Source organism: Lagenorhynchus albirostris, chromosome 18, assembly GCF_949774975.1.
Source record: "Lagenorhynchus albirostris chromosome 18, mLagAlb1.1, whole genome shotgun sequence".
Taxonomy (NCBI): Eukaryota; Metazoa; Chordata; class Mammalia; order Artiodactyla; family Delphinidae; genus Lagenorhynchus; species Lagenorhynchus albirostris.
In genome coordinates this window covers 7,257,765-7,329,698 of record NC_083112.1, presented here as the reverse complement: position 1 = coordinate 7,329,698, position 71,934 = coordinate 7,257,765, and the positions used below count along the sequence as shown (strand labels likewise).

At 43.5% G+C, this 71,934-nt stretch overlaps 1 protein-coding gene and 1 long non-coding RNA gene across 4 annotated transcripts; both read left to right on the top strand.

The window, feature by feature from the left end:
- The first annotated feature begins 50,111 nt into the window (after window positions 1–50,111).
- HMGB1 (high mobility group box 1) lies at window positions 50,112–55,275 on the top strand. Of its 3 annotated transcripts, none has more exons than XM_060128640.1 (5): window positions 50,112–50,264; window positions 52,414–52,577; window positions 52,799–52,944; window positions 53,431–53,605; window positions 54,638–55,275. In XM_060128640.1, the coding sequence occupies exons 2-5, from the start codon at window positions 52,428–52,430 to the stop codon at window positions 54,812–54,814; spliced, it is 648 nt and encodes a 215-aa protein (XP_059984623.1). In that variant the 5' UTR covers window positions 50,112–50,264; window positions 52,414–52,427; the 3' UTR covers window positions 54,815–55,275. The 3 variants fall into 3 exon arrangements, with proteins under 3 accessions (XP_059984623.1, XP_059984626.1, XP_059984624.1); XM_060128643.1 differs by lacking the exon at window positions 50,112–50,264 and adding an exon at window positions 51,598–51,949; XM_060128641.1 differs by lacking the exon at window positions 50,112–50,264 and adding an exon at window positions 51,961–52,174.
- Window positions 55,276–61,715: 6,440 nt separating this feature from the next.
- On the top strand, window positions 61,716–65,545 carry LOC132508749 (uncharacterized). The gene is made up of 2 exons (XR_009536749.1): window positions 61,716–62,135; window positions 65,033–65,545. It is a non-coding gene; the product is annotated as an uncharacterized LOC132508749 (long non-coding RNA).
- Window positions 65,546–71,934: the final 6,389 nt, after the last annotated feature.

Here is a 71,934-nt window from a genome sequence, read left to right as displayed (position 1 = left end):
GTCTTTAATCCCCTTTTGCCTTTGATGGTCAGGAAGCTTTCAGGCTAAATCAGGGTTCAACTGTAACATTTATGTGGACCTTCATGATCCAGAAGTGTATGTTCTTTTTTTCCTTGCCTCGGCCTTGAACTCCTCTTCTTTAAGTTTTTCCTGGTCCAGATTCCTAATTCATATTTCTGTTATATTTTTATGCTGTGATAAGTTGTTATCATGAAGTACCCCATATCCTTTCTAGATAGAATGAGGCATCTCATCAATCATGTTAATCAATCTGTCAGTCAGACACGGCCACCAGAATGCACACGATCTCATTGACAAGGCCTGGTCTCTCACGTGGGACAGTGCAGGACAGGATCTGTGTCACAACATATAGGCTCAGGTATTAAGTTCTCAGAGATAGAAAAGAAAGAGATCCGTGTGGGGCAGAACGTCCAGGGCAGGTTGTACTTCAGCTGGACTTCTAAGGAATGTTACTCTTTGGATTGATAACCTAGAGGTTAGAGAAAACAGAGCTTTCCCCTAAAAGGTGAGCCCTGTGAGGATAAAATGAGAGGCAGGACTGAACCTGGCCTAGACCGTAGGGTGTGATTTGACTGAAGACTTGTGAAGTGGCCGAGACTGAGTAGGTGAAAGGGGAGCAGGTCGTGAAGGAACTTGAATACAGAATGAGGAATTTGGATGGACTTTCTTTTTTTTTTTCTGCCCACCCACCTGGGGAATAAAGATGATCTTGTCCAGGATATAGTGCAGAGTTTTCATACTGGGGGTTTTGACCAGCATCATTTTTTTAATGAAAGAGAAAATTTCACAATGCTTTGCATATAGCAAACGTTAAGTATTGTGTCATGACACTTCTGTTGCAGTTGCATATGCGTGCATGCATGCCCGGTCACAAGGTGGAATGTTTTTCTTACTGAGAATTATGTAATCAAAGACACTGGTACAGAAGAAACCCTGTGGTTCTGTCACGGATTTAAAATACTGGGAAGCCCTGACATAGAGACATGTCAGAGCACACCACAGTACTGTGAAATCTCCAGGCTGTGGGAGCACAGATGTCCCTCGTGCTCTAATCCCAGCCCCTCCTGGCTCGGGACATCCCAAGGTGTATCCCAAGGTGTATTGGATATTGGACTCCCCACCTCTGTTCAATCCTTCACTCTCTCCTGAGTGTGAGTCCATGTAGTGTAGTAGAAGGAGTAGATGTTTCTTTTTTTTTTTTTTTTTTAGGAGTAGATGTTTTAGACTCAGCTGGACCTGTGTCTGAAGCTAGTTCAGCCACTTACTGACAAAGGTGTTAAGCCATTCTGAGCCTCAGTTGCCTTTTCTGTAAAAATGGGAGGAAGTCATACCTATCTCACAGGTTATAATGAGGATTTAAAAGAATATATGTCCCCTTCTATCAAGCTATATTCTACTTCTAGGAGCATATCTATGTAAATACTCATACGTGCAAAGATTCATATGCGTGGATGGTTGATTGCAATCTTATCAACCAAAAATTTAGAAACACTTAAATATCTAATAGGTGATTGATTTTTTTAAATTATGATGTATCAGTAGAATGGAATTGCTATGCAGCCATTAAGAAGAATGAGATAGACCTAGATCTACTGATATGGAAAGATACTTGCAGTACTATTATTTGGAAAGAAAAGTTGTAAAACTGTTATCCCATTTTTGAAAATATATAGTTTTTTGGACATGCATAAAAGATGCTGTAGTCACATATAGATGGCTATAGTAGTTATCTCTGGAAGTCAAAATTATGAGGGAGTTTAAATTTCTGTTTTGTAAATTTTTCTGTTTTTACAGTGGGCATGTGTGAATTTTATATTCAGAAACAAGTTTAGCTGAATATGCATACGTGTACACGCATGTATTACCTAGCATAGTAATTCTGGGCACATAGCTAGACCCTCATGGTAGTTGTTATGAGAATTCAGTTTCAGCATGGGTGTTCTGCATCTTCAAATCATTCCTGTAGCGGTGGAACAACCATAGTGCCTAGGATTTCTGTGTGAAAATGTACCTTTTTTAATTAAAAAAAAATTTATTTATTTATTATTATTTTTAAAATTATTTATTTATTTATTTGGTTGTGCCGGGTCTTAGTTGTGGCAGGAGGGTTCCTTAGTTGCAGCTCAAGGGCCACTTAGTTGCGGCTCACTGGCTTCTTAGTTGCAGCTTGCTGGCTCCTTAGTTGTGGCATGCGAACTCTTAGTGGGATCTAGTTCCCTGACCAGGGATGGAACCCGGGCCCCCTGCATTGGGAGCTCAGAGTCTTAACCACTGCGCCACCAGGGAAGTCCCTTTAATTTTTTTTAATGTGGACCATTTTTAAAGTACTTATTGAATTTGTTACAATATTGCTTCTGTTCTATGTTTTGGGTTTTTTTTGGCCGCGAGGCATGTGGGATCTTAGCTCCCCGACCAGGAATTGAACCCACACCCCCTGCACTGGCAGGCGAAGTCTTAACCACTGGACCACCAGGGAAGTCCCACCCTTTTTTTTTTTTTTTTTTTTTAATTTATTTTTTGCCTGGGTCGGGTCTTAGTTGCGGCATGCGGGGTCTTTGTCAAGGCATGCGGGATCTTTAATTGCAGTGTGCAGGCTTCTCTCTGGTTGTGGCGTGCGGGTTTTCTCTCTCTAGTTGAGGTGCGCAGGCTCAGGAGTTGTGGCTCGCGGGCTTAGTTGCCCTGAGGCATGTAGGATTTTAACTCCCCGACCAGAGATCGAACCTGCGTCCCCTGCATTGGAAGGCGGATTCTTTACCACTGGACCACCAGGGAAGTTCCTTTTTATTTCTTGATAGACTCATTATTATAGTTGAGGCCTGTTCTCTTTTTTTCTTTATTATTAGCTTTAATCAGTGGGCCCAGGGCACCCCTCACAGGCTATGCCATAATAGCAATTTACGCTCATCTTAAATATTCAAACAATACTGAAGTTTGTAAAATAAAAACTTAAAGTTCTCACCCTTGCCCGTAAGTTCCATTCTCCAAAGATAGAACTGGTTCCGTGTATGGTCTTCAAAACTTTTATACATATGCAAACGTGTATTTTTGTTTTACAAATAAGATCATGTGATAAATACCAATAAATATCATAGGCTTAGACCCTTTTTAAGAGCTGTGTAATATTCTGCCTCACAGGTGTATCATTTATTTCACTATTCCGCTACTGATATAATTTTTCTATGGCTAGCAGTGCTGCAAAAATATGTTTGTATATACCTTTTCCCACTTCAGTAAGGGGTTCTGTAGAATGAGTTGCTACAAGTGGAATTACTGTTGGTCAAAATATATCTACTTGGATAATAATTATTATCATGGGCATGAATTTACACTCCTACCAGCAGTGAATGTATGAATTCCTTTCCCTACACGCACACCTTCACCTATATTGAAACTATTATTATTATTATTGTTATTATCTTAAAACCTTTGTTAATCTAATATGTGAAAAAAAATACAGATCTCATTGTTCAATTTGAATTTCTTTCATTGGGTGAAGATGAACGTGCCTTTGTTGCCACCACCTATTTGGAAATCTTGTGCAGGTTCTGCAGCTCTAACAGGAAGGCTGGCCTAGAATTTGCAGTCCTTGTTAAATGCTGGTAGGGACATATTAATATGCTTCAGTATGTGGTCCAAGATAGAGCATTGAGGAAGAGTAGACAGAGAAGATGGTGCCGTTTAGTGTGTTTATGGCTTCATTTCGGACAGCTATGGCAGGGGTGAGGGACGGTGTGGATGGTGGCGTATTTCCACGCATAGAGCTCAGTAACTGTGTGGCTGCTGATTCAGCATTCCCGAGCCCCCGACCTGTCTGAAATGCGTCCTCCATTCCAGGCCAGCCTTTCTTGAAACTGTGGACATCTGGTCCATTATTCTCTGTGTACTTGTCCCCACAGAACTCTGGCATGATATTGGTTCAGCATCTGAAGGAGCCAGTACCAGTTTATCAAGTCCACATCCGTCACGTGACAGTGGCTCACGTGCCTAAGGGATTTCATGAAACTCCATCTCAGAGTCACTGCTTGAAACGGTCACGTCTCAAACCTCTGTCCACAAACTCTGTAAATGTGGGAAAACGTAGGCAAGACCTCCACTGCGAAAAGAGTGTTCAGATACCTTTGCGACCAGTTTTTTGGTAATAGTTCAGTCACTTTCACCTCCTTAGTTGTCACTGGTTTATAGGGCATCTGTGACCCAGCATATGTGAACTATAAAGTTTGTTCCAATACACGTTATATCCCGCTTTCAGAACGAGTAGCCTTGGTAGAGGTGACGCCTCCCTGAGCAGGGGCTGTCACCAGGTGGGGCAAAGAGAGACGGGGCCCCTGGTGAGGAATGAACAGACACCGCTGTCTTGTTCACTGTTGAGAACGTCTTCACTGGTTTCTCCATCTCACGATCCAGAGATACCTACTTGTGAAAGAACATGTGTCTTTCTGACCACTCAGCTCCTCCAAAAGTGATTCAATCTCACACAATTTTCAGTCAAGGAGATTTCCCTGATCCTTCTGCTGCTTTCCAGGTAGGCCCAGTGGTTTTCATCTTTTTGCACATCTTGAGAGTTCACGTCTTCCGAACCCTCTGCATTCACAACTAGTCCGTTGTTTCTCTTCTTTTTTAAGTCGTATTCAGATATGTATATGACTGCGCATAGGGCTTCTGGTCAACCTTTGGCAACCACTGTTACCTCATGAGTTTATGTAAACTCAGTCACCAGCAAGGGAAGGTAATACGTTAGTACTTTTGTGGGTAAACATGATCTCACCCTCCCCCAACACAGTAGTTAATTTCTTTATATTCCTAAAAAGGGAAGGTCTCTGGGCTGGGAACCCCTTAAGTTACCCCTTCTAAATGGTTCAAATTTCCTTTACTCCAGCCCTCCGGCTTTCCTAATTAGCTTGTGGTTGGTCACGAAAGAGAGTGAGATCAAGATCACTCACCTCACTCTTACCTGAAAAAGGACATTTCACGTTCACATTTTGCGGGTGACAGGAGCCCTGAGTCCAAAGTTTTATGCAGAAAACAGCCTAGGAAACGAATTGCCCCGTCACTGGTGCTATAGCACATCGAGTTCCCTGCCTGGGATCAGGAGGATGAGGTGCTATAAAAGTGTCTTCCTTTTCAATTTAGCTTTACCAGAGTCCATAAGTCCCCTGGCAGTTTCTGTAAACAGTTCTTCTCCACTTTAAATAAAATTTTTAAGAAATTAACACCTAGTTTGCATTTTTTATTTTTTAATAAATTTATTTATTGTTTTTTGGCTGTGTTGGGTCTTCGTTGCTGCACGCGGGCTTTCTCTAGTTGCAGCGAGCGGGGGCTACTCTTCGTTGCGGTGCGCGGGCTTCTCTTTTAGGTGGCTTCTCTTGTTGCAGAGCATGGGCTCTACAGCGCAGGCTCAGTAGTTGTGACGCACGGGCTTAGTTGCACTGCGGTATGTGGGATCTTCCCGGACCCGTGTCCACTGCATTAGCAGGTGGATTCTTAACCACTGCGCCACCAGGGAAGTCCTGGTTTGCTTTTTAAAAATTTTTGATGTGTGAGGTAGGACAGGGGGAGAGTGTAGATCTGGGGGCTGTGGAAGGCATTCCAGTATAAGGGGAAGGACACAAGGTTTTCATCATTAGACGTGTTTGACTTTGAACCCTGGCTTCACCAAGTATTTGGCTGTCGTGACCTTAGGAAAGTTCCTTTTAAGTCTTGACCCACATTTGGGTGAGTGGGATGCTACGACCTTGCAGGCTTGTTGTGCACGTTAAATCCTAACAGCAGACCCCTGGCACAGCGTCCCAGCTCAGTAAGGGGTACTTGCCTATCTCCTTTCCCGTCTCTTTTTCTGTCACGATGAATCGGAGCCTTCTAGTCCATCCGTATTTAAGGGAGCTCTGGATGCTACATGGTGATGCTGACCCTGAGGAAGGGACAGTCCATGGGGGAGAGAGAGCTAGAAGATAGACAATCGTATTTCACCCATAGAAGCACGTCCCTGCCTGAGCCATCGCAGACTCGCGGACCCCGGGAAAGGTGAGCAGGGGCTCAGTGGTGGGAGCTGTCACCTAATGTTCAGGCTTTATTCACCCAGCTACACTGCCTCTGGGGTCCCATTATCCCCTAGAGGGAAGGGAAAGCAGTTCCTTCCTGGATTAGCTGAAGGGCAAGGTGAGAGGAGGCCAAGGGCTTTGTCCATCCTCCTGCCTTGGACCAGCGTCCCCTCTTCCCAAAGTCTCTCTCAGAACTGAAGCTTAAGTTCCGGCAAACAGGAACCAGTGGGCCTAAGTCCTGGACCCCAGCACTAGCCTCCTGAGTCAGGGTCCTGTTCCCTTTCTGAGGTAACTGCTCCTTCCTGCGTGCTCCCCTACCTCCCTGCGGGGAGAACACCGCCCCTGACCCATGGCCACCGTGGACCCTGCTCTCGTGCGGATTCTTGACCGCCAACCCTGACTACTCAGGCTGCTTGCTGGGAATGCAGACCCTCGGCCCCCTTGGTGATCTAGCCGGCACAGGAGCCTGCATGGCTGTGATGCAAAGAAAGGGGCCATCAGCAGGGGGTATTGAAAACACTGAGATAAGAAACAAGTGGCTCATAGGAACGAAGACTTCAGTCTGATCGTGATCAGAGAGGCTGAGACGGAACAGTGCCAGGTGTTTCTAAATTGTTAGAACACTTATGGAAATGGCAAGAGACTAAAGGTCTTCTTTGACCTCGCCCTCCCACAGGAAGGCAATGTGGTATAGTGGGGGGAGAGCATGAGCTTTGGTGTCAAATAGGCCAGGCCCCTTCTGGTTATTTGTCTTAGGACATGTGACTTAGTAGTGACAGTGGAAGGGGAACTGTGATAGTAGTTCTTGCTGTGCTGTTCATGAGTATTGAGGTCTTACTATGTACCGAGCACTTTCAGTGCTTTATAGCTGCTGTCTCCCAATAGCCCTATGAGGTGGTCACTATTATTTTCTCTATTTTATAGATAAGGAATGTGAGACACATAAATTAAATGCCCACAGATGGAGCCAGTATCACAATTCTCTTATCCAACCTCTCTCCACCTTCATTTCTTGCCTGCCAAATGGGAATTTAAAAAACACGATGTCATAGAGTTGGAGAAACAATGAATAATTCACATCAAGTCTGTGGTGTACAAGAGGTGTTCAGTAACTGTAAATTGTCCTCCATGAGAATGACTCCTAATGAACTAATTTAAAAAAGGAGCAAAAGGCCTTAGGTACAAGGTACAGCCTAGAAGCCAGCTTCGTGTCCAACAGCAGGAAAAGGCTTAGCACTTGATGACGGAATATTATACGGCCACTAAAATATTTATGAATACAAGATAAAGTAGAAAGTTTTATAGTATTATGTTAGATTAATAAATATACAAAATAGTATATGCATGTTGATTACAGCTCTATAAATTACAGTAGGCAAGGGTTTCAAAGCAAAGTGTAATACTTAAACGTTGTTAGATATAGGTTGTTTAATGTTGTTATATATTGCCTTCCAATTGAAAGACAGAACAAAAACAAAGCAGTACCAGGTGCTGTCAGCACGATCAGGGTAACCCCAGCACGTCTCAGACGTGCAAAGGACACCAATCCTTTTCAACACACCAGCATATTCGGAGCGTGGGCTCTATCAATAACATCATTTTGTTGTTGTTATACTAAGGACGTAACACATCTGAAAAATTCTGAAAAAAAATTTTTGGCTCCAGTAGACATACCACATGCTCAGCAACCTGCCGCACTCCTTAACTCCAATAATGTTTCATGGTCCAGAGATTGGAAGTAGACTTTATCAGTGAGGTAGGAAAGCTTCCTTTCAAATGCCTTCTGCCTTTAGTATCATGCAGATTTTCTTGAACTAGAAAAGAGTCGTGCTGAAGCACTTAACCTCCAAGGAGATTATTTCATAAAATATTGATTTTTTTTTACACATAAAGGAGATAGTTCATGAATAGAAAATGTAAGCATAAGTGATAATTCTTGTGGTCTCTTGCTTTATGAACACCAAAAATAATGAGTCCAGCTTACCAACCAAGGCTGCTGTCTACCATACCTGCTGTGAAACAGGCAGACCTGGAATATTATTCTTCCTTAGTGTTATAATTCCGAAAACAGATGTGGCAAAAAGAGACTAACGTGGATTGCACAGTCTTTTACTGTAGGCTGTGAAGGCAAAGCTGTAGACTTTGTTGCAAGTTGTAGACTTCTTTTGCCTCTATACTTCCCAAGCTGCAACTGGGCCTTTTCCCAAAATCAGACTCATCTTACCGAGCTGTTGCAGGTCATTATGATCCGCTAGCTATTACTGCCTTGTGAAAACCAGTAACAATGTCACATCGCCAAAAATGCTATGGCAGTACTACGTCCTGTACCAACCTTCTCCCACCCTCCACATCTTACCTATAATCCGCCATCATTCTTGACCTTACTCTGTAGCAGGTAGCTATGCTGAGGTTAGACTAGCCTGGTGTGGTAGAAGAGCCATGGTTTCAGAATCTACAAGCATGTTAGTTCATATGCTGTCACAAACTGAACTATCTTGCGAAAGTCAGTGATTCAGTCAGTGTTCGCTTCCTTAATTGTGGATAAAGAATGTTGACACATGTTGTGAGGATCAAATGAGAAAGTGCAAGTGAAAGTACTTTAAAAATAAGTGCAATGCAGCAAAGGAAACCATAAACAAGACGAAAAGACAACCCTCAGAATGGGAGAAAATATTTGCAAATGAGCAACTGACAAAGGATTAATCTCCAAAATATACAAGCAGCTCATGCAGCTCAATATCAGAAAAACAAACAACCCAATCCAAAAATGGGCAGAAGACCTAAATAGACATTTCTCCAAAGAAGACATACAGACTGCCAACAAACACATGAAAAGATGCTCAACATCACTAATCATTAGAGAGATGCAAATCAAAACTACAATGAGGCATTACCTCACACTGGTCAGAATGGCCATCATCAAAAAATCTACAAGCAACAAATGCTGGAGAGGGTGTGGAGAAAAAGGAACCCTCTTGCACTGTTGGTGGGAATGTAAATTGGTACAGCCACTATGGAGAACAGTATGGAGGTTCCTTAAAAAACTAAAAATAGAACTACCATGTGACCCAGCAATCCGACCCCTGGGCATATACCCTGAGTAAAACCATAATTCAAAAAGACACATGGGGCTTCCCTGGCGGCGCAGTGGTTGAGAGTCCGCCTGCCGATGCAGGGGACGCGGGTTCGTGCCCCGGTCCGGGAAGATCCCACATGCCGTGGAGCAGCTGGGCCCGTGAGCCATGGCCGCTGAGCCTGCGCGTCCGGAGCCTGTGCTCCGCAACGGGAGAGGCCACAGCAGTGAGAGGCCTGCATACCACACAAAAAAAAAAAGACACATGTACCACAATGTTCATTGCAGCACTATTTACAATAGCCAGGACATGGAAGCAACCTAAATGTCCATCGACAGATGAATGCATAAAGATGTGGCACATACATACAATGGAATATTACTCAGCCATAAAAAAGGAACAAAATTGAGTTATCTGTAATGAGGTAGATGGACCTAGAGTCTGTCATACAGAGTGAGGTAAGTCAGAAAGAGAAAGACAAATACCGTATGCTAACACACATATATGGAATCTAAGAAAAACTACTGATGAACCTAGTGGCAGAGCAGGAATAAAGATGCAGACGTAGAGAATGGACTTGAGGACACAGTTGGGGAAGGGTAAGCTGGGACGAAGTGAGAGAGTGGCATGGACATATATACACTACCAAACGTAAAATAGATAGCTAGTGGGAAGCAGCCGCATAGCACAGGGAGATCAGCTTGGTGCTTTGTTGACGACCTAGAGGGGTAGGATAGGGAGGGTGGGAGGGAGGTTCAAGAGGGAGGGGATCTGGGGATATATGTATATGTATAGCTGATTCACTTTGTTGTACAGCAAAAACTAACACAACATTGTAAAGCAGTTATACTCCAATAAAGATATAAAAAAATAATAAGTGCAATGCCACACAATGAAGATATCATTCCATACCCACTATGTTTATATTGACGGCTATAATCAAAGACAGATAATGACAAATGATGTGAAGGATGCAGAGGGACTGGGAACCTTGTACATTGCTGGTAGGATTGTGAAATGGTGCAGCTGCTTTGGAAAACAGTCTGGTAGTTCTTCAAATGGTTTAACCTAGAGTTACCATGTGACCCAGGAGTTTCACTCCTAGGTATATACCCAAAAGAAATGAAGACCGATGACATCTACACAAAAACCTATACATGAATGTTCATAGCAGTTTTATTCATAAGAGCCAAGAAAGTGGAAACAACCCAAGTGTCCATCACCTGATGAGTGGATAAACAAAATATGGTCTATCCATACGATTGAATATTATTCAACAATAAAAAGGAATGAAGTATTGATCCACGCTACAACATGGATGAGCCTTGAAAACATATGCTAAGTGAAAGAAGCCAATCACAAAGGACAGTATATTGTGATTCTATTTATTTGAAATATCCAGATTAGGCAAATCTGTAGAGTTGAAAAGTAGATTAATTGTTAGGAGGGCTGGGAGTTGAGGGGAGGAATGGTTACTGGCTGCTAATGAGACCAGGGCTTCTTTTAGGGGTGATGCAGTTGTTCTAAAATTGATTTATTGTTATACTCTGTGAATACACTAGAAATCATAGAATTTTGCACTTTAAATGAATAAATTATATGGTATGTGAATTTTATCTCAAGCTGTTATGGGGGAAAATATAGGTGCAATGCAAAGACTATTAATAATAATAATACTGGGCTTCCCTGGTGGCGCAGTGGTAAAGAATCCGCCTGTCAATGCAGGGACAGGGGTTCGAGCCCTGGTCTGGGAAGATCCCACATGCTGCAGAGCAACTAAGCCCATGGGCCACAACTACTGAGCCTGCGCTCTAGAGCCCGCATGCCACAACTACCGAGCCCTCATGCCACAACTACTGAAGCCGCGTGCCTAGAGCCTGCGCTCCGCAACAACAGAAGCCACTGCAATGAGAATCCTGCGCACCGCAAAGAAGAGTAGCCCCGCTAGCCGCAACTAGAGAAAGCCCGCGCACAGCAACGAGGACCCAATGCAGCCAAAAATAAATAAATAAATAAATAAATTTAATGATAATAATAATAATAATACTGTGTTTTCTGCAAATGACCAAACAGAGCTGATCTCTAGCAAGGATCAGTTCAGGGCTTGATTGACTTACTTATTACCAACATCTATGAAATCAAGACACTTCTTATAAATGAGGATTCTCGCAATCTGTTGGCCAGGCTACAGTTGTCATTGCCTACATATCCATGAACATCAAAAACACCAGTGTCCGGACTTGGAAAAAAGGGTGTCAGTTGCTTGCAATAAAATCCCAGAAGGAAGAGTGAAGCACTCTTTTAATCCCTGGGAACCAAATGTTTATGGGAAAGAGAGTGGGGGAAATGATAAATCATCATGTGCTTGGCAATATTCTTAAAACAGGGATCAAAAATAGGCAAGCAAAGAATCTAGCCCCAAGAGCTCTCAGTACTTTCGGATTCTCTTAAGAAACGCTGCATTGCCAGTGCCCTTGATGGTACAAAGGATGACATTGAGTGAATAGGCAGTGACAGGACTGCAAGTCAAGCAAGGCTTCAGAAGACTGGGACTCTGAATGTGGAGACAACTTAGGAATATTTGAAAGCCATTCGTTTTGCCTGTATTTTCCTTTTTGTGTATGCAAAAGAATGATAGATATTTTTAAAAATCTAAGTCTAAAAGACAGCTTCATAAAGTATAAAATAAAAATTGTAAATAAGAAAGCATTATCTCATAGTTAAGTTGGTAGCCTTTTTTCTTCCTAAGTGCTACGTAATATAATGCTGCATCTTAGAATCAGAAGCCTTATACTTGGTACTATTTGGTACTTACTAAAGGTAGTTCACGGGAATTCACTGGCGGTCCGGTGGTCAGTGGTTAGGACTCTACACCGTAACTGCCAAGGGCCCGGGTTCAGTCTCTGGTCGGGGAACTAAGATCCCACAAGCTGCACGGCCCAGCCAAAAAAATAACAATAATAAAGGTAGTCATGAGGGTGGCAGGAACTTCCACGTTGAAAGTGACATCTCTGGCTGTTTCCATGAAAAATATTATAGTGAGTCCAGGCCTATTGGGCCAGGCCTCAGACCTGCCTACCTGGCCATCTATCAAAAAAAAAGAAAAAGAAAAAAGAAAAGGAAGGAAGGAAGGAAGGAAATATTTAATATGATTCTTGATTCTCAAGATTGAAATTGACCCTTGTTCTAGGGCTTTCATAGAGTTTTTGTTAGTAATATCCATTGTGGGTTATCTATCGCCCCCTTACTCTGGGCCAGGCGCTGACTAAGTGCTTTTCATGCATTTTCTCATTGCCTTCTAACAGCAATGATACGAAGTATTTCCTATTTTATAGTAAAAGAAACTGAGGTTAGGAAATATTAAATAACTCTCCCAGAGTCCTTCAGCAACTAAATGACAGAGGCAGGACTTGAATCCATCTGACTGTTGACCACTGTACCGGAATACCTTTATGGCTGATTCTAAATTGAGTCTTAAAATCACAGACAATTAAACAAATGTGAAGGGAAATAGGAAAAGGAAGATGGAATGTAGAAGTATATGGTAGTTGCAGACTTCTGGGCAGCCTCTAATTACACTGCTGGTCAGCTCGGTCAACTGCGTTTTCCAGGTTACTGGAAGGAGGTCGGAGCAAAGACAGCTGAGAATCTGTAGTTACGTGTTCCAGCTATCTCCTTCAGTAAATTCTGATGATCAGCTGTAAAACTAATTCCTGCTAAAACTAAAACCTGCTAAAGTGTGAGAACCCCTGAACTGGAGCAAAAACTTGGGTAGAATCCTAAGGTTATTCCTCCTTTTTGGAAATCCACCACAACTCTTATTTCAAATTCAATTTAAAATATTTATTTTCATATTTTATACTTTAAATCTCTTTCAGCGTGTATAGTATTTAAAAGCACAAGAATCCTAGCCTAAAAATCTGAACCTATTCTACTCTCCTCCTTAGCAATGAACATTAACTAAAAATACCTTTTGTTAAGGTATTTGTCAGTCTGAAGGGTTGTCTGCATTAAATTGTAAGGTATTTGATGACAGAAACCACCTTGTTCCAATTAATTTTGAAATATATCCACTTCAGTAATGCACAAATAGATATAGGATGTCACTAAAACTATTCTAGAAAGTTCCTTGGCACATTTATTTTGCTGAATAGGTATTTTGTTAATATAGTTGTTAAAAATCACTTTTCCAATTTATTGACTCTAGAAAAAGAAATAGTGAAAACTAGCTATAGCCAATAGGGAAAGAGGGAAGATACTTTTCTGGCTCCCGAATATCTTTCATCAATTCAATTTCTGAAATATTTCTTTCTCTACTAATATTTTGATTTGATACTTGGTCTGGAGAAGTGGAAAATTTGTTTAGATCAGCATTTCCCAAATGGGGTTCCTGCAAGATGTCAAGTTGTTTCTCAAAGCAAAGGTTCTGTGGTAAATACATCTGGGGAATGCCGTATTTAAAAAAATTAAATATCGGGGAATTACCTGGTTGTCCAGTGGTTAGAACTCCACGCTTTCACTACAGGGCTTTGATTCCTGGTCAGGGAACTAAGATCCTGCAAGTCACGTGGCAAAAAAAAAAAAAAAGAAAGAAATTAAATAGGTAGATTCCCTTCGCGACGTCTTTGCGTTGTTAGTCTGGTAATATGTACTGTGAATCTCCAGGGGGTATGTAGTACACAGCATGTGACAGATTTTTCTAATAAGAATTTGGGGGGCACCAATCAATAGAGCATTGTTTCCAAGGACCTTCTGCATTGACGTGGAAATATTTGTTATATAGGATTCTCCTTTGTAATGGTAATTTACGCAAAGAAATTTTGCCTGTAAATTCCTCTGACGATTACCTTCATTTGTAAAATAATCCTACCAACTGAACTGGTAGGATTGGGGTCCTCAAACGAAAGTGTAGTCCCTAGGTATATGCAGTGTGTCTCTAGGTGCATCTCTGCTTTAAGTAATTCTTTTCATGTTTTATAAAAACACTGCTTCTGGAATATAATGTGTTTTAAGCAACTTAACAAATATAAAATGAGCGTGACACAGGACTTCCCTGGTGGTCCAGTGGGTAAGACTCCGAGCTTCCACTGCAGGGGGCACGGGTTCAATCCGTGGTCAGGGAACTACGATCCCTCAAGCCTCACGTGCGGGCAAAAAAAAAAAAAACTATTTAAAAAAAAAAAAAGCAATGGCTTATAAGCCCAGGTACTGTGCTGTTTACCAATATTATCTCATTCAATCTTTACAAAAATCCTGTAGTTATTCCCATTTTACAGTTGAGGAAATAGAAGTTTAGAGAGGTGAAAGCACTGGCCAGTGGCAGAGCCAGGAGCAGTGTCAAGCCAGTGGACTCTTCACTCTTCAGTGTAACAAACCTTCGTTAGTTGTGCCAGGCACTTTGCTAGTTGCTGCTAAAAAAAAAAGTAAGATACAATTCCCACCCTTAGGACTTCACAAAAAGAGGAAGGGTTGAGAAAATAAATCATTGCCCTAGAGTATGTAACATGCAATAACAGTACAATGGCTTCACAAAACAAGGAGTGATCAGCTCTGCTTCAGTGGGTTACCAGGGACTTCTCAGAAGAACTGACACCTGAGCTAGATCTGAAGAATGAATAGTTCTCCAGGAGAATGTGGAGGGTTGGGATGCACAAGGAGAAATTCCAGATGTGGGCAAAGGCGAGGAAGAATGAAACCATGTGACCTACTTCCGAAATTGCTAGTGTATCCTGGTGGTTCTGCGTGACTGGATCCTGGGTGACTGGGAGAGATAAGAGGTGGGTCTGGAAAAGAAGCCAGGGGTCCCATCATAAAGGGACTTGCAGGACATAATGGCCAGTTTGGATTTATCCCATAAGTAGGGAATCCATGGAGTTGTTTTGAGCAGGAAAATAACAGGGACAGAGTTATACCCAAAAAAGATAATTTTAGCATTCAAGTGGAGGATGTATTTGAGAAGAACAAGAGGAGAGCAGAGATACCAGTCAGAAGACCACATCGCAACCCAGATGAGTGATGTCAGGGGCCTGAGGTAAGAGGCGAAGCAGACAATGTGAAGGTACAATGGATAGATGAGACCTGCTGACTGATTAGATGTAGGACATGAACGGGAACAGATTTAGAATGACTCTTGTATCCGATTTAGCTTGTTTGGATGATGGTACCACTGACTGCTGTAAGGAGGGAAAATCCAGTATTGGCCACATTAAGGCTGAATTATCTGTATTACATCCAAGTATATAGAGACATCCGAACACACGTGCATACATTGCAGTGTCGTGTTGGGCACGTGCACGACCTACCTGTGGGGTGACTCCCTAAGGCAATGATTCTAGGGAGACAGGAGTAAAACCAGGAGGGAATAGTGAAACGGATCTTCTATAGAACAAGTGAAAAATGCCTAGAGAGCCAAAAATGGGGGTAGCTGGTGCACTCAGCACAGGGTGATGTGGGAACCGTGCCCACAAGGTGAGCAGACTATCTACCACAAGGCTTTCCCAGAGCACCTTTACCTTGGCCATGGTCGTGACGCTCTTTGTCTGGCTCAGAAATCTGTTCTTTTGTTAATTACCATTATTGTTGGAGCGGAAGTGGCTCCATTTCTCAGCAGTGGCCTTACGTTAACCAAGCTCACTGCGACGGATCACTCATACACACGCACACACCCGAAGGCAGTGCGTCCATCTGCCGGTGGAGCTGTACTCCTGTCTGGCTGACCAGGACCCCTTCTGTGGGAAACCCAACTGGTCGGAATTTGCTCTGGGTTTGTGAGGGGCGAAGGGGATGGCTGGGTGATTCCAGCGTTCACTTGCGTCAGAGCCTGAAGGCTCACGTTCTCCCGTGTCCGTGGAAAACCAGAATGTTTTACATGTATAGTGCTTGTAAACATACACCTGAAACAAAGTACAACGTTAATTAAAATACCTAAAACACTGCCAGTAATCATATAGCTAAAGAAAATTAGTAGATCACGTTTTCCTCTTTTCTATCTGCCATAGCCCATCGGTCATCAAGAAGCAAGTAACATAAAAGGGTACATAGCTGAGCTGCTAAGCTGGTGCGGGGATATCAGCGGTATTTAGGTACAAACAGGGCGATGGGCCTCTGGAAGCCACAGCAGAGAAAACAGCAAGGTCAAGGAGGGCAGAAAAATCATAGCTTGAAAGGAACAGGCAAACTGGGGCCGAGTAAGTTTAGTAACAGCTTCCAGAGGGATTTATCCTTTCTTTTTTTTTTTTCTCCTCCCAGAGGTTTATTCTTTGCAAAGCACTTTTATGTGTATTAATCTCATTTTAGCTCTGACACAATCCAGCAAGGGAGGCAAGGTGGGGATTCTAAAGAGGTAAAGGATTTGAGAGAGATTTATGATGTAGAAACAGCAGGATTTGATGACCAATTAATCTTCTGGTTGAGGGCGAGGGAAGAGGTAGGATGCCCTGCCCCCACTCACTCATTCACTCACCAAAGTACTCATACAACAAATCCTTCCTGAGGGTCGATGATGTGCCCGGTCTAGGCACTTGTGCTAGGTTTCCAGATTCCTGGCTGGGGCTACCACATAGATGATGGTGCCGTTGCCTGCACGGGAAACGGTGGAGTATCCGATGCGATTGTCCAGGTCTCCACCCTGTGAGTTCAGGCTGTCTGTGGACACCTGGGGGCAACTGACAAGTAGGTAATTTTACAGAAAAGTTTGGCTTGTTCAGGGAAGCGGTCTGGGATATGAAACAGATTTGGAAATTATTAGCCTCTAGGTGAAAGTTAAAACCGAGAGTGGATCAGATGACCCGAGAGATCTTGGTTAAGACACCTAACGATGCCGAGCGTCAGTTTCTTTCTGCGGGGAATGAAGAAGATAGCATCTACATCACAGCATTATCTTAGGTCAAATGAACATGAGTGGGCCTGGAAAACAGCAAAGCATTACATAAATTGAAAATATGATTGGGAATTCCCTGGCCGTCTAGTGGTTAAGACTCTGTGCTTCCAATGCAGGGGGCGAGGTTCATCCCCGGTCGAGGAACGAAGATCTTACATGCTGCACGATGCAGCGGAAAGAAAAGAAAATATTATTACTGATATTTCATCACTATAGTATCAGCATCTTCTCTAACCGAACAGCTTAGCAAGTTCCCCAGAGAAGACCAAAATTTTGCACTAATATTCCTCTCTCATTATCATCACACCCCCAGGCAGAGGTCAAGAGCCAAATAGGAATAGGTCTTGATATCTGGGCTTTGAATAGAAATTAAGAATAAGAGATTCCAAAGTGTATTTTATTTATTTATTTTTTTTGTGGTACGCGGGCCTCTCACTGTTGTGGCCTCTCCCGTTGCGGAGCACAGGCTCCGGACGCGCAGGCTCAGCGGCCATGGCTCACGGGCCCAGCCGCTCCGCGGCATGTGCTGCTCCGCGGCATGTGCCCCAGAGCGGGGCACGAACCCCGTGTCCCCTGCATCGGCAGGCGGACTCTTAACCACTGCGCCACCAGGGAAGCCCCCGAAGTGTATTTTAGATATGAAAGACCCATCTAATCAGGAACCGAGAGGCGGGAAGATAATGCAAAGCAGAATGGCCGTGCTGCTGTTGAGTGTGATTTCTAAAAGCACAACTAATGAATGATTAATGGGCAAAAACTATTTTCAGATATACTGACCATTGAAAAGTGAGGAGGAGGGGTAAGTTAGAGAAATTTGAGAGGAAGAATTCAAGTTCCGATCAGGAAAGCCCCTGATTGTCAAACTGAAAGACGGGGAAAGCCAGGATACCTTTAGAAAGGGTACCAGGATACCTTCAGAGCAAAATTGGAGATTAAGTGTAGCAGCACTGGTTTGACTGGGTACAAAGATGTTAATAGGTGACAAAGGTGTTTTTTTTTAAAGGTTTACTGTTTCGTTCATTTTCAGCTCTGTGAAACTATGGTTTAAAAGCAAATTTTATAGATTAATTTTTTTTTATTTTTTATTTTTTGCGGTACGCGGGCCTCTCACTGTTGTGGCCTCTCCCGTTGCGGAGCACAGGCTCCGGACGCGCAGGCTCAGCGGCCATGGCTCACGGTCCGAGCCGCTCCGCGGCATGTGGGATCTTCCCGGACCGGGGCACGAACCCGTGTCCCCCGCATCGGCAGGCGGACTCCCAACCACTGCGCCACCAGGGAAGCCCTAATCTTTATTTTTATGCATGATGTTAGTATAACTAACTCCATGGGTTAGGACATGACTGGGAATAGAAAGGGACACATTTACGCTCAATTTTAAATTTTTTATACAGTATGGTATGGGAGCAGTGGCTCAATGCCACATTCAATGAGTCATTGAGTTTTCTGGCTTGTGTTAATTGTTGCGTAGGTATGTCCACTGTGCAAGTAGTCACTGTGTCTCAGAAGTTAAACTGGGGAGAAAGACGGGTCACCTCGTGCTAGAAATTTGCTTAATCTACTCTCAGCAAAGCACGGTGGGCTTGTTTCATGAAATTTTAATTCATAAGGCCTAAAAATTCAAACTGCGATGCTAGCCTTCCTTTGGTGTGAAGAATCAGTTTGTGTTTCTACAATGACAGAAATTAAAAGAATCATCTCCTTCTTCCCCTCATTCAGTCATTCATCAAATGTTTATTGAGACGTTTATATGTGCCAGACATTGTGCTCATGGCTAGGGACACATGCATGGTTGAAGAAAAAGTCCTTGCTCCCAGGAATCTTCCAGTCCAGTGGAGAAGACACCAGGGTTAGGGTCAGGGCTCGCTTCCCACAGGTGCTGACACTGAAACTGAGTCTGAAAGGCTCAGCAGGAAGTGGCCAGTTGGATTAAGGGTTGAGATCCCCGGCAAGGGAGAGAACCACAAGAGAGAACTCAGTAGGGCGCTGGGAGAAGTTGCTGTTGTAGTGGGAGGTGGCGTTCTTCTCAGTGAGCAGCAGAAGCTTGGACTGAGAGGTCGTGAGGCTCAGAAGGGCCCTGCAGGTTGTGCTAAAGGATCTGGAGTTTTCCCGTGAAAGTGAGGGGAAGCCTCCTGAAGAACAGGAGGTAGGCAAGCACTCTGACCCCTTGCTTTTGGAGGGCGGCCACTGTATACACTGAGCTACTCTGAGAGCACGGATGGCTTTGTTCATCTTTGGGTCCCTGTTGTTTTCCCACAAACACTTCTGAGCACCTTCTGAATGAGCAGTCTGAGAGCCAGGGATGCAGTAGAAAGACTCGGCCTCTGGCCTCGGGGCTTCAGCCCCGCTGGAAGAGAGGGATGCCCCACACACCGCACCCACCGGCAGGCGGGCGTACACTGAGCACACTGCCGGTGAGTCAGCACAGGCATGGCAGGCTCTGTGACTTGGCAGGGAAAGTGGCAAGTTCAGGAACGTTTCCTGAAGATGGTGAGGCTTCAAAGAAGGGAGAGCTGGGGGAGCAGCCGCAAGAGGAGGGCTGGAGGTGGGCAGTCGGGGCGCGTGTGGACGGATAGATGGCATTTGGGTGTGTTGCAGAGGACTTGCCCGTTGAGAGGCAGAAGGGCCGCTGGGCAAAGCAGAGGAGGGGGCAGGAGGGCGCAGGGTGGAAGGAGACACGTTGACCAGGAGCAAAAAGGACACATCCTGGGCTTCCTGGTGGCACAGTGGTTAGGAATCCGCCTGCCAACGCAGGGAACACGTGTTTGACCCCTGGTACGGGAAGATCCCACATGCCGTGGAGCAACTAAGCCCGTGCGCCACAACTACTGAGCCTGCGCTCTAGAGCCCGCGAGCCACAACTACTGAGCCCGTGAGCCACAACTACTGAACCCGCGTGCCTAGAGCCTGTGTTCCACAACAAGAGAAACCACTGCAATGAGAAGCCCGCGCACTGCATCAGAGAGTAGCCCCCACTCGCCGCAACTAGAGAAAGCCCGCGCACAGCAATGCAGACCCAACACAGCCAAAATAAATAAATAAATAAAGGTATTAGGAAAAAAAAGGACACATCCTCCTAAGGTTGGAGGGAAAGGTGTCGGGATAGATGAGGCCACAGGTTGGTGTAAAGAGGGGCTTGGGGACAGACAGGATTTCACCAGAGGTTGGTTCGGTCAGTCGGGTCACAGTACCGTGTCCTCAGCAGCACCCTTGGGTGGTTCTGGGAATGCATCTTACCTGTCCTTGGGCAGTGCCTGCTCCCTCTGCCTCTAAAGCTATGTCAAGCAGCCAGGATGGAAGTCGGCAGATCTTAAAGGCTTCTGCCACTCAAAGGCCCCACTCCCGCTCCCAGAGGCCCCTGATGTCCCCGCCTGGGAAGGGGGTGGGAAAGGGCCTGGCTCTGCCTCCTGACCTTTTCCTGATTCAGAGCTTTCACTCTCTCCCTTTGGGCCAGTTTGGTATTTCTGTGGAGACTTTTCTTCTCTCCTGAAATCGGTCTCCTTGTTGTCCTCAGATTACTGCCCAGAGTGGATAGAAGAGAGCAAAGAGAAAGGCAGAATCAGAAAAGCAGGCTTGACCGTAAAATGATTGGGACTTCCCCGGCGGTCCAGTGGTTAGGACCATTGCAGGGGACGCAGGTTGGATGCTGGGGAAATAAGATCCTGCAGGCCATGCGGCGCCGCCAAAACACACGCGCGCGCGCGCGCTGCGCGCGCGCGCGCGCACACACACACACACACACACACACACACACACATGACAGACTATAAAATGACTGTGCTCACTGAGGGAATTACAGATGAAATGAAGGCTTCAAAATAATCCAGTAAGATGAAGTACGGATGAAAACAGATCAGCCAGTGTGTTGGGAATGGTTAAAGCTGAACAGTGGGTACACAAGGTTTTATTACACTCTTCTCTCTACTTTTGCATGTTTGCAATTTTCCATAATAAAAAGTTGAAATATAATAAATATAATAAAATAGTTGGTATTTGAAAATACTGTGAATTTACAATAATACTTCATTTTTGCCAGTTCATGTGAATAAACATATTATTTACCAGTGTGAAAAAAAAAAATGCAGGAACTGTCTTAAGAGAACACTGCTGGTTTGGATTTCTCCTTCCTCTCTCACTTCCAGCTCTGGCTGTTGACAGTGCTAAGCTGGCATTTTCTCTCCTTGGTTTTAATCAGAATTCATTCCTTCTGTCTGAGCATACTTGCGAGAAAGGGCACCTTCCTCTATCTCTGTTGTGAATTTGAAAGGCTAACCCTGATTGTAAGGAAGTTGCATGTAAACCTAACCTAAACCTTCCCCTAGACTAAGCTCTTCCTTCCACCCCGGCTGTGACTTTGAAGTGACAGGGATTTGCTGGTTGTCATACTTGTTTTTAAATTACCCCCTTGGGCGTCTCTAAAATCCTTTCTTGTCCAGCTTTTTCATAGGTCTCTGATGTTTTCAAAAGGGACTAAAACTTCTCCAGCGCTGAAAAGATGCTTCAGTAATAAGCATGCAAAACCAATCTGAGATTATTTTCAGTTGAGACTACATTGTGATTGAGAAGCTCAAAGACAAGTAAGTTTATGACTCAAAAGATAAGGAACCAACTGGCAACAACAGCAGATGTTTCGGGTGGAGCGTGTGGCCCAGGCTGGGACAGAGTCATTCACACTCAGCCTCCCAAGTATTCCCTCCAGGCCTCCCCACTCCTTTCCACCTTCTTAGCGACTCTGCATTTTCTTCAGGGGCATTTAAGGTTACTTGACATCTGACTCAACCCACCTCTCAACTCTTATCTCAAGGTTTCCTTCCTGGGAACCTTCCTTATTGCCTAAATCATTCTCATTCCTCCACTGGTGGCTGCCGCAGTTGTTTTCCCTCCTACGAGCTCCTTGGGCTCCGCTGTACCCTCCTGTACCTTTGCAGTACTATGCTTCACACCTGGGAGGCTCCCCCAGAAAGCCTAGTGACATCAGTCACCCTGCAGAATGGGAGCAGCTCAGGGTGAGGACCGCTGATGAAACCCGTAGACTGGCGACAGAAATGTTACTTTTCTAATAGTGGAGGAGCATTCTCCCTAAAAGATATAGCATAGAATATAATAATTATTTTATGTTATTTGTTCGTTTGTTTTTATTGTGTGCTCACTAGGAACCAGCCACTGTGCTAAACCCTTTACCTGCTCTGTCTGACTTTTTTCCTAAACCACTCCCTGTCCTTCACCCCCTTCCCTAGCATTCTATCAAATCAGTTGAGAGTGTGGACTCCGAAGCCAGTCTGCCTGGATGTGAAGCCCAACTCTGCCTCTTTTCAGCTTATTGGTTTCGTAGACAGATCACCTGATCTCTTGTGCCTTAGTCTCCACGTCTGTAAAATGGGTATGATAACAGTAAATACTTCATGGAATGGTGAGGACTTAGGAGTTACTGTGTGTTCAGCTTTTAGAAGAGTGTCTTGCACGTAGTAAAGGTTAAATAACTGTTAGCTCTTAATGTTATTATTTCAAGACACTCAAAATTGCCAGCGTTTTGTGTGTTTTAAAATATTTTCTATAACTTTTTTTTTTCCCAGTTCACTTTTGGACTCAAGACATTTTGTAAATCAACTAACTTCTCTTTGTCTGTTGAAATAACAGGGTTACTATATTCAGTCCTAATTGCTGTCTTTCAGCATCCTTTTTCTAAGGAATCTGACAAGGGAGACGGAGCTAGGACACATTCCTCTCTTTGTAGAAAGTAATCGCAAATCTGTCTATGCTGACATTGAGAGACAGTCTTCAAGGTTTAGTCCTAACTGAAAAATGAAAGTTATATATACATATATCTGTATATTGCCATAATCTAGATAAGTGAATTTAAAAATAAATTATAGATATAATACATATATTTATAATTTTAAAATTCACTTACCTAGATTATGATGATGGTTGCACAAACCTGCAAATATACTAAAAATCATTGAACTGTACACTTTACAGCAAGTGAATTTTTATTTTTATTTTTTTGGCCGTGCCGCTAGGCATGTGGGACCTTAGTTCCCTGACCAGGGATTGAACCCTGGCCCACGGCTGTTTTAAAAATCCTTCCTAGGTAAGCTGGGCCAAAGTGAGACAGCGGCATGGACATATATACACTACCAAACGTAGAATAGCTAGCTAGTGGGAAACAGCCGCATAGCACAGGGAGATCAGCTCGGTGCTTTGTGACCACCTAGAGGGGTGGGATGGGTGGGGTGGGAGGGAGGAAGACGCAAGAGGAAGGAGATATGGGGATATATGTATAGCTGATACACTTTGTTATAAAGCAGAAACTAACACACCATTGTAAAGCAATTATACTCCAATAAAGATGTTAAATTAATTAATTAATTAATTAAAAATCCTTCCTAAGGTAAATAAACAAAAACTCTGGAGGAAAATACTGCTAAAAAGATAATTATTGCAAAAGAACTGAGATGGAGCAGGCCTCCAGGAGGAGAACTTTGATTTTTTCATTCTATATGCTTCTGTATCTGAATGTTTTATAATGAAGCTATATTTATGTGTTATTATATATTTTTGGTCTGTGTTGTTCACTGCTGTAACTCTGTCACCTAGATCAGTACCTGCATATAGCAGAGGTTCAATACATATTTGTCGAGTGAATGGATAAATAAATAAATTACATTTTAAATGTAAAAAAACAGTGTGCACAAAAACTTGATGGGTTTGTGTATGGCTCTCACAAACTTGCTAATTTTAAAAACCCATTTCTAAGATAGATTTATGGAAGTGACGCTTTTCAGCAGTTTGAGAACTATTCTTAGAATACTCTGAATGGGACCTGGCTTTAAAAACATGGGCTCTGAATTTGATTTTTGGCTGCAGAAATTGCCTATGAAAGGAGTTTCCACAGTATATCTTTGAATCAGTCTGTTATAAAGTATGTACAATAATTTATTTTTCTTATCCAGTATAAGAAAATAGGTGCTGTAACTGAGGAACTGTGTTAAATTGTGATTTTATTTGTATTCGTATTGCCTTTAAATTGCCTGATTGAAGTTTTTCTTAGACAAAAGTGGAAATAAGTCTATTGGTAGTTTTCAATCTAGGTTAAAATCTGTATTTGAACTTGCCCCTCCCTGATAAACTTGTTTTATGTATGTTAAGGTAAATACTTGTCGATATGTGTCTAAAATGCTAGAATAATATTGTCTATATTAGCATTCAAACAGTTACTAATCATGTTATGACTAGTTACAGTATTCAACATTTTTTCTTGCTGTTTGCTGAAATGGAAGTTATTTGCTGTTTTTATTTACTGCATTTAGTAATGCATAAAATAATAATATCTTGATTTTAATCTTATTTTTCCCCTAACACAGAGGTTCTTAAACCTTTTGGAGGCCACAAACCCCTTAAGGATCTGATGAAAGTGATGAACCTTTGCACTAGAAGACTGTACACATTTGAAATTGGTTTCAAACCTCAAGTTAATAACTCTTTCTCAATCATTAAAATGAATGGAGATATTCATAGATATCTTCACATCCGTATATTTAACTTGAACACATGGAATTTGACCAAGGCTCCTAGCTTTGTATTGATGGAGACTTTCACATTTAACCTGTGGCTCTTGAAGCTATCAAATTCCCTTATTAGAATATCATTCTTGCTTCTCCAGGTATAAGGTACTCAGGTGACTCTAGGATGATTGGCAGATGAACTGCAGGTTCACATTAACCAAAACCCCAGTGGCTTGGGGCAGAGTTCTGTGTTCTTCGGGTAAAGTCATTACATAATTGGTTAAAGGTGATGTAACTAAAGGATTGACTTCTCAAGATTCCGTTTTGGTCTTATGATAGTAAGAAGTTCTAGACTAGCAACGATGGTTTTTAAAGAAGAGGGAGTCTACAGTTAATTAAGACTGATTTCTCAACTTAGTGCTTCTGTGAGAACAAGAGGAGGGAATTGTGGTTTTTGAGTGTGGTTTGGGGGATGCTCGTGATAATGGAAAGATCATTGTTGGGACAGACCACGAGGCTGAGTGAAAGACAACGATACCGAGAGAAACACAGTTTGAAACAAGGACAAAGAAATGGAGAAGATACTGAATTCAGAATTAAGGATGGCTGAGAGCTGCAATTCTTGAAAAAGGACGACTGAGAGATTTTCAGGGGAAGAGCCACCCAATGTGGAGATCAGAGATGCAACGGGGCCCATCTCAGACCTAAGCATACCTACCATTCAGTTATAATTAGTAGGGAGAGGAAGGGGTTGGGGTCATTTCTGATGTCATCTTCAGGGCAAAGAATTTGCTGCTTTCCTACACAAAGAAACTTTTCTCCATAGTGCTGTCCTTAAGGGCGTAGCGTGGGTGATGACAGGGGAAACTGGCAGGGGACACCAATCCCAGCAACCTCCACAAACCCCCAGCATCTATTACCACTCTCAAGTCTCCCCCACTCCTGCTGGATCCCAAAGAGATAAGGAAAAGCATATGCGAAGATCAGTTTCAAATGAAGACCATTGAATTTGTCCAACCCAACGTCCCTATTGACCTTTGGAGGATATAATTTTGCAGGTTAATGAAAACGGAGTAAGTGGTGAATCCAAGGAAGGAATAAATGTTGAATAATCATTTGAGATGTTCAGCTATGAGTGAAAAAAAGAGAGATGGGTTGGTGCGGTGGTATTGAACAAATATGTTTTCCACATTGGAGGGTCCTGGTTGTATTGAAAGGAGGAGAGGAAAGAGCCAATGGAAAGAGCTAGGGGATAATTTTGGAAAAAGAAGAGATGACCGAGGTCCTTAACGTCCCTGTCTAGGATGGAAGGGAGAGAAGGCCGAATGCCACGGAGGGGATAGTTTTCCCATGTGGAGGAATATTAGCTCTGAATTTCTAAGAGGCTCTGAGAATGATGACAGTGTTGGTAGTGTGTGTGTTAGGAGGGTGGGCGTCTTTGATCTGATGGAAGGAATTTCTGTATGGAGGATTATTAAGTAATGATCAGCCTGAAGTTGACTGTAAAGGAAAAAAGTACCAAAATTTGTTCAACTGTCTTTCCTCTTAAATGACTTGAAGTTTCAAGGAAATTGCCTGGAAAAGCAGTCCTTCTCTTCTCCCATTGAATATATTGTACTTTACTTTAAAAATCCAACAAAAAAGATGCAACATTTCTTTTATGAAGAATCTCCATGGAAAAAGGAAAGATAAGTGACTGTTTTCTTGGTCCATTTCCCTGCATATTTATTTATTTATTTTTGGCTGCGTTGGGTGTTCGTTGCTGTGCGTGGTCTTTCTCTAGTTGTGGCGAGCGGGGGCTACTGTTTGTTGCAGTGCACAGGCTTCTCATTGCGGTGGCTTCACTTGTTGCAGAGCACAGGCTCTAGGCATGCAGGCTTCAGTAGTTGTGGCACATGGGCTCAGGAGTTGTGGCCCGCGGGCTCTAGAGCACAGGCTCAGTAGTTGTGGCGCACGGGCTTAGTTGCTCCGCGGCATGCGGGATCTTCGCGGACCAGGGCTTGAACCCGTGTCCCCTGCATTGGCAGGCGGATTCTTAACCACTGCGCCTCCAGGGAAGCCCTCCCTGCATATTTCTTGATAAGGCTTTTCCTTGATGCGCAGCATCTGCACTGCCAAGCACTTTAAGATAAATGCACTTCCTGGATGTGTGTGTTCTACGGCAATTGCCAACATTTCCCGCTTCTAATCACTGGCCACAAGTGCCCCGTAGCTATCAGGGATAGAACTGACGGTACGAGGAGGAGACCTGTGTGTGAGACTCTGCGTGTGGGCAGATTGTCGAAGAGGCGATTACTTACCAGGGACTGGAGTTCGGTAGGTAACTGACTGATAGGAGGCCTGAAGGGAGGAGTGGGTGTGGACATGGCCTGCATTTGCTATCAGGAGTGGTAAACATTTAATAAATAGGCAGAATTGACAAGCAAGAAATTCTCTCCTATCTTCACCCTCTTCCTTCTTTTGGCCACCCCGTCTTCAGATGCCCGATGGTGTCATTAAAATTTACTTGGAAAAAAAAAAAACCTCTGAATATTTGAATTTACTGCAAGTTAATATACATCAGCTTTGGAGCTGAAAAGGTTAGTGGCATGTCAGGCTGCATTACAGTAATAGAGCAGCAGAAGAAAGGAGATGGTAATCCTACCTTCCATCTAGAGGACTAGATACTGTCCCAGGCGTCCCATTTTTAGAGGGATACTGACCAACTGGGATCACAAGCAGAGAAGAATAGCTGGGGCCACCATGTTCTCCGAGGAATGACTAAAGGCCTGGAAAACGGAAACCCAGGGAGTATCTTCAGATACTTGAAGGATTGTCTGCCATGTAGAAGAACAAAGTAGTTATTATTCAGTGTTGTTCTGAAGGGCAGAACTAGGAGAAATGGGAGGACGTGACCAGGAAATATATACTGGATTAAAATAAAGGAATTTCAGCTAATGAGAGGTGGTCAAAAGTGGAACGGGAGAAAGTCTGCAGAACAGCATTAGCCATGGATCCCATTTTAGTTTGCAATTGTACACGAAGTCTTTGAGCAGCGCAGGGACAGAAAAACCACACTGGCAGCAGATTAGAAGGTGCGTGAGAAAAGTAGGCAAGGATGGCCAGTTAACAGACCCCTGAAATAACCCAGAGCATTATTTCAGTAGCAGCGGACCTTCCGAGTCACAGATGACCCAGCCATCCACTGACGGATGAATGGATCAGTAAAATGTGGTTTAGGCATACAGTGGGATATTATGCAGCCTAAAGAAGGAAGGCAGTTTTGACACATGCTACAACATGGAGAACCTTAAAGACTTTATGCTTAGTGAAATAAAGCAGTCACCAAAGGGCAAATACCGTCAGACTCCACTTACATGAAGTACCTAGAGTAGTCAAATTCATAGAGACAGGAAGTAGAATGCTGGTTACCAGGGGTTGGGGGAGGAGGGGAATGAGGAATTGGTGTTTAACGGGGACAGAGGTTCAGTTTTGGAAGATGAAAACATTTTGGAGATGGATGGTGGTGATGCTTGCACAGCAATGTGAATGTACTTAATGCTATTGAGCTGTACACATAAAAATGGTTAAAATGGGGCTTCCCTGGTGGCACAGTGGTTGAGAGTCCGCCTGCCGATGCAGGGACACGGGTTCGTGCCCCGGTCCGGGAAGATCCCACATGCCGCGGAGCGGCTGGGCCCGTGAGCCATGGCCGCTGAGCCTGCGCGTCCGGAGCCTGTGCTCCGCAACGGGAGAGGCCACGACAGTGAGAGGCCCGCGTACCGCAAAAAAAAAAAAAAAAAAAGTTTAAAATGGTAAATTTCATGCTGTGTATGTTTTACCATAATTTTTAAAATACACTTCTGAATTTTTTAAAAAGGGAGAGAGAGAAATTTGAGAAGGTTTAGAGGTGTGAAGGAGGAGGGCTGAAGGTAGTTACCAAGCTATTTAGCTTAGCTGATCAGGTAGATGAAGAGGCCATCAACCAAGAAAGAACATCAACCAAAGAGAGAAACAGGCGTGGGAGGGGAAGATTATGAGCTCAGTTTAGAAACGTGAAGTTTGAGTGGCCTGAAGAACATTCAGGTGGAGATTTTGTAAATAACAACTTTATTGAATTTTACACAATAAGTTGCATCTGCTTAAAGTTTACAATTGAAAAAGTTCTGAGAGCCACATGTACCCATGAATCCGTCACAGCCAAGATACCGAACATTTCCATCATCCCATCCCTCCCCCAGACAAGGACTGGTATGATTTCTGCCACTTACAGGTTAGTTTGCATTTTCTAGAGTTTTATACGGATGGAATTATATGGTATGTGGTTTTTCTGTATCTGACTTATTTCACACAGCATAGTGATTCTGAGAACCACCCACGTTGTTGTCTGCATCAGTAGGTATTCCTTTTTATTACTAACTGATGCTCCACTGTATGGATATTTCACAGCTTGTTTATCCATTTATTAGTTATTGGGCAGTTGGTTTGTTTCTAGTTTTGCGCTATTACAAATAAAGCTACTACGAACATTCCAGTGAAGTCTTTGTGTAGACACCTGTTTTCATTTCTCTTGGGTGAATACCTTGGAGTTGAATGACAGGGTTGCATGTTTACCGTTTTAAGAAACTCTTAGTAGGACTTCCCTGGTGGTGCAGTGGTTAAGAATCTGCCTGCCAATGCAGGGATCACGGGTTCGATCCCTGGTCCCGGAAGATCCCACATGCCGCGGAGCAACTAAGTCCGTGCGCCACAACTAGTGAGCCTGCACTCTAGAGCCTGCAAGCCACAACTAGTGAGCCCACACGCCACAGCTACTGAAGCCCTTGCACCTAGAGCCCGTGCACCACAACAAGAGAAGCCACCACAATGAGAAGCCCGCGCACCGCAATGAAAGAATAGCCCCGCTCGCAGCAACTAGAGAGCCCACACGCAGCAGCGAAGACCCAACACAGCCAAATGATAAAAATAAATAAATAAATAAATTTGAAAAAAATCTCTGGTTTTGGACTTCCCTGGTGGCGCAGTGGTTAAGAATCTGCCTGCCAATGCAGGGGACACGGGTTCGAGCCCTGGTCCAGGAAGATCCCACATGCCGCAGAGCAGCTAAGCCCCCGCACCACAACTACTGAGCCTGTGCTCTAGAGCCCGCGAGCCACAACTGCTGAAGCCTGCGTGCCACAACTACTGAAGGCTGCGTGCCACAACTACTGAAGCCTGCATGCCTAGAGCCTGTGCTCTGCAACAAGAGAAGCCACCGCAATGAGAAACCCACGCACCACAATGAAGAGTAGCCCCCACTAGCCGCAAGTAGAGAAAGCCCGCATGCAGCAACGAAGACCCGACACAGCCAAAACTACATACATAGATACATTTTTTTTTTTTAATTTCTGGTTTAAAAAAAAAAAGAAACTCTTAGTTTTCCAAAGTGATTGTACCATTTACATTCTTATCAGCCGTTCAGCATCTTCCTCAACACTTGGTATTATCAACTTTTTAACCTTAGCCTTTCTAATTGGTGTGTAGTGGTATCTCATTGTGGTTTTGATTTGCACTTTCCTGATGCCTAATGATGGTGACCACTTTTTCATGTGCGTATCAGACATTGATGTAATTTCTTTTGTGACGTGTCTGTTCAAATCTTCGCCCATTTAAAATATTGCCTTGGTTGTCTTCTTGCTGAGCCATAATGGTTCTTTATACATTCTGGATACCAGCCCTTTATCAGATTTATGTATTGTAAATATTTTCCATTCTATGCTTTATCTTTTCTTTTTCTTAACAATATCTTTCTAAGAGCAAATTTTAAATTTTGATAAAGTTCAGTTTATCAATTTTCTTTCACATGAAATTTTGTTTTTGTGTCCCTTGTAAGACACTTTTGCCTCCTTCAATATTGAGTAGATTTTTTTCCCTCTGATTAACTCTAGGCCTTTTCTAGTTTTACGTTTCGCATTTAGGTTTATCACTCTTTTTGAGTTAATTCTTGTGTATTATGTGAAGTAAGGGTCACTGTTCATTTTTTCCCCAGTGGGTCTGTAGTTGTTTCAGCAGAATTTGTTGAAAAGATTTTCCTTTCCGCCACTGAACTGTCTTACTACCCTTGTTGAAAATCAGTGACCATATACATGTGGGTCTCTTTCTGGAGTCTCTGTTCTGTTCCAGGTGGAGGTATTGAATAAGATGTTTGAAATAGGATATTGGAGCTTTTTTTTTCTTTTTTTTTTTTTTGCTGAATATCAGCAATACATCTTTGCCCAGCCCACAGAGAAAAGCATCTCTCTTCAGGAAAACCTACCTACCGCCATCGAGTTTGCTCTTCAATTCTTAAATTCTGGATTGAAATACATATTTCTTATGGGCTAGAATTAGAGCCAAGACCTACAATTATAAGGCAAAGGAAAATACGAAAACTTGGGTTTAGACTTGGTCAAATGCACAATGGCACCAAGTATTTGGGCTCCCCAATTGTTTACTAAACTTATTCATGTGTTATTTCTGTGGGAAAACTTACAGGAGAAAGAAATGAAGATGCCTGGAAAACACCTTAAGGACCTGGGAGCTGTCTCTGCAAAGACAATGAGGAATCCGGACATCAGCAGACCACTCAGCTTTTTCTTGGTCCTATTCATGCCACATAAAGTCATCTCCCAGGGCACCAGGATCACCGGCCGGGTTCTCCTGGCACTGGTGTAGGTGTGTGGGCCTTTCTGTCTCTAGACTCCGAGAAAAGCAAATCCTTCACAGACATGGATTCAACCACCATCTGAGAATAGGGCTCCTCCCACCTCACAGAGGTTCAAGAAATACTTTCGGTTACCACAGAGGTTCTGTCTTATTTCCCTCCATTTATCTAGGTATCAAGACCTGAGGAAAGAAGGAAACTGGTCCAAGATATTAAATTTATTATAAACAAGAATTTTAAATAAATATGAGGGCAATTTTGAAGACATAATAGAAGAGACTATGAAATTCAGTTTTAGTGGCTCATTTAAAAGGAGAGAAAGATGGCTGAAGAACATGGATTCAGAAGTATGTGACCCAGTGGACCCAGGGGATCTAAGTTCGTATTCTGATTTCCGCACACATCTTAGAAATGGTCACCTCTGTCCCGTATCTTAATGAGAGCTACACGTGCTATTAGGAGAACTGCATGATGTCTGCTTACCTATGCTTATGTAATAACAAGTAAATTTAAAATTATATTCTAGACAAATCCTTTCCCACTTACATATGCAGTGTTTTGGGTTTTTTTTTTTTTTTTGCTTTTACAGCTTGAATTGGTAAGAAAAATAAAGTCAGTCAACTCAAGAATCAATCTTACGTCCTCCAACAAGAGTTTCTGAAAGTGCCTGGAAATTAAAGTTATAGGGTTTTGAACTGCTGAGTTAATGAGCTTCCTGAAAAAAAAGTGTCAAGTTCACCAGTTGCTAAACCTGCCACTAAAGTCACTTAAAAATGTATTTAGAAAAAAAAAATGTATTTAGATTCCATGGCAATAAACAGAAAGGAAAAAAAAATTCCCCAACGTTTGTGATTTTGAGTGTTTGCCGTGGCATATATTTGCACTGAATATTCATGTTTAACCTTTTGTCTAATTATTTGAATTCAGGTTCTCAAGGTATTATCTATATATCTATATCTATAGATGTGTGTGAGTGAGTGAGTGTGTGTGTAAGACAGTATAAGACGTTTTCTATAATTTCTATAATTAGAAAAGTTGTTAGCTGTCTGAAATCATGTTAAGGTAATGGATGCATTTGGAACACTGTCTATCCACTACTAGTTCTTGATTTACTTCTTTGGACCTTTTGAGTCTGAAACTTTTTATAGTTACCTCCATAGCAGCAATTCTGATCCATTTCTTGATGTTGCAATTACTAGCTTAGCATCTAAATTAGAAAATTAAAATAAGAGTTTGTTTTGTTTAGAGTGATAGTTTCCAATTTTATTGCGTTTTTATTTAATTTATCAGCAGTAGATATAACTACTTCCATCTAATATATAAACATAAAGTTTGCACGACCACCTGGTATATTTGCTTGTGTCCAAAGGTTACACAACAATTCTGTAACTCTTTAAAGACTTTGGCAAAGTGCCTTCCCTCTTGATTTTAAAGCATTATTTTGTAAGGAAAATTTAATTAGAAAAAAGATGTTTCTTTTCTAAGTGCAGGCCAGTCTATTGAGCCAATAAAGAATTTGTTTGAAAATAATTCCCAGCTTCTAGGATTACTAAGAGAATAATTTTTTTCCTTTAATTAGTATTTTAGAATTTTTTTTAACGAATGCCAAATGCAATGTGGGCTCAAGTTTTTTAGTTCAGTTCTAAACTTAGAACCCGTGATTTTCAAGTGGGTTCTAAATTTGGCAAAAATGTCTTCTCTCTGCCATAGTAGCTGGTGTTTTCCCATTCTTAAGGGTTCATACATCTTATTTTCTAAGCAAGCAGTCCTGTTTTTCTTCATTTTTTAATAATTTTTTCCGTTTCCTCTTCGTGGAATACCAAATGTGATACAACTGTTTTTAGACCATAAAATAAAATAGATATGGTAGCTTTTGCAAAGAAAATGGGGGGGGGAGGGAATGGTAAGAAGGAAAAAAAGTCATTTAGCTTCTTTCTTACAATGAAAAGATAAGTACCTTATGTCTTAGATATTGAGTTACACAAAGTTTATATATAGGTTGTTAGAAATCACCAAGTCAGAATTCAATTTGAATACTTATTTTTTCTGCAAATTTCTGCATAAATGCACATGAATCCCAGCTCCTCCCTGAGAAAAATGTGGGGGAAAGAGCATCCCTTTTGGTCATCACCTCTAGAAGTGTGTCCAACAAAGCCATCTCCTGTGGTCTGCTCTTTGCTGAATGTTTAATCCCACTCCTTGCAGGTGAAGACACAGAGGTAAAATGCTAAACTCACTGAGTGGGCTTCCCTGGTGGCACAGTGGTTGAGAGTCCGCCTGCCGATGCAGGGGGCACAGGTTCGTGTCTTGGTCCAGGAAGATCCCACATGCCGCAGAGCGGCTGAGCCTGCGCGTCTGGAGCCTGTGCTCCACAACGGGAGAGGCCACAACAGTGAGAGGCCCGCGTACCGCAAAAAAAAAACACAAAAAACCTCACTGAGTGCAGAACTCAGGCCTGGTGAGCCGGGGACACAGGCCTCTTCAGGGTAGAGGTTATTAGTGGACAGATGTTCTACATAGTTGAAAACAGCCACTTCCTAATTCTGCAGGTTGTCAGAGGAAAGGATACCGAGATCTCTCCCCAAAACGGGCGCCCACACGTCTCACTCATCTGCATTTCTGTCCTTCAGCCCCGCACTCATCTTTCTCTGTCCTCTTCCTCGTATTCCATTTTTCCCATTAGAACCATCTTTTCATTAACATAAAATGACCCAGAGGAAAGAAGACCAGCATTTCAAAAGGTGAAATGTTTGTGTTCTTTCTTTCCCCCCTGAGACAAACTGTTGGAATCTGATCCTCAGCTGCACACCTCTGCCGAAGTATTTCTCTCTCTGTTCAAGCTGCTTCCTTTTCTCCCCACGACGATGTTGTTTGGGCACTTGTACGGGTCACCCCAGCCCGGAAGGACCAGGCTCATGCTTGGTCTCTCACAGCGAGCATTGCCCAAGCGCTTCCCTACACATCTTGGCAACCGGCATCGCGCTCGCTTGCTCGGGTCTCTCTGGTCCTCACTCTCTTCTCCGCTCAGAAGGAAGAACCATCAGGCCCCTTCTAGCAGGTGGTGGCCGCCAACAACAAGCCAGCGGCCTTGATGGTCTAGTCCAACAGGTTCCCCTGCTTTATTTTCTCTTGCTTCTGCAGTGCCAAGAGGGGAGAACTGGAATACTTCAGATATTTCCCGCTCCCAGGCTTCCTGGGTACTAAGCATTCTGACCACCAGGCTCCCGGCAGAGGCAGCAGTCGGCTTTTCTGGGATGTTCGGCCCTCCCGTCCTCCATACCACTTCCACTGGCAGCTGTCTCCCCTCCCCACCCTGCAAGTGTTGGTAGAATTCCACTGACCTCAACATTCCTAGAGGGGCTGGGATTGGCATGGACATCCAACCTTGAAGGGAATGCAACAGAGTGAACCATCTTGGGCACTGCCCCTGTGGGCAGTGTGCATCATCAGAGTTCAGAGAATAGGTGGTCTGAGTAAGCAAGTCAGATGGGTTTAGCTCAGCAGATCAGCCAGGCCAGTCTCCTGCCTCTGACAGTGGCACAAAGGGCTACTTTGTGAGAAAACATGGTTGCCCTCTACCGCGTCAACCTCAAACATTGAGGGTTACTGCACACGCCATTCTGGTTTTCCTTAACAGTATGTTTATCTGGCACTGTCTCCAATTTCTCTATTTTGGGCCTCAATCATCCGTCACAGTGTTTTCGTATTAAATAATCTAAAGGAAAGCATTAATTAGGCTCGGAGTCAGGAGTCGTGGGTTCTTTCTGTAGCTCTGTCATAAGGTAAGGTATGACCTTGGGCATTTACCTTCTCTGGGCCTTCCTTTAAAACATTGGGGTCTGGATTGGATTACAACCGTGTTCTAAAACACCATGAGTCTTCTTTAAACTCTACTGAATAGTACAGTAAATAGAAAATAGTATTTAAAATAATATCATATGACACAACTAAGGAGCCCGTGAGCTGCAACTAAGGAGCCTACCTGCCGCAACTAAGACCCAGCACAACCAAGTAAATAATAAATAAATAAATAGTAAAATAATATTGTATGATACTATTTCCCCCACAATTGCCCCTGCATTACTTTGGTTCAACTTTAAGGAAATACCTCTATTTCTAGTCTTGTAGGTTTACCCCATGATTACAGATCTATTGTCTTTTTTTTTCTTTAATCTTTCTTTCTTTCTTTCTTTCTTTGGCTGTATTGGGTCTTTGTTGAGGCTCTCTAGTTGTGGCCTGTGGGCTTCGTTGCCCCGAGGCATGTGGGATCTTAGTTCCCCGACCAGGGACCCCTGCACTGGAAGGCAGATTCTTAACCACTGGACCACCAGGGAAGTCCCTTTTTCTTCTCTTTATAAATCTACATTTATAAACTTTCCAACAAGGTCTGAAGATGCTCTTATTTTTGTTACCTATCTCTAAGAGAGACCTCAGCCCTGAAGGAAGTAATCCGAACTCAAGGCAGGATAACGGTGTTTACTGTTTACCCCCCAGTCCGGTGGCCAGCAGCAGCATACTGAGTTTGTGTCTTTGGGGGGCTGCCCACAGTCCCTCCCAAGATGCCTTTCCTGTGTTATAAATAGGAATTCAGAGTCCATCATCTTATAAACATTTGAAACTTTCCCCCCAATATTTTACTGTTTGTCACGTGAGTACATATCTCCCACTTTTTGCACATTCACAGAGCTTTGTGAGATCTTTTGGTTGTTTATCCCCTTGAATATCACCTGGAAGAAGAATCAGCTACAGAATTGAACGTTGTATCACATATTTCCACTTCCATTTTATTTAAACATTTTTTTTATATCTATTTAGTTGGTTACACCAGGTCTTAGTTACAGCTAGCCAGCTCCTTAGCTGTGGCATGCATGCAGGATCTAGTTCCCTGACCAGGGATCGAACCCAGGCTCCCTGCATTGGGAGTGCAGAGTCCTGTCCACAGCGCCACCAGGAAAGTCCTTATGTTATTTTTCCAAATGTTGAAAAAAAACTCTCATACTCATCCTACTCCCTGGGAGAGGGTAGCAGTTGGTGGGGGACGGTGGGTGAGGAATGAGATGCAGATCCTACCTGAAGGATGGGAAAACTTAGCATTTTGTGTGTGTGTGTGACTCAAAATTTTTATAGATTATACTCCATTTATAGTTATTATAAAATATTGGCTATATTCTGCGTGCTCTACAATATATCCTTGTGGCTTATTTATTTTATACAGAGTAGTTCCTACCATTAGCATCTTGTTTTAACGTGAATTTTAGTGGCAGGTTATACAGGAGTTGGTAGCAAAGTCATGATTAGACTCACATCTCTTCATTACTTTCCCCACTCCGTCACATTTAAGCATTTACTCATGGATTGAGTGGCTCCTATAGGCCAAGCACTAGGCTAGATGCCAAGAAAAATGGTGAGTAAAGCTCACCCTGCCCTTGAGAGATTTGCAGACGAGATGGCTACACACATGGGCAGCTGCAGGCCTGGGTGAGGATGCCAGGGGAGGAGTGGGCTCAGAGTGGGGCGGTCAGGGGAGGCTTCTCAGAGCGGAGATGTTTAAGCTGAAAGACAGGCAGGAGGCAGGTCAGTGGGGAATTATCCTGATTGAAGGAATAAGTACCTGAAGAAGCACGCAGTCTAGGACCTCCCGATGGCTCAAGACAGTGGGAGCTCAGAGCGTGGGGCTGGATCTATCAGCAGATGCTGAACACGATGCTATGCTAAAATGTTTGAACGTTCTCTTGAAGGCAGTGGGAAGTCATAGAAGGATTTTTAAAGTAGGGGAATATCATGATCATATTATCTTATTTACTTTAGAAAAATCACTTGGCGTTTTCTAAGGCTAAGGCCCAGAGACGTTAGGTACGTTGTTGAAGTAAACCAAGCAGGAGACCATAGGTTCAGCTAAGATGGTGCTCTTCGAAAGGAGGGAAGTGGGTGGATCAGAGACATAAATGAAAGAGGTAGAGACCACAGGACTCGATGATTTGTTGATTTGGCAGTTAGGGAAAGGGAGGAATCAATGATGCAATTCAGGTTTCTGGGCCAGGCTGCTGAGCTAGAGAGGGCCAGGAGAGGTTTCTACTGATGAGTGCAAAGCTGGATGAAGCCTTGATTCTCAGGGCCACCTTAACGCAGTGCTGAGTTTCCCAATCCTGGAGGACTCAGAATGATGAGGGACTGTTTTAAGAATGAAGTGGGTTTTCTGTGCCTACGTGGCCCACTCACCTTTGGTTCAAGAGTGCTGGGGCGGACTTCCCTGGTGGCGCAGTCGTTGAGAGTCCGCCTGCCTGTGCAGGGGACACAGGTCTGAGCCTCTGTCCGGGAGGATCCCACATGCGTGGAGCAACTAAGCCCGTACGCCACAACTGCTGAGCCTGCGCTCTGGAGCCCACGAGCCACAACTACTGAGCCCCTGCGCCACAACTACTGAAGCCCGCTCGCCACAACTACTGAAGCCCGTGTGCCTAGAGCCCGTACTCCGCAACAGGAGAAGCCACTGCAGTGAGAAGCCCGCACACCACAAGGAAGAGTAGCCCCCGCCCGCCGCAACTAGAGAAAGCCTGCGCGCAGCAACGAAGACCCAACGCAGCCAAAAATAAATAAATGAATAAATACATTTATTTAAAAAAAAGAAGAGTTCTGGGGCGCTACCCCTTGAGGAGATTCTCTGACCTCTCAAATGTTCCGTTGAAATTTCTCAATAATCGGTAAAGAACATGAGTTTTCTCACTTCCCACACAGACCCTAGAAGGAAGCAGTACTGCACAATTTTGGCTACAGCTGTCATTTTGCTCCCTTTGGAATGTATCTTTTTGAGATTGTTGGTTTTTAGCGCCAAAGCAGAGACCATAAGGACACATCCACGCCGGACGTCATGTAAAGGGGTTGGGCTTTGGAGTCAGAGAGACTAAGTGGGTCAGCCTAGGCGACCTTAATTTCCTGCTCCGTAAAATAAGAAAAGTAGCACCCACGCCAAGGACTTGCTGCGAGAATTACAAGGAGGTAAAAGCATTTTCGGTGCCTAGCACGTGTAAATGCCCGGTAAGTATTAGTTTCTGCCCTCCGCCCCACCCCCATCCATGGACACTGACCCCTGAACATCATTGCCTTCTCACTCTGATGGGAGAAGCCCCGCGCTGCCCTTCCCTTTACTGGCTCGCTAACAATTGGGAGGGTTTGGGAGCTTCCCCGGCGGTCCAGCGGGTAGGATTCGGCGCTTCCAATGCGAGGAGGGAGGAGGGGGCAGGTCCGATCCCTGGTCGGAAGACTAACATCCCACGTGCTGCGCAGCCAAAAATAAATAAATAAATACTTTTAAAAGGGTGAGGGTTTTTTGTTGTTGTTTTTTAAAATTTCTTAGGCAACAGAGAGAAAGGAAGAGGAAAGGCAAGAAGAGAGGAGGGGGAAGGGATCCGAATTAAACTTGGGAACTTTTCTAAGTGTAAGTTTTGCCTAAAAGCTTTTTCAAGTGTCTAACATCGGTTCTTTCTCAACTACAAATGTTAACCTATGGCTTGTGACAATCGTATGGGTCTTTGGTAGCACCGTTAAGAATAAGAATACTTGAACTGAGCGGGAATACCAGGCTCATGAGTAAGACAGTGGCTTCCCTCCCTCCGTAGGCTGACTCGGCTCCACCTGTCTGTCCTTGAATCTTAGAGTTCCAAGCTATGATGCGATCGGCAGCTCACTGTAGAAAAATGCGGGTCTTCTGCCTTGAGTCCTCTTCAGATCTTTCTGCTTTGGGAGATATGCATGTACATTCTTTCTTACTACTCCTTCTGGTTTTAGATAGCATCTAAGCCCTGCGTTTAGGGCTCACAACCCGCCTCAGGCTAACTTTCTTAGATGTTGGATAGATTCAGGGAACATCTGTGAGTGGAACACTCTTTGACACTGGCTTCTACTTTGGTAGACGTCCCTCTTCCCCTCTTTGGCATTCTTTCCTTCTGTTGCTCTGGCAGTTCCTCCTCTAATCTCATTTGTGTTCTTTTGCTCCATCAAAAAAAAAAAAGAAAAAAAAACCCTTTGAAAAAGATAGGAGGCTCGATTTTAGCCATTGAAGAATTTATAGCCACGTAAAGATATTCTTTGAGTCTTCTAATTATCTTTAGGAAACATGTAGCTTTTAAAGACACCTTGTTACCATATAATATTTAGGTCAGGATATAGTTTCTATCTGCAAAAAGATTACATTTCTTTAGGTAAGGTAAGAACACACAAGACGAAAAAAGATTCAAGAGACTAATATTACGCTTCTTTTAAAAGATGGGCAGGAAACCGTAGAGATAGCCTGACAAAAATCCATTCTTCTGCTTCAGATGAGATTATTGATTTTCTTAGTTACTGTTTTTCCCTGAAGTGTTGAAATAAGTGCCTTTTGATGCCTGGGCTTGAGAAAAACTTGTTCCTCACAGCCACTTGGCAAGTATAAATCCCAGGAACTAAGTGCTTTAAGTACTGTGTTTGTGAAGCAGGAACTGCTGTTAGTAGGGCGCGGGCGGGGAGGAATGAGGCTGGGGAGGTAGGGAGCGCGCAGCGCTGGGGCTAGAAACAGTAGCAGCGGGTTACAGTAGAGCCGGTCCCTGCTGGGGCCTTGCAGGTCCGCCTTGCCAGACTTCCCCTGTCCCACCACTGCCAGCTCCACCCAGGGAATCCTTGTCACCCATACTGCTCCCAATAAATCTGGAGTGGTTTCAGGCCAATCTGAACTGGTTTTACCCAAATGTAAAACCTAGATTGAATTTGTTGAATTCTTCGATGGTGCCCATTTTGGTGCCAAAATGAATTTGCTGAACAAGGAGTACCATTTTGGGGGAGTTTATGAATTTTTGTGATATCTGGTAATATGCAGGAAAAAAGTGTGTTAACCTCAGAATCTGCCACATGAATGCAACCGATTAGAAACCTGGTGTTACTGTTTTGACTTTAAGGACTTTTCATAAGATCCGGGAATTTAAAAAATAAATATATTTACAAGCTTCTGAACTATAGCAACCTTACACAGTAAAAAGCAAGAAAGAAAATCTGTTAAAACAGCAGTTCATCAAACCATTGCCCCAGATCGTCAGGTTAGGGGCCAACCTGAATAGAATTTAATAACTACATAAAGTTGCCAATATCCACTGATTTTGACCAACGAAGATGACAACACAACAATGGGTTTTGCTCCATGTCGCGCTAGGATGTAATTCAATCTATGAAGGGAAGGGAATAGTAGACATGGTTTATTAAAATTGAGTATCAACGGTGTGATAGGTGTGGACAGAAAATCGAACCTCACCTTGACATTCAGCTGTCATTTACTGAGTACCTGTGATGGGCAAAGAGTGCTGGAGAAACAAAGATGCGTAAAACAACATAATATGTAATATATTTATATAGGTTATAAAATATATAATAATCTATTGTCATTATATTTGTATATATTTATAACACTATAAAAGCCATTAGAAAGGTACAACCAAAAGTGACAGAACTCAGAAATGAAAGAAGGCTCATCAAGTTGAGAACTGGAAACGGTTGGGGAAGTTTTAAAGGACAGGTTGGTTTTAGCAGCACAGGTGGGGGAAGGACGCTACAAAGCAAAAGTGTGGACAGAAGCTCGAAAGTAGGAAAGTACAAGGTCCAGTCTGATTGGAAATTAGGAGAGCAGTGGGAGGGAAAGCAAGGGAGACCTTCTGCCTGACTAGGGAAGGCCTTGAAGGCCAGGTGAGGATTTTCTAGTTAATTGGGGAGAAAATGTTGTAATTAAATGGAAAGTTTTTAAGCAGTGGTGGAGCTTTATGCATTAGGAAAATATTAATAATACCAGTTTTTAAAATAATCTAAAATAAACAGCCAACATCTGGTGCTCATTTACAGAACTCTAAGCAATTTGCATACTAGGCTCAGCTCTTTATGTATATGAGCTAATTTAAACTCACAACTTCCCTTTGAAAGGGGTACTATCATTTTACAAAAGCAGCTGAGCCTCAGAGAAGTTAATTCACTCTGCCCAAGGTAACACAGCTAGCTAGTGCAAAGGCCAGGATTTTAACCTAGTAGTGTCTGGTTCCAAAGCCACTATTCTTAACCACAAAATAACAAAGCCCAGAACTAGAGTTGGGGGCAATAGAAATGAAAATAAAGGTGTGGGGCGTTGATTCAAAAGTACTGTGACATAGATGTTACAGAATTTGATGTGAGGGAAGAGGAAGAAGGGGAATTAGACTCCTAGAATTGGAGCTGGTGTGGGAAGTCGGCAAGTAGGGAAATCAGAAAGGGGTCTGGCTTAGAGAGCAAACCTGTGAGCTTTGAGAAACTGGTACTTGGTGGGGTCCAAGATAGAGCCTAAGGCTGGAAGGGAAACTTAGAGTCATTTACATAGAAATGGAGGTTAAAACTCCACATGGAGTTGGTCACCGGGGTCTCTAAGAGAGCAGAGAAGCAGAGAGAAGATGACTCAGGACTGAATTACGGGAAAAGAAGGAATAGTGATTAAAGAAGATACAGCAGTAGTGATGAGAGGTAACAAGGTTTTCATGTAAACACTGATACTTTTCCTCCTAGCACATACCTGATTTTGATTTGTGTTAACAGGGTGGTTGTATTTGGATGACAGTGGAGACACCTTAACTTTAGGGCCATGGTAAATGTGCATGTTTTTATATATAGTGTGTATCTCTTTACAGGGAAGAATTTCTAGAGTAACGACGAAGTCTGAATTTCTTTAAATGATCTAAATCTTTCAGTCTTCTATTAGCAAATTTCTTCTCTTAAAAAATTGGAGTTGGTCTTCCCTGGTGGCGCAGTGGTTGAGAGTCCGCCTGCCGATGCAGGGGACGCGGGTTCGTGGCCCGGTCCGGGAAGATCCCACATGCCGCGGAGCGGCTGGGCCCGTGATCCATGGCCGCTGAGCCTGCGCGTCCGGAGCCTGTGCTCCGCAACAGGAGAGGCCCGCATACCGCAAAAAAAAAAAAAAAAAAAGGACTTTTTGTTTCTAATTTTAGAAGTAGCATAAATTGTAGAAAACTAAGGAAATATTGAAGAGTCTAAGGAGAAAACCAAGCCTACCTTTCACCTGAAATAAACACTATTAATGTTTTTTAGTATATTCTTCCGATCTTTGTTGGATTCACATACACACCTTTCTTTCAAACCAGGGATCCTTCTGAAAATAGTTTTTGTCATGATAAGGTAATATGAATATTTTTACGTGGCATTAAATTTAGTATTCATAACAATTTGATAGTGGCATAATCCGTCATGAGGATGGACCCAAACTTATTAAACCAAGCCACTCTCATTGAACATCTGGGTTGTTGACACATTATAGATAATTCTGCAATTAATATTCTTATTCACATCTTTGTGCCTTTTACTTATTTCTGATTATTTTCTTAGTATTTTTTGAAGCAAAATCACTGGTCAAATGCCATGAATGTTTCCAAGGCAGAGTTCTGTTCCTCAATGTGACTATCGATTTGCTGGTAGTACTTTTGTTAGAGTATACTAAATCATGCTATCTCCTTCCTACTTCCTTATTTCCGTTCTTGGAAAGCAAAAGGAAACCTTAGAACAAGGATCAACAGCAACCTTTCAAAATAAGCATACAGGTTTTTCATTGTTGTTGATTTTTTTTTTAACACCTTCATGAGCAACAGGTATGGGTTGGCAGTCACCTTCTATTTAGCCCACAAGCCATTTTGGGTGCTGTGTTTTAAACAAAAAGGCTGTCTTTTGGGGAGCTGAGGCCATCTTCCCATCGATGCCGCTTCCCCTGGCAGAGAGACTCCTGCTGTCTGGCCTCTGACAAAGACAAATCCAAGGTGGTGAACCCCACCCAGGTGAGGAAGGTGTTTATCAGGTCTGCTAGGATTTCTCTCCTAGGCCTCGGGGGATTTTCAGATGTCTTCTTTGCATTTCCTGGAGGCCAGGAGCGCCTGATTTTGTCTTGGTCTCCCAGGCAGAGCAAGGCACTCCCCTCTCCTGCCTCCAGACTGTTTCTCTGGACTTAGGATGGTCCACAGCTTTGGCACCAACCTCCTTGAGTGTGCTCGGGAGCTCTGGCCGCAGGTCCTGGATTCCAGGTATCTGTCCTGGCCTTTCCTCCCTTCAGTCCCATCCCATCAGCTGGCAGCACCCACACTTGTCACTTAGGGCTGAAGTTACCCTTGATGGGAAACGGGGCTTCTTTACTCGGGCTTTAATGCAATGTTTTGCAAACTGCAGAGCCCATTGGCAGGTTGGAAAGTAAACTTAGGATTTTAAGAAAAAAAATGTCAGACTCCATCACAATGGTAGGTATTGTTTCATGAAACTGTTTTCAAGTTTGTTGTTTTTGCCACACTACTCAGCTTGTGGGATCTTAGTTCCCTGACCAGGAGTCGAACCCGCGCCCCCTGCAGTGGAAGCGTGAAGTCTTAACCACTGGACCGCCAGGGAAGTCCCATAAATTTGTTTTGTTTTGTTTTGGCCACACCGCGCGGCTTGTAGGATCTTAGTTCCGTGACCAGGGATCGAACCCGGGCCCTTGGCAGTGAGAGCTCGGAGTCCTAACCACTGGACCACCAGGGAATTCCCATAAATTTTTTCAAGTTTTATATATGCAAAATGTATGTGTCCTATTCAGAAATCTTGAGAGTTGAGGCTGTAAACTCACGTCAGATTCCCTTGAGGATATGGGTTACATTTAGGTGGGAAAATGTGATCATTTTTTATTTTATTAGCTAGGCTAATAACTGCAAGGTCATGCGGCTTAGTGGAGAAAACTTCAGCTTTGGAGTCAGAACTGGGTTTACTATTACTCTCTCACTAGCAGTGTGACCTTGGACAACTTAAGGGATCTCTCTGAGCCTCCTTAGAATTATTTGTAGAAGAGAGGTAAGCATCCTGGCCTATAGGATCACTGTGAGGACCAAACAAAATTATCTGTGTAAAGTGCTCAGCATATAGGAGAGACATGATAAATAAAGGTTACTTTTGTCTGGGCTGTAGGACATCCTCTGCAGCACAGCCAGACTCTCTGTTTCACATCAGGAGTACATGCTACCTGTGACAGCACCAAAAATGGTCTGTTCCTCACCTGAGGGATCCCTCTAGTTCAGTTTCCCACTCTGTGTTCTGTGTGATGATAATAAGTGTTCCCTACAAAAAGAGTCTCTGAGGAAGAACGTTTCAGAATCGCAGGTCGTAGTCCTGAAATTCTAAGGACGCAACTCAGGACTGGCAAAACTCAGATGTCCACAGGAGGCAGGCAGGCAAGACGGCAGGCCAGATGCTTAGGGAACAGTGGGGCTGCGCAGAAGACAGAACACACCTCCTCTGAGGGAGGCAGCCCCTATTCACTCAACAGCATCGTCACCCTGCCCAGCCATGGAGCCGAGGTTATCGGATCTCTGATTTTTCAAAAGAAGCCAAATATCTGGATTTTTTTAATGTGAAAAAAAAAATCCAACTTTTTAAAAACACCATGTTAACCAAATGGCACATCTGAGGGTCACGTAAGCCAGAGGCCTGCCAGTTTGCACCGTCTGACCTAACACTTCATGGCTCAGCCAACAGTACAGTCACCTCAGGCGCTCGTGGGAAACCTCCCAAGGTACACCTGGAGAGTGCTCTTTTAACATAACTTTGTAGCAAAAACACACTTTAAGCACAGAATATATAACTCCACTAATAGAAGAAATTTCCACCGAATGAAGAGGAAGAGCATCGTTTTCAGGAGGTGTTAAACACCAGAGGCAACAGGAAAGTACGGGGCAAAATTAGCAAGTGGGTAGCGATCCGTCGTCCCTTTCTGTGTTTGTTTCATAAAACATTAATTCGTTTTTTAAAAGACAGCTTTGTCGAGAGATAATTCACATACGTACGAGCTGATGATTTTTGGTGTCTTCAGAGTTGCGCAACCATGACTATGATCTAATTTTAAATCATTTTCATCTTCTTAAAACAAGCTCCACACCCACCAGCAGTTACCCCCCCTTCCCCCCATCCTCCACCCCTGGCTACCCCTAATCTACTTTCCGTCTTTATAAATTTCCTCTTCTGGACATTTCATATAAATGGAATCTTACAATGTGTGGGGTTTTTTGTGTGTGTCTGGCTTCTTTCACTTATCCTAATGTTTTCAAGGTTCATCCATGTTGTACCATGTGTCACTACTTCATTCCAGTCTATCGACGAATAATATTCAATCACAAAGATACACTACATTTTATTCATCCCCTCAACAGTTGATGAACATTTGGGTTGCTTTCTGACTATTACAAATAATACTGCTATGAACATTTATGTGCAGGTTTTTGTGTGGACATGTTTTTATTTCTCTTGGGTACATACCTAGGAGTGGAATTGCTGGGTCACGTGGTAACTCTATGTTTAACCTTAGGAGGAACTGGCGGACTGTTTTCGAAATTGGCTGCCCCGTTTTACATTCCCACCAGCAGTGTATGATGCCACCAATTTCTCCATTTTTCACTCATGCTCCCCATGTCTGTCTTTTTGATCGTAGCCATCCTAGCAGGTGAGCCAAGACATTTGTTTTTAAGGTTTATGGCACCTGAATTTGGCCTGTTGACGTGGCTCTTGAGATCAAGACCTAAAACACTGATCTTTTCTGAATTCAGATCACCATTTTATAAAAACTTTTACTAATGAGTGTCCCCCTTTTCATGTGTACCATTCTTTGGCTAACCAGGGAACAGGAACCTTATTAAGAAAAGGTAATTTTTCTTCCTTATTCACCAGTGAAATATTACAATTCCAGAGATATTATTGGTATACATTTGCTTCCGGGAATTCCCTGGCGGTCCAGTGGTTAGGACTCTGTGCTTTCACTGTGGAGAGCTGGGGTTCAATCCCTGGTCAGGGAACCGGGATCCCGCAAGCCGCAGAGCGCAGCCCAGAAAAAAAAAAAAAAATCACTTCCATACCGTTTTCTTTGCCTCAGCCATCAGTGCTGCCCACAGCTGAAGCCACTGATTTCCCCACCTGCAAGCCACATTGGCACAGAAGACTCAGGCCCAGGCAGAAGTACTTAAGCAGCCCAGGACAAGGTTCCCCTTCCCCACGCGCTGACAGATATAATAACACCACCTCTCTGCCTTCCTCGGGTCTCTCTTTGTGCCCGTCTGTTTAATCCTGTGATGTCCTTGCAAGTGAGATGAAGCATCGCTACCTCTAAGCAAGAGTTGGGGAAATGAGCACAGACCTTAGTGGCTACCCGAGGGCACACGTGGTAGATTGAGGGGTGGGACTCAGTGTCCTAGGTCACAACCTGTACACTTTTCTCTACCTGAATTCCTCTCCTTTATTGTCAGCATCCAAAAAAGAAAGAAAGAAGAAGAAGAAGGTTTTAAGTATACAGGACCCTTAGTGTGGTTGGCCTCGTCAGACATTTCGGTTTACAATTTCTATTCCTTTTCAGAAACTGGCCCTTTTTAGGAAGGAGAGACAACAGAGAATTCATATAACTTGACTTTAGGCTTCATTGCATGAGGAGGAATCAATATCCTCCAGCCAAAGACTTACAGCCCCCTGTCTGCTTTTTGTATTTTTTTACGTTAGAGTTGTTTCAAAGGCCCACTGGAAACAACCTTTGGGCAGACATTCTTGCAGTTTTCTGTGATAAATTCTTATTTGGCTTGCCGTAGTTCACTGTATCCAACTAGGAATAACCTTGGCCTAGTTGGGAGCTGGTAAATAACTACAAATATATGCGTTTGTCTTTCTTTGCGATTGCCCCTAGCCCCCAACTCCATCTTCCTCTTTTTAAGTTATAAGAATGAGGTGCAGTTGACATCTTTCCTCAATATTAATCCTAACATTTACTTATTGTTCTATTTTCATGACTTCTGATTTAGAAATACCCCAATGTTTATCGCCAAAGAAGGAAGAGGAAGATTAAAACAATAATTTGCAGTAAGTACTCTTTCAGCTGTTAAATCATTTATTCAACAGACTTTATTTACTGCTTGCTGTATGCCAGGCACCCTGTTAGGTGCTTGGGTTGCAAAGATAGGATTCCTGCCTTTAAGGGGTGCATTGCCGTGGGACAAACAGACATATAACTGGATAATTACAATTGTGAGCACAGTAATTAATGTACAGAATATTTTGAGATTCCAGAAGAGAGGCGCTTCTCCTATCCTAGAGGCAGGCTCCAGGAGGGGTATAACCCATATTCATGACGATCTGTAATTTAGTTGGCTAAATTGGGCATGGGAGAGAGTGTTCAGGCTTTTTGAATTAGATAACTTCGTAAGTTGGGATTAAAACACCCAATAACCCTAAAGTAAAATATATGCCAATTTGTGGCTAATGATTCATGTTGAAGAAGGAGAGGGTCTAATATAATAAAATAAGTGAACGTAGGTTCAGGGTTGGGTTAAGGTTGCAGGTTAGGTTAAGGTTGCAGGGTTAGAGCTAGAAGTTGTAGAGTTTACTTAAAAAGTTTCTCTCCTTTTTATGTTCCTCCCTTTGTATCACAAAAAGCAAATAAGAGAAATGTGCCTAGAAGTACAGGTTTTAATGGTCTGTGACAGGGCCTCTGTTATACTTGGGAATAACTGAAGGCACCATCACTAGACTGGATGAGGATTTAGTGCTGTCTGAGGCTAAAATTAAAAAAAAAAAAAACAACTTAATTTGCAACCACTGCCCTCATATAAAATTAAAATATGAAGAAAAACTCAAGGCTAACTAACTGCACTTGATGTTTTCTAAGTCATGGGTTTGAAGAGGTCTGCATAACGTAATTTTAAACCTTTGAAGAAAAAGTTTAATCTTTACAACAAGCCCGTGATCACTTCCATTTTATAGCTGAGAGATTGGAAGCACAAAGGAGTAAAAAAAAAAAAAAAAAAAAAAACCTTGCCAGAGAGATCATACAGCTAGTAAGCAGAGCTGAGGTTTGAACCCAGGTCTATTTAAATCTGGTGCCTGTAATTCGCCATACCATCCTGCTGAAATAGACACCTGTGTGGACCCATTGCTCTTGAGTTGTTCTGTGACCATAAACTTACCCTGGCAGGAGTAAGCTATTAGAGACAACTGGTAAAAGAACCTAACAAAGTGGTTGTACCAGGGCAAACCCAACACTGCTCCTGGAAAATACCGATTAGTGCTATCTTCAGATAATATTCAAATTTGGATATCACGGATGCCATCTAAAGTGTGGATAATTCTCATGAATATTTTGTAATATAGTCATCGAGAAGATAAAACAGAATTGAAATAAATATCTAGATTTAAAGAAAGCATAAAATTTGATTAATAGAGGGAAGTAAAGAAGAGTAAATATGTGTGAAGGTAACAATATAACAGTTAACTTTAGATGTTTGCTTTTTAAACGCCGAGTGTACATTATACTAGTTTATATAGTCTTAATATCATACTTTTTCATGTTCATATGACATGCATTGTCCATTCACCAAGACTATAATCCTTGAGACCAATTATGTATTTTTTTAATAAAAGGAATAAACATTAACATCAAAGGTCAGGAGAGGTTATCTCTAAGTCTATTCTCAAATAGCTTAATAAATTTGAGCAAATACATTATGTTATGGATGCTTAGACTGGATATATGCAATAAAATTAACATAATAAAATGAGTGATTTTAACTTTGGTGTGTTACATTTGGAGGAATTGGCTGGTGGGTTTAGAAGTGTATAAACATGCCATCAGAGAGTGAAAAAAAGGGAAGTCTGTTATAACTGAATAGGGGTGTGGTCTGCTCAGGCTACAGAGGAATAGATAATAGTTTCATAAAGGGCTGATATAACCGTAGAGTCTTCAGAACTGGCTATTATAGCTAGCAGATTTTTCTTTACAGACATAATAAGTATGGCTGTTAATACCGCCAGCTTGGTGAGTTAGAGAAACACACTCTCTGCCTCTATCTAATCCTCCGGGTAACAATATACCTACAACTCCTGTAATCCTAGAGCAGTTACATGGATGCACTAAGTGGTGTGATGGGAGGGAAAGATAGCATCACAAGGATTCGTTTGATTATAACAGTAATCCACACCGAGTCAAATAAAACAGCCCAACAGTTAAAAAGGTGGTCTCTAATGAATTTGCTAATTCTAGCAGGCCCTCGCGAACATTTCCTGCTAGAGTACCCCATATCAAAACGAAGTGGCTGTGTGCTTTAATTACATGGAATAATCATTTGATTTCCAGGAAGTTGAGACCGTGCTTTGTATTTAAATAAAAAGTTCTAGACGAGCTGTGAAACTCGATCAAACCAAGAAAAAGGGTGAAACTAAATGCCTGTTCGGTGAGTCAAGGTTTCAGCTGCTCAGCAAGCCTGACGGTACGGGTTTAGGAGCCCAGAAAAGAGGTGTTTTAAAGCCGGCTGACTGGATCGTGTCACTTTCTTATAGGAAAAGCCCTGCCTTCCCAGAGATCTAGAGTGTAATGCAACCATATGTTGCTGAGGAGCTCGAATCTTGGCTGCCTTCGCCCCTCTGCACGAGCAGAAACCCCGGTTTTCAGGGGCCGTGATCTCATCGTGTCGCTCTCACTTTTGAAGGTCTGTTAAAAAGTCTGGGGCCTCTTATCTTAACGGCTTTGGAAGTGAGTTTGGGGTGAGAAGGGGGGGGAGGCCTGTGGGTGTCTCTTTTGCCTGAGGAGCTGGAGACACTTGTGGAAAAGTCAGGCCCTTTTCGCTCGGGCGGCCGCTCGGGCGTGGGGCTGGCTTGGGTTAGACACATGCACACATACACCATAGAGCTCTGCTTTCCCGTAGCAGCTGCTGCCTCTGCCTCTGCCTCTCCCGCCTCAGCCTCTTTGCCCGGCATACACACACATTCAGATTTGCGCGCTGTTTCAATCCTTGATGACGTGTCCCCGGAGACAGCCAATAGCAAACGGGCTCTGGTCAGGACAATGGGAGGTATCGGGCCAATGAGCGAGCCCCGTGAGTTGGCGGTAGCCAATAGGAGCCGCGCTGGCTGGAGAGTAATGTTACAGAGCGGAGAGAGTGAGGAGGCTGCGTCTGGCTCCCGCTCTCACAGCCATTGCAGTACATTGAGCTCCATAGAGACAGCGCCGGGGCAAGTGAGAGCCGGACGGGCACTGGGCGACTCTGTGCCTCGCGGAGGGTGAGTCTGGGGCAGCGCCGCGGCGGGGAGAGCGCCTCCGGCAGCTCCCCAGCCCGCGCGGCGGCCGGATCCCCGCGGCCGGGAGCCGGCGGGTCAGGATCCACACAAAGGCAAATGAGGGGGGACCGTGGGGGGAACTGCGCACGGAGCGAGCCTCCCCTCGGGCGCCGGGAGCCCGGCCGCGCGCCGGAGCCCCGGCCCCCGGGCCGCCGGAGGCGCCGCGAGCCCCGAGCCCCGCGAGTTTCCACCCCCGGCGGCGTCCGCGCTGACTGGCGCAAAAAATTTTTTTTTCATTAAAAAATTTTTTTAACGTGTTTTCGGCCCCCGGGCCGAGCGTTCGGGCGGCCGGCGTGCGCGGGGGGCGGCGGGCCGCCGGGCGGGCGGGCGGCGCTTCACGGCTGCATTGGCCGCCGCAGAGCCGGGCGCCGGCGGCGGGCAAGCGCGGGCGGCGGGCGCTGCGGGCGGGCGGGCGGCGGCGGCGCGGGGCCGGGGCCGGGGGCAGCGGCGCGGGGCCGGGCCCGCCGGCCTGAGCCCGAGCCCGAGCCAGTGCCCGGGCGCGGCGGCGGCGGCGGCGGCGGCCCGGCGGCGGGGGGAGCGGCGCCGCGGCGCTCGCTGGAACATGGCTGACTCGGCCCGGCGCTGCTGGCTGGAGAGAAAACAAGGCGGGCGGGCACGGGCGGGGGAGCTGGGCGCAGCAGTTCCGAGGCAACTTTTTTTTTCGTCTTCTCACAGCCCCGCGTCGCCCGTGCGGGGGCGGCGGGGCGCGCGGCCCGCGCGGAGGGAGAAGGGGAGCGGCGGGCCGGGGGCGCCTCCCGGGGCGGCCCCCCCGCGGGCGGCGGGCGGGGGGAGGGTCCGGCTGCGCGCCCCCCGCCCCTCCCCCCGGCCGTCATGGCCGAGTGTGTGCGCCAGAGCGCGGCGCGCACCCCGCCCGCCTGCGCTCGCACTCACACTCTCACACACTCACTCGCGCACACACACACACACACAGACACACACACATACACACACACACAAAGGGAAGGAGCCATATTCTCGCTCGCGCTCGCCCTCGCGGCGGCGGCGGCGGCGCAGGCGGGGAAGACGCGCAGCGGCCATTCCGTGCGCGCCGGCCCCGGCGGCCGCGGGCGGAGCCAGCCCCCATTTCGAGCGGGGCTGCTCCCTCCGCCGAGCCGACAAAATGGGGGAGGCCGGCAGGCCTGCGCGAGCGGCGGGCGGCCGGGCGCACGTGGCGGCGCCGCGCGGGGCGGGGAGCCGGGCCCGGAGGCCGGGCCGCGGCCCCGCCGTCCCGGGCGGCCTCCCCTCGCGGCCCCGCAGTGGGCGGGCGGCCCGGGGGGGGCCGGTGGCGGGAAGGTGTGCGGAGCCCGCCCCGCGCGTCGCCCCGACTTCCACGGCTCGGAAAAAAAAAATACTGCCCTGGTGGGGGCGGGGGGCAGCCCGAGCAGCGAGCAGGAGTGGCTTTTGTCCCTCATCCTTGTTTACTCGAAGAAACTTCAGACCGGACGTGTTTAGTCAGAACCGAAATGCGTCTCGGGGCCAAGCCGATAGCAAAGGAAGCTGCCTGGCGGTGGCAGCCGCGCAGATAGCGCCGCCATCCCCCAGCCCGGGCCCGAACGGGCCTCCCGCTCCCTCCCCCCGGCAAACTTTTATGCCGAGAGTATTTACAGTGATCCCTGAGACAGCTTTAGGTGAGCCGCGGACTTGGCCCGCGATCCGGAGAGGTCTGCCCGCTTTGGCTCTCACCTATTTGTTCCTTACGTAGCGCAGAGCCGTGAATCGGCAGCGTCGCTTTTCTGACCTTTGGTTTTGTTGATTGAAAACGGGTTTTTTTGCATTTAATTCTTCGTTTCTTTTAAATGACCGGTTGGGTATTCACCCAGAACAGATACAGGCAGCGAAGTAACAAGCGCCGTGTGAGTATACCACTGTGTGTCCACTTTTTGGAGATCACACTCAAGGACCGGTTTTCGCCTGGTGTAGCCTTTTCTAGGAATTGACTATCACTGCCATTTTCTCTGGTATTATGAGGGGTTAATGCCACTGCCGGGTTAAACAACCAGTGCCTTGCTTTTCATTCCCTCCCCAAGGAGTTAGAGTGCTCTTAAATGCCGTGAATTGCATTGTTAACATTACGCTTTCATTTATTTTTTAGAAAAATAATTAAGCATGGGCAAAGGAGATCCTAAGAAGCCGAGAGGCAAAATGTCATCATATGCATTCTTTGTGCAAACTTGCCGGGAGGAGCACAAGAAGAAGCACCCAGATGCTTCTGTCAACTTCTCAGAGTTTTCTAAGAAGTGCTCAGAGAGGTGGAAGGTAAGAGGGCTTAACACAAATACTAAGGAGGTGCTAAAGGGTGAAGTCCAAATTGGGATTTTTAAAGAGCCTCGGTGCAATTTGTATCATGCGAGTGGTGGTGTTGGAACAGGCTGCTAAATATTCAGCAAAGGACACTGGTTTTGTTCATTTTAATACTTAAGAGTACAACTTGTTAAAACTTCGTTGTCGAGTTAAGTTTACGAGTTATTATTTTATAGACCATGTCTGCTAAAGAGAAAGGAAAGTTTGAAGACATGGCAAAGGCGGACAAGGCCCGTTATGAAAGAGAAATGAAAACTTATATCCCTCCTAAAGGGGAGACAAAAAAGAAGTTCAAGGATCCCAATGCACCCAAGAGGCCTCCGTAAGTATCTTGCCCGTTTTTATTTTCAAGGAGTGTTTTGCAGTAGAATCAGACAAATTTAGCAAGCCACCTTGTGGAGTCCGTAATCAAAGTTTCTTCGCTAACTCACATTGGTATGTTTAAATTTTGTAAATAAAATTCCTGTTGGATGGCAGTTTTAGTTAGAGCAGTGGAATTGGATTCTGGCCTCCTTCACCCAATATATCTCCTAAGTGTAATTTTAATTCTTTTCTTTCCTGAGAAGTACCATCAGTCTGAGAGTAATTCGCAGAATGTTCTTTTGGAACGCTAATAAATAGTGTATGTTCAGCTAGTGGTGTCATAAGTTAGATCATTGTGTAAATTAAGTTTAATGAGGGATATTTAGCGTTTCATAATATTTATATCCTGTGAAATATGTGGTAGAAATTAGAAGCAGCTTTTATACAGCAATACAACACAGTTGTTAGTAAACCTACAATTCTAAAATTAAATCTCTCTTTTTAGTTCGGCCTTTTTCTTGTTTTGTTCTGAGTATCGTCCAAAAATCAAAGGAGAACATCCTGGCCTATCCATTGGTGATGTTGCAAAGAAACTGGGAGAGATGTGGAATAACACTGCTGCAGATGACAAGCAGCCTTATGAGAAGAAGGCTGCTAAACTGAAGGAAAAGTACGAAAAGGTAAGTATGGATTGGCTTGGTGTCGTGATGAAAGGGTGTGCCAGGTGTTAGATGGATGACTGTCCTTGGTACTGCATCTTAATCTCCTATTATGATTCCTAAGAGTTTGAGGTGTAATGCAGTTTTAAGTATAACAGCTATTCAGCGTGCCATTGGCTGTACTCTTAAGTCCCTTTCCATGTTTTAAAGAACGTAGAAGATCAAATAAATTGTTAGTGTTGTTTGACTTAACATTATTTGACTCGGGTGGTTTTGTTATTCTCCGGTATCCAGATTTATGAAGATTTTGGTAGTCACTTTGAGTCAAATGATTTAAGTATTTTAAATGATCAGGCACACAACATAAAAATAGGCTGGACCAAGTAACGTAACCTGTATTGTTCATAAACGCCCTGAAACATTTATGTTTTCCCTCCCTTAGATTTAAAAAAAAAAAAAAAAACTTAGAAAGTTATGAGTTTGTTGATCTGTATAGTAAATTGATATAATAAAATAAGAAAAAGCTGTAGCCTCTATACTTTGAGTTGAAATATTAAAAGTAAAGTTAGAGTTTAGCTTATTTAGTCATTTTGGAGAAATGTATCTATTTCTAGATGTTTCTTAACCTAATTGCATGCTCAGTGGCAAATAACTTTTTTTTTTTAAGACAAGATTTTCTACTATGGATTAGGGTCTGACAGTATAAACCTGTAGAATGCGTTTTTGCATTCAGAAGGTGGCAGTGTCTACCCTTTAATCAGTCTCTACATTCTAGTTTTAATAAACTGAACTTAGGATGTGGTACATGGTTGTACTTCAGTGAGGCATAACAATGCTAATGTCAAACCGTGTCATTCCATGAGTTACGGATTATTTACAATTATAATATTTTTACGTGTGTTTCTGAAAGTCCACAGATGTGAGTGCAGATAGTGTGTTATTTTAGTGTATCTGAGTCCTTGTTTTTTCATAAAGTTTTGCCATGTTACTTTTATTTCTCTCCTTAACTGTTTTGTCTTTCCAACCACTTTCTTCCTGCCTTTATTTTGGAAGGATATTGCTGCATACCGAGCTAAAGGGAAGCCTGATGCAGCAAAAAAGGGTGTCGTCAAGGCTGAAAAAAGCAAGAAAAAGAAGGAAGAGGAGGAAGATGAGGAAGATGAAGAGGATGAGGAGGAGGAGGAGGATGAAGAGGATGAAGAGGAAGAAGAAGAAGATGATGATGAATAAGTTGGTTCTAGCGCAGTTTTTTTTTTTCTTGTCTATAAAGCATTTAACCCCCCTGTACACAACTCACTCCTTTTAAAGAAAAAAATTGAAATGTAAGGCTGTGTAAGATTTGTTTTTAAACTGTACAGTGTCTTTTTTTGTATAGTTAACACACTACCGAATGTGTCTTTAGATAGCCCTGTCCTGGTGGTATTTTCAATAGCCACTAACCTTGCCTGGTACAGTATGGGGGTTGTAAATTGGCATGGAAATTTAAAGCAGGTTCTTGTTGGTGCACAGCACAAATTAGTTATATATGGGGATGGTAGTTTTTTCATCTTCAGTTGTCTCTGATGCAGCTTATACGAAATAATTGTTGTTCTGTTAACTGAATACCACTCTGTAATTGCAAAAAAAAGAAAAGTTGCAGCTGTTTTGTTGACATTCTGAATGCTTCTAAGTAAATACAATTTTTTTTATTAGTATTGTTGTCCTTTTCATAGGTCTGAAAATTTTCTTCCTAAGGGGAAGCTAGTCTTTTGCTTTTGCCCATTTTGGATCACACGAATTATTACAGTGTTTATCTTTCGTATAGTTAGCTGATAAAAAGCTTTTGTGTACACACCCTGCATACTCATGATGAGGGTAATAAAAGTTTGAGACAGTTTTCATCCATAACTGAAACTCAAATCTTGATCGGTTGATATCAGATTTCACATAGCCCAGGTTCATTTACAAAGTGAAGAGTAACCAATCTACTCACAGCACGGGATTATTAGAATCAAACATTTTGAAAGTCTGTCCTTGAAGGACTAATAGAAAAGTATGTTCTGATCTTTACATGAGGACTCTACATCCTTTAACTCCCATTACCATGTAATGGCAGTTATATTTGCAGTTCCCACGTTTAAGACTGAGAATGTATCCCCAAAAGCGTGAGCTTAAAATACAAGACTGCCATATTACGTTTTTTTGTTGTTGTTGATAATTAGTCCCAACAAAGGCTCTGGAGAAAAAGTGCTGGCTGTAAATGTCTTCTCCTATTTATCTAAATAGGGATTGTTTAGGAAACTTGAGATCCTCCATTAAAGGTATTTTTAATGGGCCAACTTTTAAAATTGTATACCACATTTTAAATTGGGTATATTTTCCTATATTATGGTTTGCCCCTTTATAAATGAAGTAGACATGAGGGAGGAAGACAAGCTTTGTATTTCAGTGTGAATTACCTGATTTATTTGAATTTGATTTTTCTCTACAAAACTCAAGCTCATTCATCAGGGTCATATGTTTATCTGCTTAACAGTTTAGGGAACAATTTGGCAATTTTGTGGTTTTTGAGATTATCGTTCTCTTAAAGTGCCAGTGTTTTAAAATAGCGTTCTTGTAATTTTACACGCTTTTGTGATGGAGTGCTGTTTTGTTATATAATTTTGACTTGGATTCTTTCCATTTGCATTTGTTTTATGTAATTTCAGGAGGAATACTGAACATCTGAGTCCTGGATGATACTAATAAACTAATAATTGCAGAGGTTTTAAATATTAGTTAAATGGCTTTCACTTAAGATTTTAAGGTTTTGTTATATACATATTTTAATCTTATTCTCAGTTAATACCTCTTAGCAACATCATTTAAATAAGTGTAAGGGCGGGCAAAGTTTATCCCTTAAAAAATACTCACTTTACCCTTGTAAATAGGTTAATGGGCTGATAAAAAAAGATTTTTGTGAAACATTCCATGTGTTCTCATAGGCTGCTGCTTTACATAAATCAGGAAAAACTAATTTTGCTTTCAGAGTATTGGATTAATTAAACAAGATAGTTTTCTAAAGCAAGGCACATGTAAGTAAAAAGCAGGAATAGTGATGATAAATCTAAACTTAAGTTTTCTAAGCTAAAGGAGAGGACCGCAGTAGAGGGGCTGAAAGTGTGTCAAAATTTATCAGATTTTTTAGTCAAGGGGAACGAGTAGTTATCTCTCATTTACATGGAAGTTTGCTGTAGCTAAAGAATCATTGTTTATTGCTAGTAGGTGATCCAGTTAAAATGAATTCTGCCTCAAGGAACTTCAGTGGGTGTCTTGTGACAGCTACTGTTAAGATGTTGAGAGCAGGAACAGGTTTTTTTGGGTTAACTGGATTCAGATCTTGACAGGAAGACATGGACAAAATCTCTTTTCAATCTGAAAACATACTAGCTCTGTTTACTATTTCAACAGTATAACCTGAAACTTGGATGTTCAAAACTCAAGTAAATGGAGGTGGGAGGCATAACAGATTTTTTTTTAAGTTAATGCGTAGGAACTATTTTAATGTCTAGAAATAGTTACAGCACTATGGGGTATAAAGATTTTCTTAACATGAAAAGATTAAACAGTATAAACTTTAGTATTAAGTCATCTGCATTTTAAAACTTGATATAAAATCGGCATACTGATTAACACTTAACCAAAGTAATTGTCTCCTAAAGGTTGGGAGCTGTTGCTGGTTAGTGCCTGTAATCGTTCTCATGATCTTCCATCAGGTGTTGATACTTGCTCTGTTTTCATTAATTTTCTAAGAGTGAAATCTGAAAAAAAATCTTTTGTGTGTGCTGTGCACCACAGGGGTAAGACTTAAATGATAATGATGGAAAGTGCCTGTGTGACAGAAGCTGTTCAAATACTTCCCTCACTGCCTGGGGGATTGTAAGTACTGCTTAGACGGTAGGGTAGTATCTGGCTATGTTGAAAACTGCACTGGGAAGACAAGATGGAAATTTTTGAATGGAAAGTGTGGCCAACTCCCTTGCTTGGCATCACAAACTGTGACAGAAGTTCAAATCTAGGTCTGCTTGGTACAACAGGCCTTCTGAAAGGGCCTGAAATAGCTCTTTTTCAGTACCAGCCAGCTACTTTTTGCGAATGATGGTATCACTGTAAATTTGCACAAATTCAATACAGCTTAAATCAGGATTAACTGCTGCTCAAGTGTGAACCATTGGCCAGTAATTACTTGCTTAATAAGTTGTGGTAGGTTATTTTTAAGTTTTTTCATATTTGTGCTTTGTCATTTTAAAATGACTCTTGAAATGCTTTTAAAACAACGTAAAAGCCAGGAAACGGTTTGGATACCTGTGCAACAAAAGATGCAAGCTGGTTCATTTCTTGTCCCCCTCATAGCAAAGACGTGAACAGCAGTGCTAACACTCGCCGGAACCTGGGAAGTTCCCTGGGTCTAAGCCAAGTTGCTCCCTGCAGTAATAAGGCAAAATGTGGCCCTGTTCTAGGGATGCTGCTATTTAACGATACACCGTGGCACAGGACAAAGAATGACAAGCATAACTTAACAAGCCACACTCCAGAATATATAGCCCCACCTTCCAGTGGGTTTCAGTCTGAAATCATATCTACCAGCAGGAAATTTAATCACTTAGGTCTCTAGGCATGTCCATTGGTTTGAACCTTCTGTATTTATCGGTCACCTGCTGAAAAAGGAAGTGGTAATATAGATCTGGAATAAGATGAGGGATAATGATAGACCTTTAAGTTGTGGTGTGAGGTATGTGGAGAATGAAAGTAGTGGTGAGAAAATCAGTGAAAAGGGATTAAAGAGATTCTTGTAAATTTTTATGATGTACTTTTTTTTTCTCTTTAGTCACACAATTCAAACATAAGTGACATTTCATGGGATGATAGATACCCCATGATATATTTGATCATACTTTTACTGACGGTTACATGTTGCTTCCTATTTTTTGCTATTCCTAACAATACTGCAATGAACGTCTGCGTACATTTTTGTTAGGCTTGTGTAGGTCTAGATACCTTGAAGTAGAATTGCTGAGTCAACAGATAGGTGCATTTAAAATTTTAGCAGATATTGAAAAATTGACCCCTCCCCCAAGACTATCCTTATTGTGAAACGTTTTAACAATGATTTTTAAGATATAATAAATCAGGTTTTTAATGGCTATTTCTTTGGCTCCATGAAAGAAATGTCCATTTTTAAAAGATAAATTAAAATACTGAAATACTGCCATTTATTCAGAGCCACCCAAACACAAGAAGGTAGAATTAGAACTGAAAGACCCTTGGGTTGACTATTGACTATTTAAACTACTCTAACAAATTATTTCTCTACTGCAGTAACTAAATGTTTAAGTAATCCATTGTGTGAAAATGAGGAACTTCCTATTTTGGCATCTTCAATCCAGTAGCTTTATCTGGGGAGGGCTTTTTCTAGCAGAGATTGTGTGTCAATCTTTACAGAAGCTACAGCCAACGGTTTTGGAAACTAGTCAAGGATTGTGTGGGCTGGATTCTGGGCATTAGGAGATAGTTATTTGTAAAAAGGAATGGATAGAGAGGATCTGCCTTAAATGGAATAAAACTGACCACTGCTTCACCTTCTTGCTGGAGATGGTACTTTAGGTAAAGGGCATACCCCAAACGCATTTATAACTGCAACTGTATTAATAGGCTTTAAAGTGGAATTAAACTTAGTTCCTTAGAGGTACATAGAATCTCTAGTTACAGTCTTTACCATATTTTTGTTCACTGGGTTTCAACTACGGATCATCCTATAAAGTGTTCTGAACATAACCAGGTAAGTAAATTAAAAGTCCTAAAGCAAAAGAATTATCGGTTGAGGGTAAGAGAGTACTCAGTGTAATGCCCGCAAAGGCGTGAAGGGTAAGAACTTGCAGGCTACTCAGAGCAAGGACTCGGCAGCCTCTTCCCCACTCCCCAGCCTAAATTTCAGGGAAGCTCAGGTCTTGCTCTGCCATCTGGAGTCTGCCTGGCTGGGACTTGGGCATAGGGAGTGGGCTAGGCGCACTCAGGCTGAGAAGGACCAGACAGACTTTTGTTTGTTTTTACAAGAGGAACAAGAGGTGCCATTGCTTTGGGGACTGACAACAGAATAAAGTAAGGCACCAGTGTAGGGTCCTAGCGCATTAGAGGTAAAAGGCTCTAGGCTCTAAGGCAGTCCCGCCTATGCATTTTCACAGAGCAGTGGGCAAAGGCCCATCAAGACTCAGAGGCTCACTCAAAGACCAAAAGCAGCATCACAACGATCTAGCAGTGCCAGGCTCGCAGCAGGTGCAGAAAACTTTCGAGTTCCTTCCCCTTCTCTGTAAGGACAGTCTAGGGGCTGGAAGGCTTCCTCCCTAGCCCTCACCTTCCTGCCTGGGTCCTCCTGCCTTGGCTACAATTGTGGATATTCGAGCAGGTCAGCACACTCCGCCATCACTGTGATTCCTCTCTGGCCTTCCTCCTTAGGTTTACTTGGACTCAGGACACTTGCTGACAAAACAAAACTAAAATACTGCCAATCATTTAGAAAGTGATAAGCTACCTGATTCTAACAGGCTGGGAAGCGCCAGAAGAATGTGTACTGCTTGTGTGTCCTTAGAATTGCAGCATGAACTTCCAGAAGTGGAAGGATAGCAATACACTACAATCACTTTTGAAAAACTTGTTTACCATTATTGTGAATGAAATTTGCGTTCATTGAAAGAAAACAAATAAGCAGGGAAACAAAAATCTACAATTCTATTAGTCAGGAAAACTATTAACATATTGTGTGCTCTTCTCGTTTTATATATATAATATGATATATATATACAGATATATATTTGATTAATATATAAATTATATGTGTATATAGATATATAATTTTTTAATCTGAGGTGAGATTCACATAACAAAAAACCATTTTAAAATTAACAATTCAATGGCATTTAGTACATTCACAGTGTTGTGTAACCACCGCCTCTAGTTCCAAACATTTTCATCACCCCAAAAGGAAATCCCATACCCATTAATTCTGCCCTTCCCCCTTAGCCCTTGGCAACAACCAATCTGCATCATCTCCATGGATTTACCTACTGTGGCTATTTCGCATAAATGGAATCATACAGTATGTGACCTTTTGCGTCTGGCTTCTTTCACTTAGCATAATGTTTTCAAGGTTCGTTCACACTGTGGTATGTATCATACTTCATTCCTTTTCGTGGCTGAGTAATATTCCAGTGTGTGTGTGTGTGTGTGTGTGTGTGTGTGTGTGTGTGTGTGTGTGTGTGTGTGTGTGTGTATCACAATTCACTTATTCATTCATTGATGGACACTTGACTAGTGCTGCTATGAACGTGCATGTACAAGTATTTGTTTGACTCCCTATTTTCAGTTCTTTGGGGTACATATCTAGGAATGGAATTACTGGATCATATGGTAATTCTGTTTAACTTTTTGAGGGACCACAATGGCTCAGATGACCCTTCCACAGCAACTGAATCATTTTACATTCCCTCTAGCAATGTATAAGCATTCCAATTTTTCCACAACCTCGCCAGCACTTCCTATTTCCCCTTTTTTTTTAAAAAAATAATAGCCATTGCAGTGGGTGGGTGTGAAGTAGTATCTCGCTGTGGTTTGGGTTTGCATTACCCTAATGACTAATGATACTGAGCTTCTTTTCATTTGCTCATTGGCCATTTGTATACCTTTTTGGAGAGCTAATTCAAGTCCTCTGCTGATTTTTAAGTTAGGTTGTCTTTTGGTTGTTGTATATATATGTCCGCTTTACAAAAAATGGCAATATATTTACAAACACTCTACTTGAAAACTACTTTTACTGCTAACAGTCTATCTTAAACAAAACTTTGTCATCATATATGCTTATTCTGCTCTGCACTGAATCGTTTTTACTGCCTGCATGTTAGTCCACTGAATAAATGTAAAATACCATAAATTATCTTGTCGATCCCATCTTATTAGACATTTGTGTAGTTTCTGATTTTTTAATTAGTTTTATTGAAGCATAGTTGATTTACAATGTTGTGGTAATTTCTGCTGTACAGCAAAGTGATTCAATTATACATATATATTCTTTTTCATATTCTTTTCCATTATGGTTTATCACAGGATATTGAAATATCATTCCCTGTGCTATACAGTAGGACCTTGTTGTTGTTTATGGATTTTTTTAAATATTATGAACAAGGCTAAGATGACTAGACTTTCCTTATACCCATACTTCTGTGTCCATGATTATTTTGTTAGGTTATAAATATATTCCTCAAAGTGAAATGGCCAAAATTGAAGTTTTTTTTTTTTTTTTTTTTTTTTTTGCTGTACGCAGGCCTCTCACTGTTGTGGCCTTTCCCGTTGCGGAGCACAGGCTCCGGACGCGCAGGCTCAGCGGCCATGGCTCACGGGCCCAGCCGCTCCGCGGCATGTGGGATCTTCCCGGACCGGGGCATGAACCCGTGTCCCCTGCATCGGCAGGCAGACCCTCAACCACTGCGCCACCAGGGAAGCCCTGAAGTCAGTTTTTGATTGAAGTGAAACGATGAATTTGGTAAGTGCTACCAAGCTGCCTTCAGCAAGTTTTCATCCAAATGTAGTAACTTTTTAAAAGGCTATTGAGACAATTTTACATATAAGGGATATGTAGGGTCATGATTTCTAAGATTCCATAAAGGTTTGAGCCTATAGCAGTGGGGGAAATCGTGAAAGGGATAAACCTTCAAAAGAGAGCAGATGAAAAGCTTGAAAAAACTGGAGAGCCATTGGGTTGAAATGTCCATTCCCCTTTATGCTTGTTATTTTACTACTTTTCAGGTTGAAGATTAACAGAAAGAGCTTTTATATACAAGTAATTGCAGCACTGCAAAAAGAGAACGTGTAGATGAATTGGAATGGGTGAAGAATCTTTGAAACTTTTGCAAAAGCATTAGAGCTTTCTTGCTTTTCATTTCATTGTATTATTGTTCTTCATAATAATCTACATGATTTCCAAAACTTATTAGTCATTTGTATCAGAATTTTTTTCTTTAAATAAGGTTAACTGTGTTTTCACATATGATTTAAGACCAAGATAGTCTACAGTTCTGGGGAGTACATGTCTTCTCAAATGGTGGCCAACAGGTCAACATGAAACTGGATTAATTATAAAAAAACTTACCTTCTAGTCAGTCCCATAGGGATCTAGTTCATACACTGATGAGTACTGGATTTTACACTATATAGATCAGACCTGAAAAGCAGTGTAAATTTCTCATTTTTTTTAAGGACCTAAATTTTAGAGGTCAACGTTGCAAAACTTTATGTCATGAATTTATATACACTGAGCTTTTACAGATAATTATAATGAACCATTAGAAAGAATACTGATTTTATTTTTTAATTAGGTAAGAGATATGTTATTATAAATATAATACTTGAAGTTTTCTTTAAATGTTAAGGTCTTGAGGGTTTTTAAAGAATTATAGTTAAGAATCAAACTGACTTGAAAAAAACAACAACAGAGATGCAGTTTTATTATTATTGTTTTTTGCTATGTCTTCATTTTTAGGCCAAATCTAACTTTTTCTCACCTTTAAGACCAAGGAGTCTTAGTAGGCTATTATTAATAGTAATGTTTAAAACCTCACTTAAAAAATCATAGAAACATTTCTATTTTGTTTTATTATAAATCTCTCTTTTTAAATGGGGAAATTATTAAGCAACTGCTAGTGCAAACAGAAGTTAACCTCAAAATATATCTTTACTAGCTTTCATGCCTCCACCATCAAATAGGACGAAAGGATGACCAAAAAAATGAATAAATGCTGATGTCAGAGTTTAATACACACTTTACTTCTTTTTATTTAAATCTGTAGACCAAGAGTAAAGCATATGATAAATGAGCGGACTTACCCAGGAGCCTGGGATACTGTTTGGGAGTTTGATGATGTTCCAGTCATGCTTTGGCAAGTTAGTGGACGACACCTGGGCCAAGGATGGCAGCTAGCATGGATGGCAGGGTGACTGACCCACAGCTTCAGCAGGAGCTAGCTCCCAGGGTATAGAGGACGTGTTCTAGGGAACTCTGTTTACAGCGGTTGGCGTTGCCTTATTGAGGGACCTACTGGGCACCCAGTCAAAGCACCTCCTTTGAAATGGACAGCCTCTCTGGAGCCACGTTCCAGGGAAAGGAAATCTGGAAGCTTTCTCTTCCAGAGATAGGCAGCTGGCTGTGATTTCACTGCAATAGACTTACAAGGAGTGGCTATTACTAATTTTCAGAAACACAAAGGAATTCCTAAAACTGTTATTCTTCCTCCCAAGGGTTTGGGAATGTGGGTCTCCATAAAGTTTCTGGTCTCTTTAATTCCAGGGAGAAAGGCAGTTAGGTAGGTAATGGAAATTGTCAGTTGACAGTCATCTTCCTATCATCTACTCTAGCTTCATTCTTTCCCAGGATCCAATTTTAGCTAAAAACATAAAATAAAACCCATCTGGTATCACTTCAGAAAGTGAAGAGGAGAGACTCTGAGAAAGATTTTTAAGGAATAAACTAGGAAAATGTATTCGTGATACAGCTGATCAAAATTAGGTTTGAAATCTAAGTTTTCACCCAGTACAAAGAAGTCTTTCAATTTTTTTTCCTAATTAATTATTTATTTATTTTTGGCTGCGTTGGGTCTTCGTTGCTGCGTGCGGGCTTCCTCTAGTTGCGGCGAGCGGGGGCTACTCTTCGTTGTGGTGCGTGGACTTCTCGTGGTGGTGGCTTGTCTTGCTGTGGAGCACAGGCTCTAGGCACACGGGCTTCAGTAGTTGTGGCGCGCGGGCTTCAGTAGTTGTGGCGCGTGGGCTTCAGTAGTTGTGGCGCAGGGGCTCAGTAGTTGTGGCTCGCCGGCTTAGTTGCTCCGCGGCATGTGGGATCTTCCAAAACCAGGGATCAAAGCCCCGTCCCCTACATTGGCAGGTGGATTCTTAACCACTGCGCCACCAGGGAAGTCCCCAGCAGATTTTCTTGAGTATAAAATATTTAGGTTTAGAGAACATTTGCTTTTAGAGTTGACTCCTTCAGTTCCATTAATACATAAAGCTAATTTCATTAATGTCATTAAATCTCCCTTTATGGGCTGAATTCTTATTAAATACAACAGACTACGTTGGATCTGTCGCAAAGTCAAATTTGTTGAATGAATTGAACTGCGTCTTTCTCCAATTTATTTTAACCAAGTTTTAGGGGGAAATCTTCCTCTGAATGATTGTGCTTAAGATTATATTATTGTCGCTTTCTATACCCTATAATTTAACCTTTAAATGACATAAGATTACATTAAACAGTGACAAGTGGTATACATCACATAAAGAAACTAAAGACCACTAATATTTAGCCGATCCGACACTGTGGGTTGGAAAATATATAAAGCCAGGGAGAATGAATTTCCTTACCCCCCAGATAAATCCGGTTTCTCTCCACAGGTTGATGACAAGGCCGCCTAAGAACGGAAAGCTGAGAAATCCAGCTCCTTCACTGATTAGGAGGCAGCTTCTCCTTCAGGGTCCGTTCATTCACTTGCAAAGGAGCCAGGCACCCTGCTTGGCACTGGAGACCCAGCGATCAACAGAACAGACCCAGGGCTGCCCGGACGAGTGTCTAGGAGCCCACATGTTCCTGGAGGAGGCAAACATGAACAAGTAAACAAACACAGAAGAAAGAGCATTGCGGGGCTTCCCTGGTGGCACAGTGGTTAAGAATCCACTTGCCAGTGCAGGGGACATGGGTTCGAGCCCTGGTCCGGGAAAATCCCACATGCCGCGGAGCAGCTAAGCCCGTGCGCCATAACTGCTGAACCTGGGCTCTAGAGCCCATGAGCCACAACTACTGATTTCGTGCTCCGCAACAAGAGAAGCCACCGCAATGAGAAGCCCGCGCACCGCAACGAAGGCCCAACGCAGCCAAAAATAAAATAAATGAATTTATTTTTTAAAAAATGCTGCTCAGGGTAATGTGGTAAAGGCTGAGTGATGGAGGTGGGCGACACGGGGGGCCGTCTGGAAAGATCTCTTTACAGGAGATGTAGCAAAAAAGTTCGCTCATTTTCCAGCTCGGTTAGTTGCCTGCCTGCTCGCCCTCTTTCCAGGGCCCTGAAGCTCAGCACCCCCCAACCCCGGGCAGCCCCAACTCCTCGGGACCCTGCAGGCCGCTCTTTCCCAACTTCCCGGCCTCTCCCCGATCCGGGAAGGCCCTGCCGGGCCTCGCGTTTTCCCAGTTGCTCCAGGGAGAGGCCTGGTCTCGGCTCTCAGGATGTGGACGATGCAAATAGCACGGCCAGCTGCGGCCGGGAGCCGCCGGGAAGCGCGCCAGCCGCCGCCTCGCGGGCCCGGCCTCCCCGCGCCCGCAGCCGCCGAGCAGAACCCGCGCCCACTGAGGCCCCGTGGCCGGCGCGGAGGGTGCCCTCTACCGCCTCGCTGGTGCGCCCGGGGTGAGGGACGAACAACGATCGCGTGCCCGTGCAACGTTTGTTACTTCTCTCCACGGCGGCGGCCGGGAGCGGCCCGCACCACTGATCCCCTCCTCCGCGCGAGGTGAGAGGGGACGGGCCCCGATGAGCAGGGCCGATTCCCGGGGGCCGGGAAGCCAGTCCAGGCCCTCCGGGAACTCAGTGCCTGGCCTTCCCCTCGGGTTTGTTCAGTCTTTTGACATCATCGCCTTAAAATATTTTTCTCCTGAGTTTCCTGCTAGTTACAAGACTCACATTCTCCTCTGGCCACACTCCTGAACTTGCAGACATAGGTCTTATTTAGAAAGCACCATGGCAAGTTCGTCTTTATCCTTCCCCCCCCCCACGCCCCCGCCGTGGCTTTCGGGGATCTTAGCTCCCGTACCAGGCACTGAACCCCGGGCCCACAGGCAGTGAAAGCGCAGAGTCCTAACCACTGGACCGCCAGGGAAGTCCTGCAAGTTCGTCTTGAAAGAAGGATGCCTAAAAGGAAGTTAAAACGGACCCCTTGCTTTGCCCACGCTCAGAAAGGGGAAGAGGTCCTGGTGGCCCCCAGCCCCGCGCAGTTCTCCCCAAAGGCAAGTGGGAGGTGATATCAGGGAAGCGGAGCGCAGTTGGTGCCCAGGGCACTCACCCTTCTCGAAGGTGGGCGCACGTTTGACGGGGGTGCAGCTGGCAGCAGGGGGCTGCTGGGAGCCGGCCTTCCGCGGGGACAGGGGGTCACTTCCCCCCAGCCCCTGCCTGGTGGTGGAGGGGAGTTCCGGTCCCTTCCCAGGCCCAGGTGTCCTAGCAGGGTGGCTGGAGCCTGGCTGGTGTCGCAGGCCCGGTCCCACCCGGGCAGTGGCCTGGAGGCTGCAACCAGAGCCCCACCCGGGGCCGGAGGTGCTGGGGTCAGGGAGTCTTCGGATGGAGAAAACCTGCTCTCCCGAGGTAAGTGGGCTGAAAAAAATAAAACTAAAACACACACACAGCTGCTGAGACTGGCCCAGATTCTGCTCTGACGGTCGGCCTCGGTCCTGGGGGAGCTTCTCGGGGCAGTTTTAGCTTCATTCTCAGCAAAGGAGAGACAAGACACAGTTCAGAAATGAGTGTACGGCACCCTAACTGTCACAGGAAACGGCTGCAAATGACCGTGACATTATATCGTATTTTCATCTTTCTTTCTTCTTTTTATGTTGTTTTTCATTGTGCAACCAAAAATGTTAAGATTTCAGCTGGTACTGAATACATGTTACTTGGGAGGACTACCTCCAAAAAACAAAAACAAAAACCCAAAAAACTTTTAAACCAAACCCATACAGGATGACAGGTCAACGCTGAAGATTTTGTGAAGTAACCAGATGTGCCGTGAATGGGAAGCCCCATTATATTCTTACCCTTTTTCAATTAACTTTTAAACATGCTGTAGCAAATATGTCTGTTCCCCTCAGGTGGGCGTTTTGTTTCAGGGTTCCTTTCTGCTGCCTGAGAGTGCTTCAGTCTGCCAGAGTCTCCCCTGAGAGAGAAGGAGCTCTTAATGTGGAATATTAACTCCTCTGCCTATTATATGCGTCAACCCAGGCCTACCTCTCTCCCAGGGGCATCAGAAATTGCTTTTGTGCACCGTTTGGTGAGGCCTTTGCATCCAGAAACAGAGAAAAGTGGAAGAAGAAAACAAAAACAATGCCCCGAAGAAATAAGAGCGTGACGTCCAAACACCTATAAAGCACTGAGTTTCAAGTCACTGCTTTTCAAAAATAGTTCAAGCACAGACTTTAGACTCACGCTGCTTTGTGCCAGCCCTCACCTGACCACTTGCTACATGCGTGTCCTTGGACAGATATTTAACCTCTGGTGCCTTGATTTACCCATTTGTAAAATGGGCACAATAATTGACTTCATAAGGCTTCACGGCAATGTGTGAGAATTTAATAAAATAATCCATGTAAAATGTGACACAATGCTTGGCACTTGGTTAGAACTCAATAAATAGTGAGCTACTACTTTTTACATAACAGTAACAAATTACATAATAAATTATTAGCTTATTATAATTACTATTATGTTATTACAAAGTCTCATTCTTTTCTCCTCCACTTTGGGCTTCCACCTTAATGCAAAACATACTAGAGTGGCTTTATTCCTAATTATTTGAATTTGCTGCCAGTGGTTCCCAATCACCTGGGGAGATTACGAAGGGACTGATGCCTGGGTCTCACCCACAGGGATTCTGATTTAACTGATCTGGGGTGTGGCCTGGGCTTTGGAAATTTTGAAAGCTCCCCAGGTGATTCTAATGTACCGCCAAATTTTTGGTGGTGTCCTAATCAGAAAGGCAAGCAGATGTTTATAGTTCAAATAAAATTAAAGCAGTCTGTATTCTGAGCTAATAATTTGACTCATTTTGCTGCATTAGACATTCAAATCAGCCAATCGACTGACTTATATATTCACGGCATTTATAAGCTTTGACCGAGTTGACCAATTAATTTGGTTAAAAAGTTTGATTCATTAAAATCACATGGCCACAGCCTCAAGTAAATTGAATTTGTTGGAAATCAGCTATGATTGTGTAGGTATTTGGAAGTTTTTAGATTGTACATTACCACAGAAGTTCACCTTATTTAATTCCATTCTGTACATTTGCTAAGAAACTGGATATTAAATAAAAATGCTGATAGTTTTGGACTGATCTGACCAATTCATTCAGTAAAACATTTGATTTCTCAAAGTCCTATAGCTACAGGCTAATGGAAATTGAATTCGTTGGGGACCAACTAGGATTTTAAGTGTAATTGGGAATATAAACTACTACAGGAGTACACATTATTTAATTCCATCCTGCACACTTGCTAACCAACGGGTTATTAAATCAAAATGCTGATAGTTCGGATGAGATTAATGTTCTCTTGTCCCTTTGATCTTGTCCTGGGGACATTTTTTTTCTTTTTTTTTTTTTTTTGTGGTACGCGGGCCTCACTGTTGTGGCCTCTCCCGTTGCAGAGCACAGGCTCCGGACGCTCAGGCTCAGCGGCCATGGCTCATGGGCCCAGCCGCTCCGCGGCATGTGGGATCCTCCCGGACCGGGACACAAACCCGTGTCCCCTACATCGGCAGGCGGACTCTCAACCACTGCGCCACCGGGGAAGCCCTGTCCTGGGGACTTTTGACAGCATGTAGGTTGCTATCAGATTTGGACACCACTGTCTGTGTATAATTAGCCTCTTTAAAAAATTAATGAGCGTGTTCGTCCATGTAGCGCTTCGGTCATAGTGATCCATCAGATGAATCATGAGTGAGGTAGCACTGACAGCCTCTGTCAACTTCCTGTCAATATTTTCTGTCGGAGGCACAAAATGCTAGATTAGAAAAAGTCCCTGAACCTTGTTTCCCAGGGGTTCTGGATCTGGTCATGGACCTGAGGCATCACAAGCTACTTTTTTTTTTTTTGGCTGCGCCGAGAGGCTTGCGGGATCTTAGTTCCTGGACCAGGGATTTGAACCTGGGCCCCGCAGTGAAAGCACCCAGTCCTAACCACTGGACCGCCAGGGAACTCCTATCACAAGCTACTTGAAGTAACTGGAGACAGCAGACCTTCCTGGGACGTAACCCTAACCGGACAAAACAAAATTCAACCACCGCTTGTCTCCAAGTGTTTATGTTTAAAACATAAAACAGTTATCAAGTTGAAAATCAGGCAATTTTACGTGGATGGGCTACTTCCCCCACTGCAATACAAGTTATTTATTAATTTGGGTATTTATTTGTAAGGGGCAAATAAATAGCATCATTAGAAAATACAGGGGATAAGAACAGTATTTTAGGGACTTCCCTGGTGGCACAGAGGATAAGACTGCACGCTCCCGATGCAGGGGGCTGGGGTTCGATCCCTGGTCAGGGAACTAGATCCCACATGCATGCTGCAAGTAAGTGTTCACATGCCACAACTAAGGAGCCCACGTACTGCAACTAAGACCCGGAGCAACCAATTAAATACATTTTTTTTGTTTAAAAAAGAATGGTATTTTAAAGTTTCCCTTCTGATTATTTTATGAAAAAAAGGAATTTTGACTAAAGATTGGATAAGAAAATTAGCTTATAATGGTCTAAAGTGTAGGAAGGGAATGAATATTTAGTAAGTGCCTATTCTGTGCTAGGCTCTTTCTGTGCATAATTTCCTTTAATCCTTACAATATCTCCTCAAAATAGAATCAATCCCAATTCACAGATAGGGTAATTGATGAAGTAACTTAAGGCTGCACAGTGGGAAGTCATAAAAATGGGGTTTGAACCCAAGTCAGTCTGCCCCAGACCCCATAAGCTATTCACTACATGTCAGGGTGGTCAACTGTCCTGGTTTGCCCAGAACATGGGACTCAGTTTTAAAACCATGACAGTCCCCAGAAAACCAGGACAAGTTGGTTACTCTACTTGGTAACCAGAGGTTACTGCTCCCTTAGCCAGCCAACCAGATTCCAGGCCCCAGGTCTGCCCCTGGTGGGAAGGATGGGTACATCCGACCAAATTACTATATCCTTTGATCATGTAGGTCAAGCACTGGCAAACTTTTCCCCTGAAGGGCCATTTTTTATTTTGCGGGTCACAGGGTCTCTGTCACAACTACTCAACTGGGTCCTTATAGTGGGATGCAGCCATGGACAATACAAAAATGAAGGGGTGGGCTGTGTTCCAAGAAAATTTTAGTTACCAAAACTGGAGGTGGGCTGGATTTGGCCCATGGATAGTTTGCCAAACCCTGATGTAGTTTATTAATAACGAATCCTTTGTATAGATAATTCAATTTGAAGAAGAATTTATTTCTAGAAGTTACTTTAATTGGGGGTAGGGCCGGTGGGCAGTTGGAAGCTGTCTTTTGGACTAACCTATTCATCAGTTAGTCGTGCCTACTATTTGGGGGCCATGGAATTTGACTTTTCTGATCCTACCCAAAAGTCACACAGTGTGTGGGTGTGTGAAGGTGGCAGTATGGTATCTCCCATCACAAATGTATATCCCCTTCCTTGTCTGTTGGGAGATATTTGTCGCGTTCATTTCTCCACTATCTTTTCAGCTGCTTCTACTTCCAAACATCATTTAAAAAGTAATTCCTACTGCACTCTCCATCATATGGAGATATATTCATTTGCTTCAATGCAGCATTTTCTTTATTGTGTGCTGGAAAAATAGTCCTAGCTTTTTCTATACTGAAAAGCAATGCCACTTTAGCACTGGAGCAGCCTCTACCATCCCAACATTCATTCACGCATGCCTTTATCCACTCACTGGGTACCTACTCTTCGAGGGGGAGGGGGAGGGGCCACTCAAGACCTTGTGCCCATAAACTGGGAGATTGGGATCGACACATACACACTACTATATATAAAATAGAGAACTACTAAGGTCCTACTGTATAGCACAGGGAACCCTACTCAATACTCTGTAATGGCCTACAAGGGAAAAGAATCTAAAAAAGAGTGGGTATATGGATTTGTATAACAGATTCACATTGCTGTATACCTGAAATGAACAGAATATGGTAAATCAATTACACCCCAATAACAATTAAAAAAAAAAAACCTTATGCCCCCATCACAGATATGCCCCCAAGAGGAGAAGATACAAAGCAACACAGTCTTAAATGCAAAAGGACAGTGGGTGTGGCTTAAGGGGATGGGGGAGGTGGGAGGGGAAGGAAATGCAAATTTGGAAGGAAACTAGCAAATGGTAAGGCTTGGGCTCAGGATTTATAAGCCAAGCACAGAGGGAGATAATAAATAGATTAGCTCAGGAATAGAAGAGGTGCCCAGCAGTTGGAGACAGCAAGGGGTCATAAGGAGGGCACAGTTGCTGAAGCAAGCAGAAGCCACCGTATGTTCTGAAGCAGGAGACGGGCAGGGTTAA

Bases quoted from the DNA above. Each gene is read 5' to 3' on its own strand.
- HMGB1 (XM_060128640.1), top strand. From the start codon at position 52,428: ATGGGCAAAGGAGATCCTAAGAAGCCGAGAGGCAAAATGTCATCATAT. The intron at 52,578-52,798 runs GTAAGAGGGCTT...ATTATTTTATAG, and splicing joins AGTGCTCAGAGAGGTGGAAG to ACCATGTCTGCTAAAGAGAA. The intron at 52,945-53,430 runs GTAAGTATCTTG...CTCTCTTTTTAG, and splicing joins AATGCACCCAAGAGGCCTCC to TTCGGCCTTTTTCTTGTTTT.